This window comes from Anomalospiza imberbis, chromosome 3, assembly GCF_031753505.1.
Source record: "Anomalospiza imberbis isolate Cuckoo-Finch-1a 21T00152 chromosome 3, ASM3175350v1, whole genome shotgun sequence".
NCBI lineage: Eukaryota > Metazoa > Chordata > Aves > Passeriformes > Viduidae > Anomalospiza > Anomalospiza imberbis.
The window spans coordinates 48,570,945-48,643,033 of NC_089683.1; the positions used below are offsets into that span (position 1 = coordinate 48,570,945).

General features: G+C 35.9%; 1 long non-coding RNA gene across 1 annotated transcript; it reads left to right on the top strand.

Annotated features, from left to right (window-relative positions):
- The first annotated feature begins 7,292 nt into the window (after window positions 1-7,292).
- Window positions 7,293-58,326, top strand: LOC137469900 (uncharacterized). The gene is made up of 3 exons (XR_010996771.1): window positions 7,293-7,783; window positions 11,972-12,094; window positions 57,266-58,326. It is a non-coding gene; the product is annotated as an uncharacterized lncRNA (long non-coding RNA).
- The last annotated feature ends 13,763 nt before the right edge of the window (window positions 58,327-72,089 follow it).

A 72,089-nucleotide genomic window follows, 5' to 3' on the forward strand; every position in this document is an offset into this window, starting at 1 on the left:
TTCACAAAAATGCTGAGATCTGCTAAATCTCAGATTGCACAAAATGCTGGAGATGCTATCAGTAAAACTGTGGAGAAACTGCATTTAGCATTTGTTTTAGTCCAGAGGCAGAAACAGAAATTAAAACATGTCATCAAGGACAGTTAAATTTGCATGAACTAACCATTAAAGCAAAGAATGCATTCAAAAGGATTTATTTTTATGCGCCTTTCAGAAGCATGCCAGTGCACAGCAGTTTTTTTTATTAAATTGCCAAAGCCATTCTGAGGATATTTTGCAACAGTTAAATCTAGAAATTAAGATTTTAAGACTTAGTTGTTTAAGATCTGCGACAAAAAAAGACTCAGGAATTTTATATTAGAAAGGTATTTTTGCTTCAGAAATTGGACTGCATCAAAAATTGAATAATTATCTGTGTTTGTATGACCAAATTTGCTGGCATTTATGGAAACTGCATATTTGTAATCAAAAAGGTAGTAAAGCCACTTTGTAAGAAAAGTAATCTCTAAATCAGTGTTGAGGTTTTTTTTTCCAGTAAATACTTTTAGAACTTTTAACTATGCTATTACTGCTTGATCTGTAGCACAATTAACAGGAAACAGTGTGACAACATCTGCAAAAGAGATAATTTTCCATATTCAATTCTGAAAGGATTTCAAAGCCTTATTTTGCATTAGCTAAACTTTCAGTTATCTACGATCTTTTTTTTTTTTTTTAATATTTCTGATTAGAGAAACTGATCACAAAATGCACATTGCATACAGCTTGAGATCTAGCTTTTAGTACTCAGCCTACAAAACATTTTGTTTCAATGTTTATAGTTTCAATTCCCAGAGACCTGCTCTACCTAAACTGATTTCAGCAAATCAAAACATATAGGTTAAATTATTGTTTATTTGAGCATAACACAGCACAGTAATTGATTTTGAAAACTGTTCCAGAATTCTCAAGGTCATTCACAAAAGCAGCACACTTTATTCTCTCATCTGGTACTAAGAAGTATTTGAACAGGGTAGATTATATGATGGTAGAAAGAGAATTTGTCAATGAGTTATTGGAGGTGCATTTTGATTTGAATTTGCTGCATTAAAATATTGGTAGATACAATAAAAATAGTTTGTATTACTTACCTGATGTCCAAGGTACTTTCCATCTGGTCTCCTCTTCCCCAGTAGATCAAGGTATGGCCAACCCTTCTGACATCTGAGTAGGAGCAGGAGGGCTGTCACCTCCAATTCCATTTCAAGAGGCATTGAAAACTTCAGTGCCACCGAGCAGTTGTTTGAAAAAAACACCAGATGGGTATGAACCTTTCCTTACAGAAGGAAAAAGTAGGTAGACCTAACTCTCTGGTTTTGATGTAACTTTTCCAACTTTGTTTCTCTCCTGACTTTCCCACTATCTCAGAAAGTCTAAATAATTTATTCTGTTGACCATGAAAATGTCATTTGACTCAGGGGTAAGAGAGACTTATAAAATGTGATAATTTACTACAGTTTGCACAGCTTGTGCACCTGGCCTGACTCTGGCAAAGCTTGGGAAGCTTATATATTCTCTAATACAGTCTTCTATAATAGAGGCTTTCAGGAATGCATAAAAGCAGAAAGGCTATTCATGGCAATTTCCTGCAGTTATTTCTTTCTGATTTTGCAAAATCAAGTACATACCTGCAGAAACACATGGAAAATATCATTACTGTTTCTCATGCTCTGAATTTATTTGGAACAGCCATCTTCACTAATAATTAAAACACACATCAAATGCGTGGCTTTTCAACAATAGCATATGAATTCTCTTGGACTGTGTCTTGTGAACTACAGTATGAACTTCTGATATGACAGATAGAATCAGCAGCATCTTTTAGTAAAGGCACTATTTGACAATACTAAATGAACTTTTATTTATTAAATAAAATTAGTCAATGTTGGTGCTTAATAGTGTATTAATGGATCCATGAATCTCAAAGGTAAAGAAAATGTTTTTATATTTTAAGAAATTGAACATTTAATTTAACTTTCGTTACTAAAGTATTAAAAATATTTTACTCCTAAAATATTTAATTTCTTCAAATTAAAATGTAAAATTTTACTATAAATAATTTTACAACATTTTTTATTTTATAAGAATTGGGATTTCCTTTTCTACCAGTGGACTCTTTGAAGGAGTCCAATGTTATTCATCAGTGGCATGGTGAAAGCATAACCAGGCATGTAAATTTATTAATGTGGGAAAGATGATGAAACGAGAGAGATTCTGAACTTCATTTGTCTTTAACATATATTGTAACACTGAGTGCAGTTTTCATCACTTTCCAGGGACATCCTCAAAGAAGCTGTCAATGGTTACACCACTGTTGATCAAATTAGGCTAACAACTTTTGACAGCACTTGAAAAATAATAACATTTAATTTAAAAATGCCTGAAACTTACTTGAGAAATGAGTCATTTTGAATTACATTCTCGGTTTTTTTATGTCTTCGCAAATTAATTTGGTAGAAATGAAAGGAAAAAATATAGAAGAATGACATTTCAAATGTTTACATGTGTGCACAAGATTTATGCACTCATGACAATGTGTGGAAAATTGTTTCTGAAAAAACAAAAGATAAGAAGATATATTGTGAACAGATTTTGGTATTAATTATCTGAGCTATTGTCCTTTACATAGATGTGAGTTACTCTCAAAAAAGAAAGTTATTTTTTGTTTTTACCTGGCTGGTCAATTATTGGGAAAAGAAGGAACTGGGATGGTAGTTCAGACATGTGTTAGTTGGAAACAGAAGTTTCCTGGCAAATCAAAGAATAGTGCAGAAAGAAAACAGTCGGGGAGACAAAGCAGTAAATATACAACAGATAAAAAGAAGTATAAAAGGCCAGGCCTGAAAGACAAAAGACTGAGATTCTTGCTAGGAACACATAAGTGATGGCCTGGGGTTTATTGCATCATGGAATTGCTGGAATGAGAACAATCCTGACAGACAAGAACAGCAGTCAGGGAGAAGTAGAAGACAGTTGTTTCATTATTTTTCTTTCATTCACTCTATTTTCTCCAAATGATTGACTATTTAGCTTTCTTCAGTTAAAACTTGCTTGAGCCTTTGATATGCATATTTTAGAAAAATACACAGCTGAAGGCTCTGGCAGTCCTGTGGCCTCAGGAATATATTAGCAGTGTTCACAACTTTCATGCCAGAATCATCTAAAAGTGAAGAACTCTGTATTTCTCTGAACATAAACACACCCACATTCATGGAAGATGTAGCAATTGAATGGTATGGAAGAAGATACATGTCTTTGAATGCAAAATATTTGTGGGGTTTTATTATGTTGGGGTGGGGTTTTTTTGTTGCCCTTTTTTTTTAAATTTATATTGCTTTTTTTCATTATATGTTTTGAAACGAGATTTTTTAAATTAAGAGTATGATCATAGTGTAATTCAAAATATATGTTTATGGATCCAAGAATAAATGATCCATGTCAAATTTCTACCTCATTCAGACATGACTGAGAAGTCCCATTCTGTACTGATCCACTAATTTTTGAACAAGTTTTAGGACTCTCATGGTTTTATCCCAGCCAGCACCATCACCACATAGCTGCTTGCATACTTCTTTTCCCAGAAGGATTAGATGAACAGAATTCAAACGGTAGAAGTTATGAGTTTAAGAACTTCAATACAATAAAATGATCATCACAAACAACAGTAGCAAATTGCACTGAAAAGAAAAATAAAAGTGAAAGAAATACAAACTAAGAAAGACAAGCAATGCAAATGAACATTTTCTCAGCAACTGATTCAGATCCAGATAGTCTCTGAGCAGTGAATTCACCCCAACCTTCCTCCTCATTTTACTGCTAAGCATGAGCTACTTTTGTATGAAATATCTCATTGTTCAGATGGGGGCAGCTGTCCTGGCTGTGTCCCCTCTCATTTCTTGTGTAGACCCAAACTACTCACTGGTGGAGTGGTGTGAGGAGTGGAAAAGGCTTTGTGTAAGCACTGCTCAGCACTGACAAAAATATTCCCTGAACTATCGAAACTCTTTCCACCATAAACCCAAAACATAGCCCCATGCTACCTACCATAAAGAAAATTTACTCTACCTCAGCCAAAACTAGCACAATTGCTATTTTTTTACCTCTAAAACTGAGTGCAGACTCAGTGGTCCAGATTTTATTTCTTTTTCTGCCATTTTAAGAGCAGAAATCACCAAGAAGCTGGATAGAACTGATTGATCATCCTGCTACTCAATTTATTCTATGACCAAAAAACCTGAGAAAATTCTGGTTTCTATTTTCTTTATTTTTTTTAATTTTAATTTTATTGCAGTAGCAACATTTTGTGTTTTTGTTCCCTAAGGAAGTAAAACTCCATCCATCAAGCTATTGCCTTGCACTGCCTTTATACCCTGCTGCCTGTATGTATCTGGTTTTAAGCCTGTTGGCAGATTTGACAGAGGAATATCAATTGAAACATTGCCTTCTAAAGATTACTTGAGCACTTCTGTCTGGGTAGAGCAGTGTATCTGCATCTTCTAGTGAGAGAAAGAGTGCAGTGTGAGGGACCCAGCCACCTGGAATGTGAGATGGAGAATGCGAGGGTGAAGGGGGGGCTTTGTCCGTGGTGCTGATTGAACTCACCTTGGAGCACCTTGCTCCGAAGCCAGTGTCTAAAGGAGAGGAAAACGAAACAGTAACAAAATCTGCTATTTGGGCACAAAAACATAAGCAGATAAAAAAAAAAAAAATTAATGACAGACACTAGAGAGAAAGATAATCAATTAACCAGAAGTATTTATAGGAGACATATTTTCTTCTTTATTGATAGATTTTTTCATTTCCATCTGTGTACAAACAAAAGCAGAACTATGAGAGATTTTTTTTCCTTTATGTATACTCACTTACTCTGAATGCACCAAATACTTCTTAATAAGAATGCAGAAGAGCATAAACCACCTTTTTAAAGACTTTTTTACAGCAGAATTAACTGGAATCATTTCAGAAATTGGATGGCCCAAAAGTAGACAAGCATAAATTTTTTGTAGCGGTAAAGAAAAAAAAAACCACAACAAAACCTATCAACAATAAAGAAAAAAATACCAAACAAAAAAGCATCACTACCAACAAAAACTTAAAGTATATTTTTTCAGACTCTTCCACATGCTGCACCAATATCTTTTGAAGAGATCTTTTGGCTTCCCAGGGAATCTCAGAAGGGTTTTGAATTCCCTTAGACGTAAAGAACTTGTCATAAATTTCATTGAAAAGCTGTGGCATCTTGCAAACAAGTACTCATGGTGAATTCACAAAAGCTTGGCCATTCTGTTATTTCTCAGACCTACTTTAAAGTCAAAACTTAAAAACTGTACTGAGATATAATCTTTTTTTTTTTACATATTTGTTTACTTTCCTTCCTTTCTTACTTTCTTTTTTTTATTTCTTTCTTGGATTTAATTTTCTTCCCCTTTTTCAAAAGAAAGGATAAAACTGACTTTTTCTACATTTTCCATATAAATAAACTATGCAAACTGTGTCTTTAGAAAAAAGACTCTTTTGTTGAGACATATGTTAGTAGATTTTAAAATTTGGTCAGATACTATGCAGTTAGAAATAGACCAACTGATATTTTAGTAACTTTAAATAACTTAGAATCAATTCTACAAATGAAAACAAAATCAAAGCCATTTATTAATATCTGAAGATGCTTTGACAAGTAATAAAGCAAACAACCACATAATTTTGAGGCATAGAAATTAGGTCTTGAAGAAAGATTAGTCACTGAAGGAAAATGAATGATGGCTTTGTATCTGGTAAGGGTTTTCAGATGGGTTTTTTGTAGGATTATTTTTGTTTTGTTTTTTTGTCCTGTATTGTTTTGTGAGTTAGTCCTCTGGGAGGTCCACTGAGTAGTGCAGAATTCCACACAGCCAAGTTCAGTGGCTTAAACCTTTTTCATTTTTCTATTTCTAAACATTTTGATGGTTCTCCATTAATACAAACATGAGTTGCTGATATTGGACTCACTTCTCTGAGTTAGTTACCTCTCATGTCAACTCGGTGGTACTCCAGAATGCCACCTAGAGAAGGCTGAAGACGTATTTAGGCAAAATGCATGTTTCTTTTCTCAGGAATATCTGTCCTTATGCAGTAGATATCTGCTACAGTGTCATTTCCTCTGACTCACTGCCACATTATCAATCACATTTTGACATGGGAAGGTTGTGGCTTGAAACACACAGATACATTTACTCTTTAATTCCAGTTTGCATAACCAAATTTTATAGTAAAAGTGAATCTTTTACATGTGGAAACTGAGTTTGCACTAACAAAATGTGGTGAATGGCAAATCAAAAAGCAGGGTTATGTAATATATATGTGTGAACCCAAGAGATAAATAATGGCATTAGTTAGGGGTGACATGCTTAACCAGGGGAGAAAAGGCAGAGTAATTTATCTCTGTTTTCTCTTTGTTACCATTCTTGTAGGGGCTATAGCTGTCTTTTATACTTCTTGTTGACTCCTTTGTGTTTTCACAACGTAAAGAAAAATTTTTATATGCTGAATAATTTTTCTTTTTATTATTTCTTATGCTCTAAAGCCAATTCTACCCTGTACACCAGGTTGCATTCCTTCGGTAACCAATAATGAGCATTTTCTGATTTGTATTTATAAGCCTGGTGTTAATATAGCTCTAATATGCCTGTTTTTTCAAGGTGTAGGATGTCACAGTATAATATGAAGTGCATAATAAACAGCTAGGGTGTTTGGAAGGTGTGACGTGTGGAGAGATACCCAGACCAGAGGTTTTCAACCATGGTTTCATTTCTGCTTGTACTACCTTTGAACTCCATTGGTTCTTACTTTCTTGGCTACACCATGATCTCAAGAATCTGCATAACAGAATAACTATAGCAATCTTCTTGATCTGCAAGTCATGGATTGAAGCTTCTTCAGGCTCTGAAGAGGCTAGGAAATACCCTGTTCTCTCAAATGGATAAGTTATTTTCAGACACACAAAAATTGGGCATTGCCTCTTCTCACAGAACTTTTGAGAAAAACAAATGCCATTGCTGAACTTTATATGATGCAGAAAGACAACAAGACACATTTCCAAAATGAGTAATACAACTCCAATATAAACGCAAAGCTTTCAAAATACAGGAAAACAATCTTCCATTAATATCCTGAAAAAATCTTCCCCTGAAACTTATGAGACAATAGAAAGTTTTTTAAAGTTTATATTATCGGATGCTGAAATTATGTTTGGTGGGCTCTTTTTTTTTTCTTTTTTCCCTAAATGACAGCTATAAAGTGGAATAATACACCAAACTTACAAATTTAAAATAGGGAATTTAATAAAAAGGATGAACACCTATGGACAGGGTTCATTAGGCTTGCTACTAGCAGAAGATAATGAATCACCTGCATATTACACAATGATTCAGGTTCTGAAGCTAAAATTTAATCTTTTAAACATTGGTTAATATTATCAGCCACAAGTCTTCTGGGACTTTTAATTGTCTGATTTAAATTAAATGCTTTTTTCCAGCTTTTGTTATCTCCCAATTAATTTTCAAAACCAATTAAGATAAAAATCACCCATAATAGTATCATACTTATTATTAAATGTATAGTTTTGTCAATCTCATTTACCATTTTGACCTACCCTTAATGGCTCCTGATTAGAAGGGGCATAGACCCCAGCAGTTGTGCCTGTGAGTTATTCATGCAGTTGGAGAAGCATGTTCTTTTCAATTGAGTATTGGTTTTACTAACTGAAGAGGTAAATGAGTAGTTTACAATGAATAATTCATTTGACATGTGTAACCCATTTTTAGGCTAACATAATATCTGCAAGTAGATCCCATTTTCCTAGCAATACGAATTGAATATGTGCAAGAAAACTCCTTTTGTGTTTTCAGTTCTGTTGGAGGAAATGCAGTGGTAAATGTAAAGATATTTACTGTTAGTTCAATATTTTTTTCTTAACTGAAAAATTGCACAAAGATATTTGGTGTCAATATTTACAATCCCAGTGTTGCAAAGGTTTTTGTGAGTGTATAATGTTCTCATGTCAAGTCCTAGTAGACACAATGTAATTCATGTTTATTTTTTGGAAATCTGCTTTTTGTAAGCTCTTGTAAGACTTCATAGAAATGTAAAATGGTTTGGGTTGGAAGGGACATCAAAGATCATCTAATTCCAACATCTCTGCCATGAGCAGCATATCATGCTCAATGTCAGGTTGCTCAGAGCTCCACCCATCCTGGCCTTGAACACTTCCAGGAACTGGGTAACCACACCTTCTTTGTACAACCTGTTTCAATGCCACACCACTCTCAATGTACAGAACTTGCTCCTAATATCTAATCTAAGCCTACCTGCCTTCATTTAAAAGCCGTTCCCCCTTGTCCTATCATGCCTTTGTAAAAATTCCCTCTCCAGCTCTCTTGCAGGTCCCTTTTAGATACTGAAGGGCATCTACAATGTCTCCCTGGAACTTTCTCTTCTCCAGGGTGAACTAGCCTAACTCTCAGCCTCTCTTTATGGGAGAGGTTCTCCCTACCTCTGATCATCTTTGTGACCCTCCTCTAGACTCACTCCAGCAGGTTCACATCCTTCTTATTTTAGGGATCCCAGAGCTGGACACAGTACTTTGAGTGGGGTCTCATGAGAGCAAAGTAGATGGGCAGAATGCCCTTCCTCACCCTTCTGTCCACACTGCTTTTGACGCATGCTTGGACACAGCTGGCTTTCTGGGCTGCAAGTGCACATGTCTGGGTCATGCCCAGCACGTCATTCACTAACATCCCCAAGTCCCTCTACCCAGGGCTGCTTTCAATCCATTCTCTGCCAAGCTTGTACTTGGGATTGCTATGACCCAGTTGCAGGACCTTGCATTTGGCCTTGTTGAACTTAAGGTTTCCACAGTCCCACCTCTCAAACCTGCCAAGGTCCCTCTGGATGACATCCCTTCCCTCCAGCCTGTCGATTGCACCACACAGCTTGGTGTTGTAGACAAACTTGTTGAGAATTCACTCAAACCCACAGTCCATGTCACTGACAAAGATGTTAAACAGTGCTGATCCCAAAACCAAGCCCTGAGGAACGCCACTAGTCACTGGTCTACAGCTGGATATGGAGTTGAGCCATTTACCTCAACACTGTGAGTGAGACCATCCAGTCAATTCCTTATCGGTCAAGTGGTGCCTCTATCAAACCATTGTCTCTGCAGTTTATAGAGAAAGATGTCATGCATGACAGTGTGAAATGCCTTTCACAAGATCATACAGATGACACCAATTGCTCTGTTGCCCAGTCACTTCCTTATTTTCCATGTATCTTAGCATAATTTCCAGGAGGATCTTCTTCATGATCTTGCCAGGTACAATGTGAGACTGACTGGACTGTATTTACCCAGGTCTTTCTGGTTTTCCCTTTTTAAAAATGAGGGTCATATTTCCCCTTTCCAAGTCAGTTGGAAGTTCACTGGACTGCCGTAACTTCTCAAATATAACAGACCGTGGCTTAACCACTTCCTCTACCAGGTCCCTCAGGACCCACAGATGCATTTCATCAGTCCCATGGACTTGTGCATCTTCAGGATCTTTAGACAGTCTCACACCCACTCTTCTCCACAGCAGGTGGGAGTCCTTGCTTTTGCATCCTGTAATTTGGTCAGTGTGGCTAAAGCACTTTTTGGTGAAGACCAAAGCAAAAAAAAGCCATTGAATTGTTCAGCCTTCTCCATATCCCAGGTAACCAGGTTTCCCATTTTCTTCCAGAGAAGGCCCACATTTTCCCTAGTCTACCTTTCATCATCTCAGTGTTTCTCCTTTTGAATGCTTGTAACCAGTGAACTGAAATGAGGCTGCACACATGGATAAAATGGAACAATTTAAAATGTGAACTAATACAGCGTGGAAATAGTCCATATTCTTTCTCTGGGCCTAACTAGCTCCACTGTTTTTTTTGTGCTCTGAGTTCTTTTCTGAGTACTCTATCATCGCTTTCCTTTATAATTAGACTGTCACATTTGTGTATGATACAACATGACATTAAAAAACAGAGTAAATAAGTCAGATGATCACTTGTCTACATAGTTCACGTAAATACAGTTGAAAAGCTCTGCATTTCAGAAAATTAAACCTTTTATTCTCAAAGGTCTGAAAGTCAGAATGTAGATCATTTATTGTATTTTTCTGTTAGTTGAGGACCAGATAATTTCTTTCCTGTCACTTATGTGTCTTCTTTTTCTGTAGCCACTGGCTAGTTGGAGTTTTTTACCTATACCTGAAAATAGAATGTACCTGAATATATGTATTTAAGAAAAGAATTTCTGTAAACCAGCATCAATCCTTGAGAGCAATCAGCAGCAAATCTGCATGTCAATTTTATTATATATACCAATAATATAAATAAGTCCAAGAACCAAGAACTGAATGTATCATTTATAAAGCTAGTATTTTTTCAATAGTGAATATAGAAACTGTATAGAGAACCTTTATTATTCTTGCTGCAAACATTTTATATGATAAATTGATACATTTTTCAAAAATGTTTGTTGTTGACCAAACCACTGACATTCAATAAGGATTTTTATTTGGATAAATGCAAAAAAAAAAAAAAAGCAAGTGGTAAAGCATGAATAAATATTAAACTTGAAGGATGTTGAAAGAAAATAGGAGACATAGAAACAACTGAACCATTGCAAGAATCATTTGACTGTTTATTTCATATTGTTTTCTCCACGTAGAGTATTTATTTTCTCCCTCTAAATTTGCCCTCACTGAATCACAAGGTTTTCACCTTATGGCATCAGATGAAAAAAGTTAGCAACTTCCTAACTGGATCTATCTTGACTATGATCCATTTCTTCATTAAACTTAAAAATCTGCAGCTGAGGAGAATTAAGCCTTAAGAACTACAGAGGGCTCATCATTCAAGTAAATGAATGTTCTGCATGAGTGTTGGAAGGAGTAAGAGTGAGAAGAGTGAGCCATCTGTTTTAGAACTGACACAGGATTTAGAAGTCTATATCACAGGTACAGATCATAAGTCAGACCTGGCACTTACATTTTTCTGTGAATATTACAGGGCCTTTCTGAAATTAAACTGAGCCAAAGGCTGTGCAATCCATGCTGCCCAGAGATTAAATTAGACTAGTTAGGGAATGTGGTGAAATACCCTGGTTTATTTCCAGGAAAACTCCATTAATCTATTATTCAAGCAGAATATAATATAAATTAATCATCAAGGTAAGTCCATATCCTCTATCACACCAGCTGTTTATATGCAGGGAAAGAGAGAGAGAGAGAGAGAAATTGATAAAATTCTTCTAGTCTAGAGAATGAGGAAGGAAATCTTACATATCATGATTCTGGAAAGGAGACCTAGGAATGTATATGGTAGTAAGATTGTATGGACCTGTCCTGAGATAACTTCAGCCAAAGTTTTGGAATATTAAAAAATAAAGCCTCTATTTACAAGCTGGAGTACTCAGTTGCCACTGCTTTTCAATGTTTTGTTCCAGATAGAAATAAAATGCTGGTATACTTCAATGGCAATAAGGAACATGATATTTTAAACCCTGTTGGTCCATATTGTATCTATGTCTCACCTTTCAGTATGAAGAATTTGTACAGTTAGACTCATTTGTAGAAAGAAGGGGTACAGTAAGAGGTTGTACCCAAAATGAAAGCTTGGTCCATGAGTTTGTCCTAAGGAGCTCAATGACCAAACTAAGCTAATATCAATATTTATTTCATAGAATTATGGATTTTACTTCAAATTATTAACTTTTAATATTAATCTTTTCTACAAGGAAGCTAATACATCCTTCTTGAGTTCTTACAACTTATCTTTCAGTGTAAACTGTAGGCACATTGGCCACCTTAACAAAATATTTCCAGCAGAGTATACAAAATTCCTTTCCACTTAAATTAGCTCAAAAACTCTATCTTTTCCATAGATGGTCTGTACCACAAGCCAGACCACTGGAAATTAAACTTAAAAGGCATTACACCAAGCTGTAAGAGAACTATAGTGACTCCTTTAAGGCATCCTCAGGAACTAAACTGCTCAGTAAAGATAGGTGAGAGTCATATGCACTTCATACCCCTAATACCTCTAACAAAATCTATATACAAAATATTATGCTGTGTGTTGAAATATCTGCTGCCTGACAGCCAAAAAAAATCTACTATGTGGCAGGAAATCTTTATGTCTCATTGTGTTCAACTTCAGAAGAGAAAGTTTGCTATTCCTCTTCTCTTTGCCATCGCACCTACTTTCACTGTATGTGGTGCATTTTGCACAATATTAAAATATCAAACTGGTCTCTCAGATTGTACCCCATGTGTATTTACTGCTATTAGAAAGTATTTTTTCCACATCATAAGATAAAGATAGTTTACCTTCTCAGCTAATATGACCTTTTGTTGCAAGATATTTCATCAAGTGTCAGAACAATATTCTGCCAAAATGCTGAAAGTTCAATCTGACTCACAGTACTTCTTATTTCAGTCCCACAGCATACTACCTGGAGAATCGACTGATGTAAATTATGACCTCTGGCCATTTTTTACTTCTTACATTAACCTATTCCTTTTCAGAAAGACAAGCTACAGATTGGTGTGGGTGTCATCAGAATATGTTAGGACAATGCTTTGCATTTATATCTAAAAATACGTTGCATTTTCATTTGTGTTTATGCAAACATTCAGTAAATTAGGAGAAGCACAATCAAGAGCAAACAAATGCATAAGTATTTGGTGAAAGAGCTGGTATTTATTTTAGAAGTTCTTATTAACCAAGCAATAATTACTCTATATACCTTCATTTGTTGACTCCTTATTTTAAATATTACATGATTTAAAAAATCCCTATATATTTTTCTATAGCTCATAACTCTTTATTTTTAAAACTAGCCATTTTTAATAATAAAAAGATGGGCTTTCTTAACTATTGTGTATAAAAGTGGACTTGTTCCTGGTAGTTCTATGCTGATCCCTTCTATTCATAATGAATTCAGTGAGTCTACATGAATAAAAAGGAAAAAACATACAAAAGATTTGCAAAATTAGATCATCTATTATTAAAATAGTGAAATTAAATAGAAAATCCTTAACTGTTAGATTTCCACAGAGGCTACTGTGTCTGCAGTGTATAAGAGGTTCCAATCTTTTCCATTAAAATTTTTGTCCCCTTTTCTCTGTGTGAAAGACTGAAGCATATTTTAAAGGATATTCAGCAGGGAAGATGGTATTCTTTTTTTTAAACAGTAAGATAGAGTAAACGGAATTAGTTTCCTAACACTGTAAAGTCTCCCCAAACACAAAGTCATAGCTTTATATTAAGAAATGTAGACACTATGAGAAATTCAGGTACTATTCTTCAGATAAAGGTTATTGTAAATATAAAACTAATTGTCCAAATTACTGGACCAGAAATGAGAAGCATAAGTCAGTCAAATGAAAGTAAGTTAAATAAATCAATCAAATTAAAAGCAGAATAGGAATTTTATAACATGAGTAACCAAAATCTTGAATCACTGCCAATATTACTACTGACAGACTGGTATCAGACTGCTTCATCTGATTTAACCTTTGTATGTAAATGTGCCTCCAGCAGACAGAGCATGAAATCCCAAAGTCACAAGCTGCAGAACCAACTATGTGTTTTTGTGCTTCTTCATTGTATACTCTTACAGGATGAAAATTTAGTGTGAAAGAGCAATAAGTGTAATCAGACATCTTTTACCTGGTAAACAGGTAGAGTCTACATGTTTTTGAATTATGAGATGAGATCTTAGCTTTATTATCATACTTAAACAAAAGGGTCCCTTGCTGTGTATTTCTCTTTTCTTTATTTGTGAATGTGTTTTTCAGTGTCTATACAATTTGCGAAGTGGACAGAAGAAAGCCATTGTTGTCAAAATTGCCTTAGCTTTATTTTTATTCCTTTTTTTTTTTTTTTTTTTTTTTGACATCTTTCATAGCCCACAAATCCAAAAGCTTTTTTTCTGTTTTTTTTTTCCATTCACATATAAAAATTAATCATGATTTTCTGGGTTCAGCCTGTCATGGATGAGGCTTTGAGAAAAACTAATGAGGAGTTCTTGGTGCAAACAGTAAGCAGTGGTTTACCTCACTAGTTTCAGATATTTACACAAGAAATTGTCAGATTTCGTGATTCTTCTATCCTCGGGTGGCCAAGGCTCTCTTCTACTACACTGTCTTGCCCCTTATGTGATGCACTCACACCCTTCTGTTTCAATGTACCTTAATTACTACCATTCCCAAAACACACTTTCAATAAAAAGCAGTGCTTGTGTTAGGACAAACAGTGAACAGATTTTATCACAGTTCCATGTCCTGAGCTCTGAGCTGTTTTGGAAAAAGGACCCACAAGATATAAGTCTTCTATTCTGGAAGGTCTTAAACTAGAAGTGAAAGTACATGAGCTGAAATTAAACATTACTGAGAGCAGGTATTGACAGTATTTTCTCCAGAAATACTAGAATTGGAGCTTTTTAGAAATTAGAGCTATAAAAGTCATGACATTGGGAACTTTTGACTATAAATGTAGAGCAATTACTTGGAGATATTACCAATAAAAGGCAAGTAGTCCTTCTCAAGAGCTTACCCAGACAAAAAAATATTGACCCAAACTCACCCCTGAACTCTGTTTCCTTGATAATAAAACTCATCATACAATTTACGCATACATGAATTATTTGAGTCCTGACAATATTTCTGGGAAGAGGGAAATTGATTTTGTTTAATGTAATAATGACCCCATGTTTACACAGGGATTTCAAACCCTGCATATTTTACAAGCTGATAGTTTCAAGAATTAAGTCTTGAATTTGAATTCACTGACACCAACATTTTCCATTACCTTCTTATTGTGCTGCATATGGTGCATTTTGAGATGAATTACAAAACATCACAATAAGAAAGAGCACTATGTGACTGTTTATATGAGGAATACAAAAACAAACTAGCAAGCCCCTCAGGTATTCTTATTAAAGTGGGGGAAGGGCATTGATATAGACAGAATGGAGTTCCATGAACTGGAATTTGACCAAGCTAAAAGGATTAGCAGTCTTCCTTGACCAGAAAGCTACCAAGGGAACATTAACGAGGAGACACATCTGGCAAACAGGCAGCTTGGAGGCCAAATAATACCATCCTTCATCAGCTCTTAAAATTCCACAGACCTGAAGAGTGTGGCTAGAAGAGTTTCTAGGAGTGATATTTCACTGTGCAGCAATAGAATGACTGGAGTTATGAGGCCAGGGATAAATCACATTGATGACCTTATTGAAACAGCCGTGCCTGGAAGGGAGGTGTACTCTCTTCCCCAGACACAAAGAAAGCAAGCTGATGCAAGAAACAAAACCACTTGTGCTCTGGGGACACTTAAACCTGCCTGTGAATGATTATTCTTCTCATGAGGGGAATATGCTTTAATTATGCAAAAAGGGGTTTTGGGGCAGTTGATATGGAAAATAAAATCCTTTAGTATTTGTATTTATCTGCATGGACATGTGTCTTCAGTCAAGAAAATCTCAGTGTTAAATTTGCATTTATAAAAATGATCATAAATGCAGTGAAACTATTATTTTCATAAATTTTCCCAATTCCGAGAAAATCAGTTTTTTGCTCTAAATGTCAGTTACTTTCTGCTTCATCTCACTAATTGAATTATGGTTTACTTTTACAAAGGAAAAATGAGGGGAAAAAATGAAAATAAATAAACGGCCAGGATTTAATAAACAAGAGAAAAGGAGCTTAAGCCCCATTTAAGCCTCATGTAAATCTTAGGTTTAAATTCACTACAGGCTTCTTTTTCTTTTTTTTTTTTTTTTTAAATATGTCTTAGATTTCTGTGAAAGGTTGCCATATGGAGATAAAAGAGCAGATGAAATAAAAAGAAATAAGACAAAACAATAAAACTGTCATTGTTTTCTTGACCTTTCTCAAATGCATTCATCATCGGGTATATGGAAAATTTAGTTAGAGCTTTGAAACTGCTTCTTGTTCTGAGTGGAATGATCTCCAGTATCCACTTACCAATAGCCCTTTCTGGCAAGGTCAGGTAATAAGAGACCTCTCTCTGAACTGAAACTCTACAGCAACCAGTGACTCAAGACAGGGTTTGTTTACTCTTTATTTTTCACTTTCTGGCAGAGGTAACAGAGGCTAAGCCAATTTCTGTGCTATTGTTAGCTTTGTGTGAAGTTCACATGATAACATATAAAAAGATGCCATGTTGCATTTCTCAGTTGTGTGGCAGGAAAGTCAGAGGAAAGAGCAGAAAGCAAGAAAGAATCTTCCTTTCTGAACAAAACACCCTTTCATTAGCTTCATAAACATACCAAAAGAGTACACAATTCCTGTGTATAACTAGATTTTATATATATATATGTATATATATTTATATTATATTATATTATATTATATTATATTAATTATATTATATTTATTATATTACACTATATTATTAAGTAAACATGTGCCCAAGTCTTTGTGATGCTCACTGTGGTTTCTAAAATGAAATATGTGCCACTGTGTCCTTTAGGAAAGAGCTACAACAGGAGCTTTTCCTGTTCTTTTCCTGTTGTTTTCCCAGAGCTGACTAATCCCAGTAATCCTTCTTTGATCAATTATGAATTTTATTCTCAGATATCTTCCAACATTGATTTCATTAGCATTTCTGTTTCATGCAGCTTGTCTTTTAAACAGAAAACATATTTACTTGCTATTTTATATATAAGTTGTATCTTTTAGTGCGTCAAATCTGATGCTAGGTGTGAATTCAGAATAATTAACTGCTTGCTACATACAGAGGAGCTTTTGAGGGCAATTAGGTGAAAGAGGTGTTATTTTCAGAGCTGCTATCAGAGACATCTGATAGCAATATCCTTACTTGCAAATGAAATAGCAGAAAACCCATGTAGCCAACATATTTTTTATTATTTTCTGACAGACTCTAGCTACCTTCCAGCCTAGTTGGGCAGAACCCTTTGTCTTTTAATGTTTTGAATGGCTTAATTTCATGGTGTTTCTTTTCTTTCCATGAGAAAATTATTTTAAAATGTGAAAATTTCAAGGAGGTACATTTTGATATGCAGCTCCTACCTCTGATCTATGCTGAACATTTTTAAGGTTGGAAGTGTAAGCTAGAAATTTGCCAGGGGTTGCAGGGAAAGGAAGGCTGTTGGTAAGAGCATTTTTGCACTCTGGAATTCTTTCCAAAATTCTGTTCTTCGTTAAACTCACATCATTCTTCTTGTCTTTCATTCATTGGTGCCTTATGAGGTCACTAAAGCACTTTAAACTTTTCATACATGGACAAGGACTCTTAAGAATATGCCCATTAATTCCTCACATACTGCATGCCTGCTACAATATTTAGTAAGGTAGAAATTCCAAATTTTTCACTCATAATCCCTTTTGCTATTCATAGAGATTTTTCTTCTTAGCACTGTCTTGCCTACTTTCTAACTGACCCTTTCAATAGCATTTCAGGGACTGGCAGTTGCAGGAGATTGTTGTCTGGCCTTCATTTATCATTAGCATAGATGATTACATTTAATAGAAGAACCTGAGGAAATAAATGCCATGTCTCTGTCTCCTGCTACTCATGTTTTTAAAGCAGTGATAAGGAGGTAGAAATACCCAAGAAACAGGGCACGGAACTTGGAATTTAGCACACAATCTGCACTGCAACAACACCAAGCTGGCTCACCTATCATCTAGGTCTGTCTGATCATGGGTCTGGGTACTTCCCATGGCAAAGGGGAGTTGAGGCTGGAGAGGTGTATTCTCACTGCATAGATGATTTGTAACAATAAAGTAATGGTGGCTGACCTTTCTGATTTTGGGATCAAAATTGCCTCTTGGCTGGCAATCATTAGAAGAAACCTCCAGTATATTATATCCACCTCTTTCTGAATACAAATTCATAGCTTCCCCAAAAAAATCAATGCAGGTGCTTTGATTGTAACATTCTCCACATTTATTTTACCCTTTTATGGAGAGAAAAGAATCACTAGGGATAAATAGTGCTTCATGAATTAACTATGGATCAGAGTGTTCTGACAGGTAATTAAGTAAATTACAGGTTTATACTTTTGTATTGTAAAGAGTCTGTGATGTGATTTCAGCTAAGGAAATCCTACCTGCATCTTCCATTATTTCCTGTATTTCTAGTTGTCACTTTGGAAGATGAGGATGGATTGCTCATTCAAGCAAGCTTCTCCCATAGCACTTCCATACAAGTTACAGAACTTTTTATAAATGTCTGCTCCTGCTCTTACACAACTCTATGATAAATTCCCCTTTGACTTCAGTTGCACAAGGGAAGATTTTATACTTTTAGTATTTTCAGGTTATTTTTACTGCTTGTAGATGTCACAGAGGCCTGCACTGCAGAATCACTCTTCTTATCAATAAATAGGTTATTAAAAACAAACTTGTGTGCTTTGGAACAGGACTTGTCACAAAGCTGTGACTTGAAACTCATTTATTCTCTCTACTGCCACGAGCCACAGAATTCTAGATTAATAAGGTATTTATCTGATTACCTTCAAATGTGAAAAAAAATCACCTTTTCCAGGTAACAGTTTACTGATATTTCTGTGATTTCTTTATAAGGCTTAGAAATGGAGTATCAAATTAGTTCTGGAGTATCAAACTGTCCAAATGGTCCTGGTGTAAATGAGCTACAAGTAACTACTCAATACTAAAAGATCAGACTTTTTGTTCTTTGGTTGTGTGATTAGTCCCCATTAATATTTGCAATAATTCATAATGGGAACACATAGAATTATATGACTGAAACAAAAGTCCCTGAAAAACTGTTTTCCCTCCAATTTTTCTGGTCAGTCTTTCCTCTAGTTTATTCTTTCTTAGCTATATCAGGTTTATGGAATCAAATGTGGGCTCTCATTTCAAAGATGAAGTCTTTGCTAGAGTTATTATATGCTATGCAGCAGTTGGTCATACCTCCTAATTTTGATATTTAGAATGGGAGGAAGAAGTATCACATCTTTCCCTGCCCTACCCTGCCTCAGCTGCAGTGTTTAACAACCTGCTTTATCTTGCTGTAAGAAGTTGAAAACTTCTCTTCAGACAGGATATGACTCACTGTAATGGCCTTTCATAAATACATAAGCAGTAGCTAAAACACAGCCTGGCTTTTATTTGTTTTTTTACCTTATGTGACAACTGAATTTGTGACTTCCTAGTTCTTTACTGTGGGAATCCAGGGCATCCCTGTGGCTGCCTTGGAAGGTCTGGGACCCTGGCAGGGGGTCAGGAACCCCCTGTACTGAGCCCCGAGAGACACTGTCTCTGATCACTGTCCATGGAAAAGAGTTTTCAATCTTACAGGATGAATTACAAGCTCTGAGTGTTTGATATAAGTAGTAATTAATGTGGCACGAGTGCAAAAGTAGAATTTTAGGATTCAAAGTAAGGGGTTCAAAGGAGGCAAGATGGAGGAAAATTGGACGTGCCTTGTTCTTTTTCTTCTTCTTCATGCCCTCCATGTTTCACTGTGGTGTTGGCATTTTTTCTATTGGTTTAGGCTGGGGACACACTGTTCAACGTGGGTGATAGGTATTGGCATGTTATTGTAAATATAGCACACATAGCTTCTAGTATATAATGTTTGTAACATCCCACTGAGGGGCACAGCCCCGCACGCTGTCCTGCAAGACAGACCTGCTGCAGGTCAGAGAGAAAATATTTTAGATAAGAAGAAATAAACAACCTTGAAAACCAGCACAGACAAATTACGACTCCTTCTTTGGCAGCAGGGCTGAAAGATAGAGACTTTCTACAATCTCAGGGGCAGTTAAATATCACAGATCCCAACACTTTACATCCTACATTTCCTTTTAAAAAACCCAGGCTCTTCTCTGCACATCTGCTAACCACCAGTGCAAAGATGCAAAGCCTCCCCTAGAAAATGCACAGCCTCTAGTGTGCTCTCTGCTTTAATTTTATTAGTACCACTCAATTCCTTAACTTTAGAAATTAACGCTCATGTTTACAGGTCAGAGGATTTTATAGCTAAGAGGACCCTCAGTATTCAATAGCAGAATATTACTGTCAAAAGGATAATGCTGAGGATATTGTGTAAATGGCCTGTGCCAGTGAAAGACTTTGGTCAGTAAGAGTAGAACTGAAATGTTTTTGTCCCTGATACAAATAATGATACATTATAAAGAAGCGGGTTTATTATAAAAGTAATTTCATTCACATGTGCCAGGAGGCAAGATAAAGGCTCTGTGATAAGGATTCCTGTTATGTTGGAGTATGACTCAGTTGCTTTGAAGAATGAGGTTTCCATGACGTGTTCAGAGGTCAGGCACTTGACTGTAGGTTCTAATAGTCATAGTGCGACAATCATCAAATAACAAAGTTTGTGTTTGCAGAACAATGACCTTGAGATTTTGTGCACATATTTATATTATTTGCATTTGAACTGGTAAGAGAAAGCCAAGTCAGTCTTTGCAGAGCTGGGGAGATAAAAAGGGGTAAACATCTATTTCCATGGCAGCCTGAGTAGTTATCCAATGAAATCAGATTCTGGATATATGAACTATCGTGTCAGTCACATCTATCAATAAAGACCTTATATGGGATTTAGCAACAAATAAGTAAACTTCAAACTCTTGCAAGACTTATTATAGTGGAATAGAGGAGGTACACAGAGGAAATCAGACTTTTATACAAAGATTTCTGAGATCACTGTAGAAAAGGATATAGGTATTGTTTTTCAGGATTAAAGTTCCTGCAGGAGTCATTTTCCTTAGGAGATTAAGTCTGTAAATTCAAAGAGGCAGAGTCAATGGCCAGTTACTGAAGAACCAGATAAACATGATTAATAACAGTAAAGTTCTTGGCAATATGTGCAGAAAGCTAAAACACAACAATACGTGTTCTTCTTCGCGTGCTTCAATTTTGACTAACTTGACGGATTTTATTTGATTGAGTTACCACAACAACACAGAGAGGAAATTTTAGTAATTTGTTACCCAGAGCCACACGGGTGCTGGCCCTATTTTTCATCAGTACCTCTTTTAGTACTTAAGGGACTTATTCTGCACATGTAACAGAAAAACCTAATTGTCTGACATTTTGATGTAGTCCCAGAACTAGTGTCTTCCAGAGCCTGTATTTTGAGATGTGATATCAAATCACACAATTTTCTATATCCTGTGGGCTGAAAGATACAATATCTGGAAGCACTCATAGGTAACAGATGTTTGCCAGCTGCCTCAATGCCACTGGCAAAATCCTAACAAAATCATTCTTTAATTGAAGAAATGGTGAGATTGAGCAGCATCAAACCGTTATGTGCAAAGACACAGTTTATCTCCAGCTGAATTCCCTCTTTGGGTTTTGCAACAGGAGTGTCCCTCTATTCCCTTATACACTGAGTCAGGTCACCGTGCAGTATCTCCAATAGGGCTGCCAAACCTTATGCTGCAGACATGGAAAGAGGGGTGTGGTGTGCAAGGGACAGCAGATTAGGAAACCTGATTTTATTTGAAGTATTGTATCACTGCAATTTCCAGAATGATGAGGGCTTCTTCAAAGTGTTAAGCACATAATTGCTTTTCAGAAACTAATTCAAGCAATAAGCTTTTGTTAAGGAGACATTGACTGGTATTTTGCTAATGGCTGTGAGTTGTTGCAAAAGAGAATAAAAGGTGATACCCCTAATTGTACAACTTTACTAAAATATTTGGACTGGTTAACTTCAGGAAAACATTAAATGTTAACTAAAGCTGTTGCTTTGTTTTTAGTTTAAAATAGTTTAGCTAAGCCCCTGCACTTTGTGCCACAACATCCAGAAGTGTCTTAGTCATATAATATAATAATTTATCAAAATCCAAACAAATTACTGGGCTATGTGAGAATTTTTTTCATCTTTTCTTAAATGCTTGTATTTTGAAAATTAGTTATTTGCACTTGTGACACAGCAGCAAGTCTTAGAGATCTTAAATAATAGTAATGCAAAAGAAATTATGTCATTGAATGCAGTGGTGACCAAAAAGCGCTTATAAAAGCTGAACCTCACATTTATGTGAATAAAGCAAGCAGAGGCAAACAAGGAATAATATCTTGTTGAGAATCAACAGACCATCTGCAATATGATAATCCAGTCACAAATATTCACCCAAGCTGTTAAAACATACATTAGCTTAGCACAGTGGAGAAGCCTTGATTTTTGGATGTCAACAGTAAGTGAGGTGCTGAACATCGCTGCAGCCAACCTTAGCTTTGTTATCTTAACTTATATAGATTCAAACAAGCCACAGCCTCTCAGTCAGCTCTAACTGGGGACTTATTTCATTGATTTATACAGGCCATGAGTGTTTACTTATTCTGACAACTTTGGCAAGGGTGGATATTAAGAAAGTGAACCATTTCATGAATTCTCCTTTTTTTAGTTAGCTGTTACAAACATGCTAGATGTGGTATAGATACCTCTCTCCAAATCAAAATCTAAGCTAAAAATACAGAAAAAATAAAAGAGAAGGAAACATGAAAAAGAAGATAAGCTTCTAAGATATTAGTAATTATATATACACGGAATCCTTGGAACACAGAATAATGTGTGTTGAAAGGGGCATTCAACAGTTTTGAGTTCTGAGTTTGAGTTTTTAGTTTTGAATTCTTCCAAGGGTGGAGATTCTAGAATCTTTCTTGGTGTATTTTCCAGTGTTAGATGAGTCTGGGGCTTTTCCCCCCTTACATTAATATGTCTCTCATTGCAGCTTATGACTTTTGGCTCCTTTTCAATTTCTCCTTACTTCTGAGCAGCTGGCTCCAATTTATTCATATCATAGGTATATGAGGTAGCTGAGGAGCAATAAGACCTTTCCTAAGCACACACTTTTTCAGGCTGAACAACCCTGAATGTAGAATTAATGTAGAATTAATGTAGAATTAAAGTAGTATTGAAACTTAATCACCCAAAGAAATATGTTCAAACTCATTCAGCTTATTTCCAAATAGACACAAATGCAAACACACACATACACATACACATATAGTTTTACACACAGTATAGGAAAGATATTTTTATACTGAAGCTCCTCTTCCCGCTGAGTTGCAGTGCCAGTGCAGCCGTTACTATAAGTCCACCATACTGTGCTCTTGGCAATCAAGAATACTTTGTGTAAGGTTCCATACAAGGAGATATTTAGGTGAATATTTACTTGTCTTTCTATTTACTTGTCTTTCTTATGCACAATAACAGAAAACTATTTTTAAAAAAATTATTTTCAAGACTATTGGTTTGTCATGGATAAGAATCTACAGATGTTTGGGCAATGTGCAATTGGGAAACTGTATAAATCAAATTAGTATGCAATTTCTGACATATTTCTTTGGCTAGGTGAATTTGTGAAGTGCTTTACTGATGACTTAATAACTAATTTCTCAAAAATTTGTTTTGCGCTCAGAAGACGCTCTCCAAGTAGCAGAATAGCGGGACAGAAAAGCAAAAGATTGCATACAATTGTGGCAGTGCTTTTGCATATTCCAGTATGATTATTAAAATTTTCCTAATTTCCAGTATAACCTTCTTTTCTATGAGTTTTTACTAAAACTTTTTCTAATGTCATCAAGGTTCCATTTCCCATGAATTGTTGGACAGGATGACCTTTCAAAGTCCCTTCCCATTTGATCTGCTCTATAGTTCTATGATACAATTTCAGATGTCTGCTTTAGTAAAGAGACATGGCATTAGTTTTAACTTTAGCTTCTTTAAAGCTTTCTTTGTTAACTGAATAAAGATTTTAACAGTAAAAGTAGATCTTTCTTAAACTGGGGGAAAATTTGTCATTGTACAAGTTAAATGTAGTCCACAGAGAGTCAGAAATCGACTTTGGGTTTTTGTTTTGTTTGGTATGGTTTTTAAGATGAAAGGTGCAATATCTGCATAAGTGATTTTTTTTATTAAATTCTGGGTTTTCAATGTGTTGAAAAAAAAGAATTTGTGCTTGCATTAGATTGCTGTAAATCAAAATCCTTTCAGTTGCCAGACTGTTTTGTGTCAGTTGTCGCTTCCAAAATATCTGTGCTTGGAGCTGGAACTCAAGCTTTTCATTCCAGTCCTTTTTTAAATACTTACATTGTTTATGTAAGTATTCCAGACTCATTTTCATGGCAAGTAAAAGCAAGCATGTTGTCTTAGATTTAGAAATGAAAATATTTTTATTCAGAGATGCCAACATATTTTAATTTTGGCCAATGTAAATAATATTCTCAAGAGGGTTATTTTTTATTATGTAGAATGTAGATTCAGCATTTGCCTAAAATAGGTCAATGTAATATTAGTTATTTAATGTTTTAGCTTATTCAAATACATTTTTTGAAAATAAATACTAAAATATTAAAGCATAATACTTAAATATCTGGAACTGGAATAGGGAAAATTATCTAAATAATCTGATGTTTTCATGCAAGCATAGAAATGCTATTTGGAAGGAATCCTCTAATATTGTTTAGTTGAGGCTCCCACTCAAAGCAATAATATCACCAACAACTGTCTGGCTCAGCTTTACGTTTGCTTTTGTAGCTTAGGCCAAAAAACCTTCAAGAAAAGTGAGGCAACCAGTTCAAACGCTGCAGCACCCTTCTAGGTATGGCTGAGGCCATAAACAGTGCCTTAATAGCTCTTGTTGGAAATCTCTTTAATTTCTCCTCATCCAACTCATGATCTGGGAAATTCAGCTCTGGACATGGTATTCCTTATGCAGCTTAGCAGTGTAGCTGAGTAAACTTTACAAACAACAGACTCCCAGGACCCAGCTGCAGGAGCGGCTCATGCTCCCCATAGCACCAAGTCCTTTTCAGCATGTCTGATAATTAAACTCATGATGTCTCAGTCTCTAATAGAAAAACAAGAACTTCCTTGGAAGTTAACGGTAAATTTAAAGGGTTTTAAAGTCTTCGTCCATCTATAAATTTCAGTAAATCATTTTACAGTAGAGTTTTTTTTTTTTTCATTTGTGGTTTTCTTCATAGGATTTTTATGGTGGTTGTTAGGCATTTTTTCTTAATGCCACTGAATACCTTATTGGTATAAGAAGCTGCAGAGAGTTTCCTCCCTTTCTTTTTTCTCATTTCACTGCAAGTCTTATTTGAATAGCTTTTAACATGCTTAATCTAGCCATGGTGACTATCGTAAGTGAAGCATTTTTCAGCAGTCTGTGGCTGCCAGGAATTGACTTTGTACACCATCAGAAGTGAGAAAAGTCATAACACCTAAACTGAGCAGCACAGCTGAACAGAACAGATTTTAGATATCAAAATCATTTTCTCTGTTGCAGTTCTATGTAGCTGAGCCTTGATCTTTAACATTATTAGTCTTGTGATAGATAAGTTAGATGCTCACACATGTCAGTCAAAAATGGATCATGAGTGCTTATGAATGAGAGCTGCTTGTTTACAGATATGGATAATGAATCCTTAATTTATCCCGCCTTGTTGAAGATCTCACTAGTGAGAAATAGAAAAGTGAAGTTCAAACTGTATTCGTTCCCAGTTTTTGCTCATTGTGCTTATAATGATCACAGACACTGGAGAAGCTGTCTATGAAATTTTTTGCAAAGAATTAGCACAGAGGGTATTTTAGCAAATTACATTTAAGAGTCTTTTGAATTGGTCCATTTCCTCTATTTTTTCAACTTTTTAACTCAAAAATATATAATATGATAAAGTATGGAAGCTACTATTTCTTCAAAATAAACATAATTACAATTAAGAAGCTATACAAATCTCTGGATCCTCAATGGTGGCTTAAAAGTACATCAAATGAAAGAAGAGAAGACATACAGTAAAATATTGAATCTTCTTTTCAGTTTGGGCAAGAAATGCATAATGGGATTGATCTCAGTGAAGGGCCTGAATTCAGTTCAGGATTATCCTCTAAATTTAAGTGTCTAAATGGAAGTGGAAAAGAGCACTGAGTGTGTAAGGTCCCTTTACAATCTACAGAGATCTAGACAGAGCTGTCCATGGAGCTTGTTCATCTAACAACAATAAAGATACCTGGGCCAGATTTCAGTTATATGAGCACTGGTTTCTATTACTGTGTATGTTGATTAAAATTTCTATTACTGATATTCAGGGCTGTCAGTCATAGCACAGATCCTGTGGAAAATCTGCACACTTTGGGAGAGGAAGCTGGAAACAAAGATGTCCCTATGGTGTCTAAGGCATAGAAAAGCTTAGATACTTCTTTTAACAATATTATTGATCCTTATCCATGTGTCCCTTCCAACTTGAGACATTCCATGATGCAGTTGGTTAGTTAAATTCCACTGACTTCATTGAAAATGTGTGTAAATCAAGGTTCTCTTATGTTTACTGCTGCTTGAAATTATGAGTCCCGTAGTGCCTGCTCCTATCTGCTACCTGCATCTCCAAATGTCTCAAACAGAAATGGTTAACTCTGTAGATGAAATGTCAATTTCAAGATCTCTCTTGTTCTGTAGAAACCTATATAAATACATTCACATTTCTTAATAAAGAGTTTAATCTCATTCTTGGGGCTTTTATTTTCTGTATTTTATCTCTGCTTTAATACATCATTCAACTTCAGGGTGTGCATTAAACCAATGGAAAGAGAGTAGCTATGTAGACAGTACTTTATCTAGGTGAACTGAATTGCTACATGAAGACATTAGTTAGCATGAAAAATTAGTGAAGAAGTACAATTTAAATCATACCAATACTCTATTTTAATTACCCACTTGCTCCTCCCAGTAGATAGTACACTTAAAAAAAACCCACTAAATTAATTTGCTAATTAAAATCACATATTTTAAGCAAGTCAAATTCTTAAAAATTTAATGACTTCATTTTTCTCACATTTCACATTGTGAGAATCAAACAGAGGGGAGGGTTTAGGAGGGAGCCAACTTATGTGCAGCATTTCCACCAGAGCCATTGAATTTTCTTCTGATACTACTTTTTATATTTTGCTAATTCCTTTGGAATGGCTTTGTGTTCAAGGTAAATAACCAATGAGAACTTCTTTTAATCTAAAGCAGTTTCCTTCCTCCTGAAAATGAATTTAGACAGCAAAGTTGTATAGGATGCACGGTGGCATGTTTTAATGCTTTTGAGTACCGTCACTTCACATAATAGCGTGCCTACCAATTCTGTGCTTCATTCTTTAGTAATAAATGGGAAAGGGTGGGCCTTCGCAGTTCTATGGTTGCAGATGAAATCCAAAAATATAGACCTACAGAAATATGATAATTATGGAAGCCTATTACAATTTTAATGTGACAATGATCAAACAGAATTTCAATTATCTCTAACCAGCCGCTTTTGGCTTACAAGAACACATGTAGAACCAAAAGAAAACTGAATATGTTCACACTGGGGAAAATGAGGTAGAACTGAATGATTTGGGTTGTAGTTCTGCTATGAGACAAATGTGTCATCTGGAGGTTGACTATCAAAAAGAAATACAGGTTGTTAATATGAACATTTAATATTATTGGACGATAGTTAAATTAGCTGAACTTTGCACCTAGAGATTCTAGGCTTGTGTGATAATAGAAATTAAAAATCTGGACCTTGAATTTTAATATTGGTCCCAACTCTGCAACACAAACTCCAGCTTTGTAAGCTACAGCTAGCATAGACAGGTAAATAATTTATTATAATTCCAGCTTCCTATCTTGATTTTCCAGTAGAAGCAGAGACCCATAACATTTTTGTCATTTTTGTAAGCTTTTTGTTTTCCAATGTATTGTGCAAAACTGGAAGTGAGTTCAATACACACAGCACATATTAATGCAATTTAAGATAAATATATAAATATAAAATACTTTATTTTCAAGAAATTAACATCCTAAAGACTATGGAAAGAAAAGTTTATGAAGTTAAAGAGCATCATAGCATGTGGCATAGAATCTGCAGTAACTTTTTCTGGTTTTTTTGGGGTTTGGAACTTCAAGCCTTGAGCCTTTATTACGGAGTTTTATATAGGACAAAAAAAAAAAAGACTTTTCAGGACTAAAAAATCTCTTTCTTCTCTGGATGTAATGACCACTTCTAACCTGTCCAGTGACTCTAAGCCTTTCTGTATATATGAAGTAACAGTAATTTTACACCTTTCTAAGTCACATAGTTAAAGCTTTAGAACATAATGGCAAATAGGATAGAGTCTTGATCTAAACCCCTCAAAGGGATAGATGTCAAAACATATGGCACTGTGATGGCTGACTGGTGTGGCAAGCTGTTGGTACAGAAAGACTGCAGAGGTTGCTTCTGTGAGAAGAGGCTAAGCACTTTCCCATGCCCCCCCACCACCAGTTCCACTCAGCTCTAAAGATGAGAACATCAGTGATCCTGGAGGCCTCTCTAATATAGCATATTTAAGAAAAGATGTAAAATGCTGTGCAGTAGCCATTAGAGAAAGGAGTGATAAAAATTTGATAGAAACAGCCTTGTAGATACCAAGGTCAATGAAGAAAGAGATGGAGGAGGTGCCCCAGGTGCCAGAGCAGTGATTCCCCTGCAGCCCATGCTGAAGGCCATGGTGAAATGGGTTGCTGTGCTACAGCCCATGGAGGATCACAGTGCAGCAGATATCCGCCTGCAGTCCCTGGAGGCCTCCGTGCCAGAGCAGGTGGACATGCCCTCAAAGAAGCTGCAGCCCACAGACAGCCCTTGCAGGAGCAAAGTATTCTTTTGATTTTTCTTCTTTGTTTTACACCTTGTAATAATATCCAAGCTACCTCAAAAGCTATAAAAGCACCAGTAAACAACCTTTATCGTGTTTTTCAACTTCAGGTGTACTTTCCACTATCTTACTCTATTTTGAATTATTAAACTGGTCTTTCAGGAATTAAAGACCCTTCTTTCAAACACCTATATTCTTCTTTCATCACCTTGGTGATGATGTTTTATATATATAATCTTTCATCACTTGTCCTTTATATCACACTCTACTGGAGCCATATAGTTAATCTGTGAGTCTGGATTTTTTACTGACTTCAGTAGGAGCTGAATATACTCCTCATATTCTACACAGAAATGTACAATAAATAATACAGAGAAAATAGTAACAGTATTTTTTTTTTAAATTTTATCACCACAAAATAAAAGATGAATTGTCAGACACTATTTTAAAAGTTATATTTATGCATGGTTTTCATGCTATTCTTTATATATCATTCAGACATTAAGTAAAATGTCATGTTATTTCTAATAGCAAACAAAAACTGAATGCACAGGTAATGCCATTCACAACATATCTTTGTTTTTGCATATTCAAGAGAATTTTGCTAAGTCATAAAAAAGTGATGAATATGTGTATAAATATCCTTATGTGTGTGTGTATTAACAGGTGTATGGTTTAAATTTTATTAATATTTTCTTTTAAAAAGGTAACAAGGGAGATGACATTTTCTATGTATTACGTTGGTAAAACAATAATCAAGGTCAGATATTTTCTTTGGACTTATTCTTAGAAGAACAATCACTACCTGTTATTAACTTGAATCTGGCTTCCAAGAGTTTTCTGTAGCTCCATCTTTTTAAAATTTTTTGCAATGCTTAATGTTAAGATCAATATTAATTATAGTAGGACCTGTACTTATTTTTTGGTACAAAGAGCACTGTTTCCTATTCATAAACATCACTGGGTTCTCCTAAGAGCCTTTTCTACTTATGTTTTTATAAGATGCATTTTCTTTCTTCATTTGAATTTTAGTAGCAAAGTACCTTGTTCTTACTCCTTAGAAGCAAATACAGATATATGTCTAATTGGTATCTATTACATGCTCTTACCTAAGTTAAGCAGGTAATTATGAAATTACCTGTGTTCCCATTGCACTATAATATCATTTACAGACTTGCTGATTTCTCAAGACACAGAGAGCTCATCCAGAAATGATGAAGGAGGCTTTTGATATGATTTCCCATTAGTAATCAAAATTATTGATGTTTACTGTATTATAGCATGACACACATAATAAATATAATCAGTCCAAGAAACATTTTTGGCATGAAAATGTTACTTTATGAAAGAATCTTTGTTTCAAATGCAAATTCTCAGATGGTAATCAGTATTTTTCTCCATAAACTACGTTAAACACCAATTTTTTTCATAGAATGTAATTTTTAAAATATGCATATTTGAGGGCATAAAAGCTCTGCTGTGTTTGAGTAATCCAACAGATGAAAAATGAGTTTCACACTGGCCCTTGTTATCAGAGCAATGATTTACAGAATAAGACTAGCACACGATATCCCCAAATATTTGAGGGAGTTTATGTAGAAGAAATAAAAATGCTTCATATCCTGTTTTATACTTATTGTTTTCAGCTCGAGTCACTCAAACCTTGTATTAAAATGACATGCTTTGCAAAGAAAATGTCTGATTAAAACATTGTAAAGATTTGAAACAGCAATACTATAAGTTGTTTACATCCATAAACACAGAATAATGTGATTATCAATTGAAGTCAGAAGACACTAAGAGACCAGATAAATAGCAGTCTATAATGATAGTCTTGCATAGAGTAACTTTAAAATATAATGATGTACTGCTAGTCAGGATCTTGCTTTTCTCATTCATTTAAAGAAACAACATTAGAAGAACCTCTTAGACAGTCAAGTATTTCAGTGATTCAAAATTAAATTGTAAATGAGTGAATGTAATTGCAAAATTTGTCTTTCACAGCAAAAATATTGGGGTTCCCGTTGTTGCGCACAGCTGAAAGAGCTTCAGAGGTACTCAAAGGAATCTGCACCTGATAAAATGAGCTCCTCTGAAGTAACAGGTGCTCCACAGGTTGTTCCAGGGATGCTGTATTTTAACAGAAACATCTTAAAATGATGGAATTGTGATGGGATCACTCCCATGTCAGCCACCAGGGATAAACACCATCTGGTGACAAGCACCATATTTCATGAACTCTGGGTTTTCCTTGAATGACTTTCCTTCAAATAATCATGAAATATCACTCTTGGTCTACAGCAGCATATGAGGTCAAGGTGGTTTTCAAGCAAGGACTACATGCCCAAGAATATAATGGATACATTAACTTTCACCTTTCCAGTTGTTTTATTTGCTGATTCTGCACAGGTTGACTCTGATCTATCTCTGTGTCAACTTGAGTTGTTTTAATCTGTTGACACCACTGTCCAGTACAATTAGAACTGGTGGGCGAGTCCATTCTGAAGCCACTTTTAAAAGCAATCAAGTAATTCATCGGAAAAACATCTATCCATACATCTCTATGTGTCTATGTCAGCGAACAGTAGTCTTTTAGAAAATTTTATAACATACACAGGTGTCGCAGGAGGACATGACACACAAAGACACCAAAATTCCTCAGTTTTTCATTATATTTCTTAAGGAAATAAGAACTTACAGTTGTGTTTGTTTTGGAGTTACAATTACATTTGAAAACGCTTAATCCAAGAAGAATTTATAAGGTATAAGAAATAGATATGCTTTATGATTTGTAAAGGGTCGTTTATTTCAAGACAAATGGGTAAAATACTTAGATATTCATTGAGGCTTCCAGTGAAGTTGTGTTGCTCTGTTTCTTTTGTGGCCTGTTTTCTAACTACTGGAGAGTTATTTTGTTGGAAATCCTTTGAATGCTGAAAGTATCTGATGAAGAAGGACTGTAATACAATTTGAACTTTCATGTAAATTTTGCTCTTCTTTCTCACCCTATTAATCCTTCCAGTGAATGGAGTAAAAACCTAGAAACCTGCAACACAGCAAACAGCTTTTTCTTCTCAGAATGACTGTATCTAGGAATGACAGACTATGGGAGAAAGTATATCTATTGATTTATAGAATGAGGACTCATCAAGTGACCTTAAAACCCTCAATCTTGCAAAGGCATTCACACTGTTCAGTAAATGTATATAACACCTTTTACAAAATGAAAATTAATCTATTATACACGTTAGAGATAATTACAAAGCTCCAGAGATTTTAATGAAATATAAATAAATTTCTCTGTGAAAGTTTTACACAAGTATGTACACCTTTGCAGATCTTCATCTTCTTCCTCAATATTTTCAACTAAATATTTAAGTGTTTTGTTTTTCTACAAAGAGATATCTCTAGCTGAATTTATATCTTGGGGTTTAGTAGAACATACAGAATATGATAGCCTAGCTTGGAGGAATTTTTTTATAGAGTTTGCTCCAGTTGCAATAGTAGCATTTACGTAGGAATTTGTGCTGCAATCATGCTGAAAATATCCCATTGGATATAATTTGAAAACTCACTGTATATCTATAATCATGATTTTCAGAACATTTTTTATAAAGCATCTTAGAAAAATTTTCCCCCTCTAATCCTGCCATGCTTTACCCCATGGAATTTTTCCCATTCTTTTCTTCAGTAGTCCATAAAATTCTGACAGTAGCTCTAATTTTTTGCAATTAAATTCTTGTTTGGGTCCATTAAAATTTAATATATTCTAGCAATAAAAAATTAAGGAAAAAACCCTAATATGTGTAAAATGTGAAGTGCCATAAAAGAGACTTGTTCTGGTAGGGGCTCAGTAATGTATTTTTTACATCTGCAAACTTAATTCTTATGGTGTGATAGAAATACTTTCCCACTTTACACATAAAAGGCAAGCAAAAGCACAGTCTTGGAAATGGCAAATCATTCCTTATTTCTAAGAACTACAGAAGCCAGGTCTGCTTTCAAATATGCAAGCGCTATGTATATCTTGTAAAATCAGGACTGTGCACGCATATGCAAGTATGACATAGGATTTTGAGTCAGGGTTTGGTTTAATTTTATGCCTTTTTTCATATTGAATAGACAAAAGGCAATTTATAGAGCAAGAAATTAAATATCAGCAATGCAGTAAGTCGTAGGTTAGAAAAATCACTGAATGAGAACATTATCCCTAGAGTACCAACAGAGCTGTGTCCAGCAGTCAGAGGATTGCAAATTGAAGTAAAAATGTAAATGTATGTAAAACATACAAGCTCATTTTAACTGAGGTCAGAAATGGGTTCTGAATGGAGTTATAGAGAAAATGCACTTCAGTAGTGTAATATCTGAAATAGAAATTAATTGTATTACAGAACCAAGAAAGGCAAACTGAGTTAGCCTTACAGACATGACAAGTCTCTTTTGATTTATTCAGAATTGCAGGACAGTCTGCTTGTTGGTGATAAAGATAAACACTCATTGCTCACGACAGGAGTACTCATCCAAGAGAATACTTTTGTGTTCAACTCTCACACTGCCAAAATAGAAATGATGAATGAAAGTAAAACTTTGTTCAAAACACTGTAATTCTCTAGTATTTTGGCTAAAGAAGTTTGGATGAATTCTCAAACTGCCCATGTGTCATAAAATTAATGACCAGAAGGATAGGGGTGACGATTTTTTTAACTTCTTCAAATAACAGTTTTTCAAATTAATATGGAAAAAATTACAAAGACACACAGCACAAAAATGCTAAGGAGTCCTACAGAAACTGGACCAGATTCTCTTTCTCAGTAGTGTTGTTTAGCAATCACAATTCTGTCTTACAGCTGCCAGGGCTTTGTAATTAAAGCAAATGCTTTGCAGAAGGAGAGGGAGTTCATCTTAGGCTGCCCTCTGCACCCAGTACAAGGCTTAGAAAGGGTTGGTGAAGCCTCCACAACTCACAACTTTTATGGTCTTTATGGCCAAGTTACAAAAAACACAGATGGTACATATGGCTACTGCTGCCATCTCTTGGATATTCAGACACTGGGAACACAAGATCTACAGGCTCGCTCATAATATGCAGAATATTGGGATCTAGATGGCATTGGTTTTCATTAGTTTTCAGGTTTTTTTGGTTGGTTGATTGGTTTTTGCATTGTTATAAAGGCAGTAATTTTGTAGTTTCTTTGGTAGAGAAGATATATTATTTCAACAGTTTGCAGTAAGACTGTTTTCTTCAGTTTGTTAGCTTTCAGGTAGCCGTTTTCTACCATTCCTTCACACAAAATTTTTATAGATTCAGTTTATGAAATAAACACTGTTCTTACAGAACATTTCTGAACAGAATGTTGTATTTCCTAACCTGTTCTAGATGTCTTCAAGCTTTTTCATCTTGTCTCCAATCTCATTTCAGTCAAGTGACAGCCCGAAACAAAACTGTATGGGGAAGAAACATATGATTCTTTGCAGCTCCTTTCTTCTCTTAGACACTCGTCACATAGCATCAAGGTACAAGATTGTCAGTGTACTTCTGGTTCTGGTGCTGATATTTCCTGGAAATTCTCCTAGTTCTATCACTGTAAACAGAGTCTTTGTTTAACAGTAATTTTAACTGACAAGGTAAAGTTGAAGACAAAAATGGGTGAAAACTAAAAGTTATTTCTGCCACGGAATTTTTGTACATTTGTTGCATTCTGACTGCAATTGCAATTGTCAGAATTTTCTTTAACCTATTTCATATACAGTAAGGACTTAATAAGCTGGGAGAAAGGAGAAAAGTGGGCAGTGTCTGACAGAAATTCTTCCATGAAGCACATGCACCAAGATGAATGCTATCTAATTATCAGCTCACACTAAACTGTTGTTTGCTGTCTCATGTAATAAATGAGGCAGTCTATTAAAAAAATGGAAGAGCAATTTACGTGGCACTCAGCATTTTCAAGACTCTGGGCCACTATGTTTGAAAGCAAGGTCTGTAGAAGGGGCATACTGATTTTCTTATGAATAGGTGAACAATGATATTCATAAATATTGAGACATTTGTTTTGTACATTACATGTTTTCTCATTGTGCCAATTGTTACTAGTAGAAGTTAAGACATTATTCCTGAGTTATTTCTCTTTACACCCTTCCCAATGGTATCTTGGTTCAGTGTGCTGTTGCTCAGCTGATCTACACACCTCAACATCGCCAGGATTGACCTCACCTTTGTTTATAGTATATAGAATGTTGTTAGGCACGTTCACAAGCCGAAACATACTTGAAATAAAGGTGAATCTATGTTTTATAGGTTCTTTGAATCAGATGCAGCAGCATTAGAAGAATGAATAACCCAGTGCAAGAATGAAATCAGAGAGCGCACAAAGCCTCACTGACTTCACTCATGGCAATGAGGAAGGATGAAGAGTAGTTAAAAGTTGCCACCCATGATAAGAGCTTCAGATGTAGAATTGCAAGTGTAACATCTGCAAATTCTTCATTAGATTTGCAATGGGATTTTGTAATATTCAGGCATCTTTCAAAAGAATAAACAGCAGCCATGGACAGAAATGTTCTTCTGTACTTTCATTTTTCTCTAAGTAGAATTTTATGGGGTTTTTTCCTGATCCCAAACACATTACCATCCTAGATGCTGGTACTACTTTGTATTTTTTATTTCTTTGTCACACAGGCTGTACATTTGTTCTATTCATAAATTTAAGAAAACTAATTATCCACCTGTTAAGAGATGAATGTTGAGGAAGACATGGAACACCACTAAGGTTTGGGAACATGTGCAGGGGTAGGGAGGAAACTCTTGCCATGACCTTTTGAAGAAGATAAACTACTAAACTTTTTGTGCACTCTGTTCACAGCTAAGTAGATTCTAAACTGATTTTTTTCTTTTTCTAGCATAGTTAGTGTGACGCACTCCAGATTAAAATGTAATCTGAATGCCCAGTATCTGCAGTTTTTTAAATTTATATTGACCATCCCATGCAAAGTATCTTCAGAACAATCCTAATTCCCAGTAACATGCACCGGAGATTTTTCTTTCAGTATCATGAATGATTCAGGCGCAGAAGCAACTATGCAAGCTCTATGATTGAAAAGCTGGAGATTTTACAGGTTTGAGCAAATAAGAGAGGACATGATAGAGAATTCATCCTTTATCTAAGACTTTAATCCAGTGGCTACTTGTCAATACTGAATGCTGACACACCTCAGAATGATAAAATTGGTTATGTTTTTACAGAAACTTATACCTCTGGGTAATATCAGTATCAAGACTTTTGTAAGGAAGAAGCAGAGAATACAGATGTGCGTGATTAGCCAACATATTTGTCATCAGGTGGTAAAGAACATTCAAGAAACCAATGTTTGCTTATTCTTTTGGAGGTAAGCTATCCATTACTGGCTGTGGAGAGAACAATAAAATGATTGTCTACAGATTTCTACTACGCTTGAGTTCAACTCATGGGTGAGGTCCCACAGTCACTGGGTTTAGTGTCAAGAATTAGCATTCAATGACTTCAGTAGCTGGGTTTTCAGTTGGTGTATTAAATAAAATAGAATGGATTTAAATTCAAAAAATCTCTCTTTCTACTCCTCTCTTGGGGCAACACAGTCAGTCCTGCCTAAATTCAGGGAACCATTGATTAGATAAAATCAATATACATGGGGAAAAGAAGAAAGAAAAGGAGCACAAGTATAATCTGGGGAACTGAGAAGTTGATACTATTTTTAAATCTTATTAAAAAAATCTAAGGCATATGTAAATTTGAGATAACACACCTCCCTTGTACCAATGCCTCAAAGGAATTTACTTCAGTAATTCATATCTAATTCCATAATTATTAAGCTGGGTAATGTATTTTCAATATTTAATACTACAAATGCTTAGGTGTTTTCAAAGAAATCTTTAATTTTCGCCATCAAAACTAAAGCCTTGATAAAAATCTCTTTATGTGTTTCCTATTCTGTTTAGTGATAACAACTGAATCAGGTTTTCTTTTTTTCTTTCAGTGTTTCAGTACTTTTGGCCACCTGTCAGCCAACCAAAATTAAAAACAGAGGCTGATTAAATGGCTCTCTATGGTGCTGTTCAGGCAGCTTCATTAGTGTTTCAGCTTGGGGCCACTGAGTGAGCACCACTGCTGTAACTTCTGACAGTTTGTGGAAGCCGATTTGAAGGCACAGGATGTGGGGTACGCAATTTTGCACAGTTGCAAGGTTTTGATTGCATGAATTATACATGAAGTCCATTACAGTTGCTGCTCACTGGTGGTAACAGCACTCTGAAGGTGTAAAACAGTTTTTTTCTTTAAAACAAGTAAAACCAACCAACCAAATACAAGCCACATAAAGGAGGAAAATACAGAACAAGAATAAAAAAAAAATCCCAAACATTCTTTATTTGTCTATCCAATCACTAGATTGTATGAAAAACAGCTGAGAGCCTTCCAGCTCATTTTGCTGGTGTTCAGGTATGTTGAGAACTAAGATGTCAGGAAGGAGAAAGGTGATGGAGAAATAAACCTTCAAGGCTATGGCTGCAGATTATTGCACATATAAAGGATTTATCCAGCATGAACACAGCAAGCATCTCCGAAAGCTCTCAACGTCATTTTGCCAAAAATGTCTCCTCTTTTCACTAGTTGTCTGCTCTGTCAAATGTAATGCTTTATTAAAGCTTTGGGGCTTCTTTTTTTTTTCCTTTTCCTTCTCTCTGTGTGCCTTTTCAGGAGACAGAAAAGTAGTTTCAAAAAGCAAAAATATGAGAGAGCAAAACTAGCTCTAATTTCCAGCATTCTCATTTTACTCAGATGACTTACTACTTCCTTGTTATTTTTTCATTTTGTACTAACAGGGAAATCTTCACTTTAGTGAAGATAGTGAAGATTGAAATCTTCACTTTAGTGAAGATTTGGTGTTAGTTGTTACAAAAACACTCCTCGATGCAGTTCTGTATAAATGCCTTTAATCCTTCCTCTCCCACCACTTGATCAAATTAATTTATCTATGTTAGAGTGTTCAGTAGTGTACCAAAACATGTGTACGCCAACACTTACACAGATGCTCCCACTGACATTGGTGGGAAAATTTTACCCAGGCAAACTAGGGAAGAGTAAAACCTGTAAGTGTCAATGCAGAAAATAAGCCAAACTGATCAGGCAGTGCAAGCTCTTTCACACAGAGAGGATGTGTGTTTCCTCTTCCTCTAGCACTGGCCAGAATAAGTAAAGCTGCACATGTCATACCATGGATCATACTTATGCTTGCTTCCACTGTTAAGTTAAGACAGTTTGCTCTTTCAAGGATTCTTAGTACTCATTCCACATGCCTAACATGCCCTTTCTGTCTGAGGCTAGATGTAGAGCACTGCTCATGACTATTCATTGCAATGTCTTGGCAAGACATTCACAGCCTTAATATGTCAAAAAACAAATGTTCATGGGGTAATACTTGTACCTTGAAGTACTTATGTTAAGAAAAAGACATTGGAAAATTAGTGTAAGGCAAACTGACTAACCCCTCAAACCCTTTTTTCTAGATTCTTAAAAACACAGAGTATTGGCTTTCTCAGCATGTTCACAACTTCTTTTCGTGTGCCATGTGAGGTCAAGTTTCACACTTTTTCAGCTAAAGGTTCTTCTGTAGTGTAATCCTTGTACATAATTTCATTTAGGAAAGTTCTGAATTAATTCAGCTGTGGATTTTTGTGGGGAAGGATATTCATCTCTGTTGCACAGGTGACTCTGAGAAGCCATGTACATCTCAGTACAAGATGTTTTGCTGTTCTACAGTCACCAATATAAGACTTTTGCACCGTCACATTATCAGGCAGTACTAAACTGATCTATATCAGTCTTAGGCACACAATCACATTTCTTAGCTAGAACACATGATGTGGACTATCCCTCAGAGTATTTTGCCTCCCTGATTTTGTATATACTTTATATCACATGCACTTGTCAGAAAACCCACAAATATTTTTTGAAGAAATCTGAAAAAGAAATGCAAGCTTATGTCACTCTACAACAGAATGTCTCTGCAGCATTTCTGAACCCATGCTAAGAGACCTATATTAATATTAGCCACTTACTATATTATTGAACCATGGTCTGAGTAAACTCATAAGCAGTAACTTATATACCAAAATTTGCAAAAGTTGTGCCAAGAAAATACTTTCTCTTTAAGAAAATCCAACCTTTCTGTATCTTTTCACACTAGGAATGGAATTCTATCATTCTTACCCCTGATGTTTTCCCTATCTATTTCACAGTAAACCAATCAACATATTTTTATCTGCTTGTATATCAGAGTAAATTTCTGTAGGAAATTAGATGCAACCATAAACAAACTGGCTGTGTCTGAAGCATCATTTTTTTCCTTAACTACAAGGTATAATTTTGAGCAGGTAATGACAAAAATACCAAAGCAAAGTCCTGTTTCTGCAGTGAGTATGCATGTTTGGAGGATAAGAGCGTAGTTTATGTGGTGACAACCCACCTCACTATGCTTCTGTAAAGTAATTGTGCAACTCTCGTTCGTAATAGAGTAGATTGGACTGTCATGAGATCAGTCACAACTAACCTGTTCAATATGACTGCATTTTATAAGCAAGCATATTCCTCCTGGAAATATGACCAGAATCAGCTGTTAACTTCCTGGGGACATTGATATTGATCTCTCTTTTCTTTTCTGCTCTTTCCTCCCTTCTACTCTTTTACTCTTTACATGGCCAAATTCTATTTTAAACCCTTCAGAGCAAACAACCTCTATCAAAACTTTTCTCTGCTGCAAACACACTTACAGGGAAACAGAATGCATGATATCACTCTGCCTTGGGTTTGCACAACAAGCTTTTGTAGCAGGGGAACTACTGGGTGGGAGGGGGCTTCTGTGAGGAGCTGGAGAAACTTCCCCCTTGTCCAACAGAACTAATTCTAACCAGCTCCACGATGGATCTACTGCAGAACAAGGCCAAGCCCAGCAGTGACAATGGTAGTGCCTCTGGAATAAAAAATTTAAGAAGTGTATAAGGGAGATAAATCTGGGGTACAGAATCAGCAGCCAGAGAGAAGAAAGGGTACTTGCTGCAAGTTTGGTTTCAAATATATTTGATATATGAACATGAAATATGCAATTCTTCACCCTCTCTGCTAGTAAGAATCTGCTCTCCTCAGAAGACCAGGTTGACAAGAGACTTTGACACCCAATGACCTGGAGAACTGAGACATAAGGCTTCCTTTGTTTCTCAGAGATGCAATGCCCTTACCTGGATCATGCTGACTTGGACCATGCTGCGCCATCTAATAGGTTGCATTGTGAACTTCTGGGTGTTTGGGTTTTTTTGCAATGTGTAGAAATACTCATAAAAAAATGAGATCACTGACCTAAGACTGCAGGCAGTTAATATTTTCAGTAAAAATGGGTGTAAATATAAAGGATGATGTAAGGATAAGAGAAGGAGGCCAGTAAAAGGGGATGATTCAGAGAATCAGACCAATGTGTTCAATCTATTAATCTTACCAAACAGAAAATCTGTAATTGTTGCAAGGGTGACCTTAACTCTGGGAAATAGGAACATCTCTGGTGAGCAAAAAAGCAAAGACATGACCATTTCATGGAATTACGAAGAGGCAGATATATATTTTTCTGCATATTTTGTTTTGAAGGGATGAATTTTTTTTTTTTTTAATTTCAGGGGAGCTTAATGTCCATTTCTAGATGAGAACACTTCTTTTATCTGCTTTCTCTAAGTATTTCTAATTATATTCATTATATAAATGCAATATTAAAAACTATTATTTTAGTTTAACTGTGAGGAAATCAATGCTACTTTTCCACTGCCAGGAGTCACAGGCTTAGCAAATGCTATGACTTTCATGGGACTCTATTTAATCAATGGCAGTTCACCAGGATTCCCAAGTCCTTGCCTCAGAGATACTTACCTAATCAGTCAGTAAGTGTAATTTATGCACACTGTACTCTTTGGTCCATTCCTAGCGGAAGAATGATGAATTTAATAAGATTCCTGTTAGACCTTGCCTTCAGTCTGTCTATGTCTCTGAACAGCAGACCTGCCTTTGAAAATACAGATTTGTCTTTCAACCTTGGTCTTCTAACTTGACAAAAGAGTGCACTTCTTTACCTCCTCCAGGTCCCTGATAAAGATGTTAAATAAGACTAACAGGTCCCAGGAAAGAATTCTGATGAAAGAAAGATGAAAGAACACTTGTAACTTGCGGTCAGAGAGATTGCACAATCCCCGAGTTGCGCAATCCAGAACATTTTCCACTCATTTTGTAATAAATTTATCTATGCTATCATGTCCAAACCTGCTGACAAGTATGTTAGAGAAGACTATGTTGAAAACGCCACTAAAGTCCCTTTTTCTGTCTGTCACCAAGGGAGAATCAACATTCCTCTTCCTCTCTAGATCCAGTAGTTTTATTCCACAAAGTAACCGTAAAACTCAACCTGCTATATGTCAGTCCAGGTTAGTTTTTGAAGTCAGTTTCTTCATGCGTGCCAAAATTGCTTCCAAGAAGAGTTGCTCTGTAATTTTCACAGCTACTGAAGTGAGGCTGAAAAACTCAGTTATTTCAATTTTCCTCAGACTGCTTGAAGATGATTTAAGTATTTGTCTCCTACTGCTGTTCTTCCAGTACACTTGTGTGCAACACACCTAATCCTATGAATTAGTGTGAATCAAACTCTCTTTAAAAAATCCCTGACGCCAAGTTTCACAAGCTGCTGGTTGGTTCTCTTCTGCAACCTTGTCTCCAGAGAGGCCCAGGAGACCTTGTTGGTGGAAATCAATGAAGGCATTGAGTACCTCATCTTCATTTCGTATTCACCATCACTACATCACTGACCTCCTTCAGCAGTGAGTCAATGTTTTCATTGCTGGCTTATTTACTGTCAGTGCAGTCACAAAAGCTCTCGTTTTTACCCTGGACATCCCTTGCCAACTTCAAGTCTACTCAAGCTTTTACTTTTTCATCAGCATTCCTGCATGACCAGGCAATGTTTCTGTATTCCTCCATTATATCCTATACTTGCTTCTACTTGCTGTATATATTTTTTTGTTTGGTTGGTTGGTTTGGGTTTTTTTTTTGTTTCGGTTAATCATGGGTATGCCTGTTTATTCATGGTAAGTCTGCTTACTTTCTGGAACACATCATTCCTGTTCTTGGAGGAGGTTTGCTCTCAAAGATCTGACATTACTCTTAAGCTTTTCTGCCCTTCAGAGCTGCATCACAGGATCTTTTCTACTACTTCTGAATAAGTCAAAGTCTGTTCTAGTGACGTTCAGGGTCTGTACTCTTCTTGCCTTCCCAACTTCCCTCAGGATTTTAAACTTCCCTGTGTCATATATATTATGTTGCCACAAACAAGAAGAGGATGTCAGAGCAGAGCACTATATGCAGAACTTGCTGTAAAACACTGTTTTATTCCTATTTTGCAAAAATGTTAGCCCAAGATTAGTAGAGTAGGTGAAGAATTGAAATCATTAACTTTGATATGAGGAAATTTTTGTCACTGGGATTCTTTTGCCCAGAGTAGCTGAAGCAAATATTCAAGGATCATTATATAATCCTAAAGTGTTGAAAAGATGATACAATCATGAAATCACAGCATGTTCCCTTCTTCATAATGTTCTTTTAATCATTGTTCACATCTTGTGTTTAAATGTCATCTTGTCTGTTAGTCTAAAATTTATTAGGTATATTCAGGTCCTCCAGTCTTTTCTTGTGAAGATTATTGAACTTAACCTTAGAGGATGTTCCTCTCTGGGAAGCATGGATCACAGATACATAATAGCATCAACAAATTATATATGAAAGGTGCATATGAGATCATTGGGAGTGTCAATATTGACTTTTCTCCAGGCTGTAATGGATGAGTCATACCTGATCTAATGATTTTTCATTGTAATTCTAACTACCACATAAGTAAGAGGTGGAAAAATTAAAATGCTAGACAGATGTAACCTTTACTGATAAAATATATGTATTATTAACTTCATTACATGCAGTTTTCTTCAAAGGTCTTTGAAATCTACTAATAATGTTGAAAGAAGTGATGGATAACAACCCATAACATTTTCTTACTGAATTTTCTCAAAAGGATAGAAAAAAATCCCATAGGATTAATTCAAACTGCTAACAAGTATTACTGTACTATTCGTTTTTTTCTGCCTCGGCTGTTTTTCCTTTTCTACAGGAAACATCTGTATCTTCTCAGCTGCATAATTTTTAATTTGCTGGATGCCTTTTATTGATTAATAGCTATTAATTTAGGGGAGTGGTCTGTATTTTTTCAGAATGGTTTCTTTTAGTCAGTGTTACTTTTCCCTCACCTTAAAGTCATCACATCCCTTGAAATAACATATAATAGTCCATAACCCAGAAATGTATCATTTTCAGCCAGATTGTTTTGGCTACATGGAGCTCTATTAACTCTGATAGGGTTCTACAGAGACCCAGCAATCTAGCCATACTCTATCAGTTCCTGAAGTAAAGATTCTTTCAGTTTCTTTCAGTTTCTAACTAACCTTAGTTCAGTTTTCTTTTGCTGAAAACCAGGAATGAAAATTTTTCTTTTTTTCTCTGCTTTTTTCCACAGTTCTTAATGTAAAGTTAGACCCCTACTTGAAAACATATATGTGCTGTGTGTTTATACATGTACAATTTTTTATCCAAACAGCTTTTTATCTCACTTCATTAATTTACTTCATTATTTTGTCCAATTAGTTGCCTAAATGTATTGCTCTTTGGCAAAGTCCACGTTCCTGAGGAGGACAAATTTACCAAAGTTAAAATTACTGTAAGAGATAAAACCACAAGTATACAAGTGAAACATTAATGATATAATACAGTCTTTCTGGAAAGCACTAATAAATAATTTCAATTAAATTTTAAATTTTTATTCTTACAAATAAGCAAAAAAATTCAGACATCTAGGATAGGCACCTGTATGACATCTCAATTCCTAGACTTCTATTAAAGGCAATGTAAGTCTAACATGCAAAGTCTGGAGGACTCTATAAGGCAATTCATTTGTACCACAATAAATTCAGCCAGATTTGGATATGCTTCTGCCAATGGGAAAAAAATGTCTCTAACAGCAAACACTTAGAACATTTCCTGCTATTAATTTGACTTAACCTTGAACAATTCACGGAACAGTCTAGCTATTAAAATGGTACAGATACCATTACAGTAGACAATTTGTAGTTTAAAACACAGGACACTGAACTGGCATGGACACATGACAGTCTCTTCCAGGTGACCTCAGTGCCTGCAATCTGCCTAGGAAGGTTTAATTAACTAGTATGAGTGGAGTATTTGGAGCTGCTTCTCAGAATACAATCTTTGAATGTATTGGCAAATCCTCCAGCGGTTATAATCCAATCTTAGATGTCTACACCAGGCACAGTTACTTCCATGTAGACACTTCAATTTATGTGTCTTACACCTGAGGAGCTTCAGTTCTCCTTTATGCTTAAGTCTGTATAACATTCTATGACATATGTGGACAAGGAATGCCAGCTGGCCCAGACCTTCTCTTTGATATCTTACGAAAAACGCAATATGCGAGTACACTCCTTTTCATGGACAGCCATGATCAGATGGTTGACTGCTTGATCAGGTAATCATGTACATAAGAGTCGTACATATTTTAAAAGTGAATTCTTAAATAAGCCACATTATGTTGATTTATTATTGGAAACTTCAGTGACAGACTGTTCTACTTCCAAACAACTACAAATTTTTTACTTCCCATATATTTACATCCCAGCTGTTAAATGACAGAATTAGAAATTCATTACTGACCTGTTATCTTTCATTGGTGAAGTATGATACCCATATCCTAGCAAACTAATCAGACAAATCTTGTTTATCTTTTGAATAAATGTCCAGCCTGTCTCTCTCTTCCTCTTTTGCTCTAGTGAGAAAACACAAACAAGATACAAGTCCACAAGAACAAGCTTTGCTTTCCAATAAACACTGTAATATTTGATCAGCCCTTCAAACCTTTTGAAACTTAGCAAACAAAGCTTAGTTGCACCCATAAAGTTATTGGCTGTGTTCAAGACTCCCAGATTGTAAAAGCTGCACATAATTAATCACCCTGAAATTCAGCAATAAAGAGGTAGTGAACCATTCTTATCATCCGTTATGAACACTGTTTTTGTGCTGTCTAATTATGAGACATAACATTACTGTGTAAATCAAAAGTCCATAATAATAATGAAAAATCCCAAAACTTATGAATAATAATTAGAAATTCAATTAATAATAGAATGTACCTATTAATATTATTCACATGTATATGTGTAATAATTTAAAAGCTTTAGAGCTTATATATATATATATTATAGCTGTAGTGGGTAACAAACATTAAGCTAACAAACACAGCCATTCAAAAAGCTATATGGTCTCCAGGGAATTTTTCCATTTTATTTATTTTCTTTATTATTTGTACTAAAACCAGTTATGAAATAAAATAATTATAAATTGATTTCAATTGCCTGAAGACCAAAAGGAATTTGATTGTTTAAAATTTATTTTAACATGAAATAGAAAAAAAAAACAAGAAGGCTAATACACAGAAGACATATGGATATCAGATTTTAGTTCTACACAACATCTACTTAAACTCTATATATTAAAAGAGAGTAGTCTTGAATTTAACATGAGAAAATCTTACTTTCAATTAAGCCTAAACACATTTATAATCAATTCTAATTAGTCCTGTTCTTCTAAATATCATCTGCAATTATAAAGTAAACCTACCCATGGAGACTCATTAAATCTTGAAGTTTTTGAACCTCAGCTTAAATGATCTTCATTTAAGTGGCTTCCCACCATCTGACATAATCTTCTGCCCTGTTCCTTGAGTTTACTTGGCGCACAAAACTCTGAAAGGATTATTTCAACCATTTCTCTGTCTTTTCTCAACTTCTGTTAGAAACACACATTAACTAGTTGCTCAATCTCTAAATTACATTGGAAAGAGATGGCAGCGGGGGGAAGGATCATACAGCTCTTCCATCTACCACTCTCCTTATGTAAAAAGGCTGATTTTTGCAAGTGATTGTTCTTTTTTTTTTTCAGATAGTTGTGTCTATGTATGTCCAATGACATTTCAGCAGAGCAGCAGAGAGGCATCCAAGTGAAGGTGGAGGTGCACCTTTAGAGGTGCCATGGTTCAATGGCAAATACACATTCTGGGCAGCCCTCATAATCTTTCCTGCTCTCTTACTATAAGCCTTTGCTAGACTTCTGTGTCAGAAGGCAGCTGGAGCAGGCCTTATGCATGAGGGAGGACAATCTGGAAGCCAAGGGTGACTCTCGCTCAGTCTCTACCCTCACCAGTTGGCATCATCTCACAGGTCTGAACATAGATTGAGTTGCTGCTAAGAGGGTTTATTATCAGCTTGCAACACAGTAATGAATCAGCTCCAGGGTATATCCAGGAGACATGGCCAAATATATGGCTTGAAACCAAGCTACTATTTAGGTCTGAGGTCATTCTGGGGAAACAAGGTCAGAAAAAGGGATGAAGACAGGTACAACTAAAACAAAGAGTACCAGTCCCACTGCTCATGACTGAAGAACAGCATTAGTAACTAGAAAGCAGTTGCATTTTCTGCCCCTGTTTGCAACATTTTTACCCTCCAGTCCATCCCATTGTCCACCCACTTTACTGTTCTCTGATCTATATCTCACCACATGGCTACCAAGAAATTACAGATGTTCTTTCAAAGGCCTTCCTAGACTCAATGTAAAAACTCCACTGATCTCCCCTGGTCCACAGAGAGATTATTCTAATTTTCAAAGGCAATTTGATTGGTATGCAAAACCTGTCCTTGGTAAAGTTGTGCCAGTCCTTTCTATCTCCTTATCGTCCTTATTTTCAGAAGGAGGTCCCCTCAGTGTAATCAATTTGTGGAATACAAAGTACAACATTTGCTCAAAAAAACCCAAAAAAAAAACCTCAGACTTCTTCTTATGAGGACATTTCAGGTTCTTTCTGAGATAAAAAGGCAGTACCTCACTCCACAAAATGTGGCTTTTCCTAAGAGATCCTTGAAAGTTTGGTTCTGGTCACAGATTTGAAATTAGTTGAAGAACATAAAAAGCTGGTGACATTAATGAAAATTTCTTTAAAAATAAATTAGAACTCATTCATGCAATCTAAAAACAATAAGCTTTCCTCTCTGGGGCAATGAGTGTAGATGATAGTATTCAGTAACTATGAACATCTAAAACCTGTTAACTCTTCCCTCATATACTTGTAAGGATTTCCCATATGCATTTTCAAGTATAGTTAGGGAAAGAAGGTGATCACTGCTGGAGTGGTCTACAGTGCTGTTGTCCTAAACAGTCCCAGTACAGTTAAACACTGAGTGCCTGGCTATGTAGCAGGACAAAGAGATGAAGAGTCCGAATTTGGAGGGCCATAGGAAAGGGGGAGAATAATTAAAAAGAAAAAAAGAAAAAAGAAAAAAAAAGGAAAATAGTGGCTCTCCTTCACAGAGTGACCTTGTTTTAATGTTCTCCACGCCATTCACCCTCCATAGCTGATCAGCCAATTCCATTTATCATTATAATTAGGCAGCATCTTGCCAGTTCAATCAGGCTCAATTACTTAGGCCTCATTAGTGACTGACATACTATAACAAGTGCATCTTTGAATGAGCAAGGTCAGATAAAGAAAGTACAGTATGCAGCCAGCAAACACATTTATAGACCATGACAATACAATGCTTTCGATGGTGAATAACTTTGCATTCCCCATTTTTAAGAAGGCATGAATATAATGAAGCTAAAAGTAACCTTGCTTAGCTTGCATTATTGCAGATCCTACAAGTTCCTTTCAACTCCACAGCTGAACAGTAGTGATAAGAGGCAAATCTTCCAATAGCTTTGGAAAAACTTTGGACCTGTTAGCAAATTTAAGTTTCAGGTTCTGGAAAATGGCAGCTTCTCTGATGCTTCAGAGCAGCATAAGAACTTCAATAATATGCAGGGGAAGAAACTAGACATCAAGTCTCCAGTGCTACAAATCGTTCTGTATTAGTAACAGCAGCAAATGGCTCTGCTTATGAAATGTGGTGGAATGTAAAAGGAATTGACTGGCTTCTGCATATTCTAGACTTTTAAAAAATTATTAAAGTGTGTTTAAAGATATTATTGCTCTTTATAAATATCTTGAGAAGTAATATAATCTTTTAGACATATACACACACATACACACACATATATATATAATATTAAAGGCATGACATTAAAGAGGAAAAGGCACATTCATTAACTACAAATTAGAATTTGTTCACACAAGAAAGTGGTAATGTTCAACTATTTCCCAGTATGAATGGTGGAAAAATACATCCACGTTACTTAAAGATGATGTTTGAAATGCTTATAAAATTTTTCTGTCACTTGGATCTCATGGAGCAGGGAACATATAAGTCTATTGGCGTGTTCCAACTATATATGTTTTTAGGTATGACCAAAGCACTTACTTCTAATGGAGGTGATGGAATCACACCTGTTGCTATTCCATAATTAGGCACAAATGAAGATGTAGTTTTACATGGTTCCTTTTTGTCTACCTTGCTTCATTGCAAAAGTCTATTGTTTGACCATTTTTTCAGGCTCATTCTTTAGCAGACAGTGATAATCCTAATTTTTTTTCCACTCCAGAGCACATAAATAGAGCTCATTTTAATGCTATTTTATCCACAGTAATGGTACTTGAAGATGCAATTCACCTTTCCTTTTGTTGATAAGATAGTAGTCTGAAACCAGATTCAAATGCTGATCATTATTGTGCCTGTGCTTATTTTTATTCTGAATTATTTTCTTAGAATTTTGTAACTTACACTGGGTGATCACAAAAGTACCAAAAAGGATCCACTAGTTTTCTGGGATATCATTTTACACTCTTAAATTCTGGTAAACTTTGTTTCAAATATTACCTATATCTTATGTTACTTTTTTTGTATTTTGCAATAGTGTATCCAGTTCTCCTCCAGACATAATATTTTTAAAGTGTATGAAAAACGCCCCAAGTCCACACAGAAAATTCTGTAATATAATATCCATAAGAAAAATAATGTCTCCAGTGAAGCGATGAGTATGCATCCAAAAGTACAGGATTTGATTATCCTAACAGACATATTCTGAGTCATTATTATCTGGTTCCCTTTTATCCTTCTACGCAATATTTGAGTACATTTTACCCAGAGGTATTTGATTTCATAAATTGGCAGTGTGCTATGTGAAGGGTTCTTTCATTTATTCTTATCTAATTTATTAGTTATTTATTTATTTTCCTAGGCAAATAACTATAATAGCCAAATATTAAAAATAGAAATAACAACTTTCCACTCTTACTTTCCTCTCTACTTAACGATGAATTCTGTGAACCATTTTGTATGTTTCTGAAAACTTCACTGAATAAAAGTGAATCAAAGGTGAGAATTTTGTACATGAGGGAAAAGTGGCTCAGGTTGTTGTTATTCTCATCTTTTGCAGCAGAGAAGTCTTCAGCCTTGGCTAGGATCTTAAACTATTTCTTTAGATATTCATGACATAAAGAGACTTGAGGATGATCTCACACCTCCAGACAGTGTTATTGCATTTGTCCTTTAACAGGTGTTGATCAAAGACAAAATATGACATATGCATACACATGTATGAGACATATACATATGTGATATTCTGCATAATGTTCTGGACCAATAGGCTGTTTCTGCAATGAATGCTGGAACAGGCATTACAAATCACAACAGTTTACATTCACAACACAAAGTTTGCCACCTTCCTGAAAAGAAATGCTGCTATTTACATGAACAGTAGAGAAACCCAACCAAAATATTTAGGAAGTGAAGTATTCCACTACATTTTTTACCACTGGAGAGAGAATAAGAGAAAAATTTGTGGCGTTAGATGTGTCATTAAAGAAACTCATGGGATATGTTCAGTTCAGTTCAAGTACAGATAGAAGTGAACTCAATGGGGATATAAAAATTATTTTAAAGAAGGAATGGAATTATGAAGGCAAAGTTTTGGTGGGTATAGAAGTACAGTAACTCAGCTCTCATGGATCCATGCAAACCATTTTTGGGGATCTTTGTGTAAAGCCAGTCATCTCTTGAGTTGCACAAAAAAAAAGGTGTGGCCAGCAGCTCAAGGGAGGTGATTGTCCCCCTCTACTCCATTTTCATGAGACCCCACCTGGAGTGATGTGTCCAGCTCTGGGGCACAGCAGAAGAAAGATATGTACCTGTTGGACCAAAGGAAGCCACAAAGATGACCAGAGGGCTGTAGCACCTCTCTTACAAAGACAGGATGAATGACCTGAAGTTGTTCAGCCTGGAGAAGACAGGACTCCTGGGAGAACTTATTGTGGTCTTTCAGTATGTAAAAGGAGCTTGCTAGGAAAAAAAAAAAAAGGAAAAGACTTTATCAAGGCTTGCAGTGACAGGACAAGGAACAATATTTTTAAACTGAAAGAGGGTAGATTTAGACATTGAAACAAGTTATTCAGAGAAGACATGCATGTCCCATCACAGGAAGACCAGGTTGGATGGTGATTTGAAGAACCCAAATATATATAATAAAAGATGTCCCAGCTCATGACAGAGGCATTGGACTAGATGATATGCAAAGCTCCCTTCCAACTCACACCTTTCTATGACTCCAAGATTCCTTGCTCACTGCAACCTCTTCCAAGCAAGGTGCATGAGTTTGGTGGTTATGTGCTGCTTCACTGTTTTACAAAGGGCTTTCTGCACCATGTTCTGTCAACAACTCACTAAAAATACTCAGGAATTTGGCAAGGGATATATCATAACTATTACTTGCTTTACGCTTTTTCTCAAATATTCTTGAGTGTCTTGCATGAAAACAGTGAAAGCATCACCTGTAGCTAGCAATAAAATTGATAGAAGTTAAGATAAAATTCTTAAAACTGATATTGCAAATTTTTACCAACCCATGAACGCCTGAATGGAAAAGTGAGATTGCAATAAGCCTGGAGCAGAACATAGCAGCAGCTGAAAACAAATGAGCCCAATGTATGTTTCAAATTGTGAAAAAGTTGTTAGATTATATATAGAAAGACCAACATTTAAAAGTGACAAATATGGCCCCCTCTTATCCATTGCACATTACTACTTTAGGGATGGAGTTGACTTGCTTTTTTCAGATGTGGATTACTTGCAGGATTCACAGCTTTCTGAAATTGTGGCAGTGTGATTTACAAGGATTAACATGCTCATGTCTCCAAACCCTTCCAGATCATTTTCCTTATCAAAGGAGGCATCAAGAATTTATGTTTGGAAAGTTTCTGTATGCCCTTTATTAGCTCTAATTGCTCAGGTAAAACAGAGGTCAAATTTATAGGCTCTGAACTGTTGCAATCAATGATTATATTCATCTGGTGTAAATGAGATAGGTACCTAGAAATGGGGCGTTTGATACACCCTGAATTTTATGAAAAGAAAGATAATAGGCGAATACTGGTGAATTGCTTTATGAAAATAATTCACAATTCTTTAGAAAAGAGATATTTTGTTCTTGCAATGGCAGTCCTGGTTTGCAAAGCAATAAATAGTTCAGGAAAGTTGTGGGAGGGATGAAATTTATCTGCCATTATTTGCATTGTGCTTTTCTTCCCTATCAAGGCCCATTCACAATTATATTTTACATCACTTCTTTCCACATCTGCCTGAGTCTCTTTATTTTATAATTGCTCACCAATGCTATTGATTTCCTTTCCCTGTACACTGCATGTTATGCACATACCAGATAAAATTTGAGATTCTAAATGAAGTGAATTTAGTAGTTTTAGCTCAATCCCTAGCCAACAGCAGATAAAAACATATGCAACACTGCTCAGTTGACACAATTTCTTTCATCTGTGCTGAGGAAATGCACTGGAACACATCCAACAGTGACAGTAAATTGATTTGCACCCTTGAGATGCTGGCTACTCCTGTCAGAATTGAGTTTGTTGACAGATGGCAGGCAGCGTGGAGAAACTTTCAGTGGAATTGCTTATATGTTACCCAGAAATGGGTAAAAAATCAAATAGGGGTATGGTAGTGGAAGAAAAGCTGAATAACTGGATATATTACACCCTCAGATTTATTCATTTTCTGATGAAATTTCTGTTTGTCCAAATGGAATGATTTTCCAACATTTTTTTGAGTTATTTATTGTTTTTCTCTTCTACAGTGTGGCTCTGGAACTTTTTTAAATGCGTAAATTAAAAAACGTCTGACATAGAGATAGTAGAGTATGCATTTGTCTGAAAATGAGCACTGTGTATACCTAAACAATTTAAATTTTAAAACATTGGAAATTTTACTGTAGGGATATTCTTATATCTGAGATAACATCTAAACAATAGACACTGAACTTTCTACATCTGATTTTAAAATTATGTTTCGGATTTTGTGCAAAATCTTCATTCTCAGAGTAACTAGACATAATTTATTTTACCTACTTTCTAATCAGAGCCTGAAGACTAATGTCCCAAATTTCTTTATTACCTATGACATAGCTACCATGTTTCATGCTCACACACAGATTCCATAATTCAAGAGTTAGTCTTAAAGGTGTCAAGGGCAAAACTATGACAAAACAGTCTGTCCTACCCAATTTTTCCTGCTAAAAATATAAGAAAAGTTACCAGACCATTTCCACATAGTTCTGCTGACATCAAATTAAATTCTGAAACCCCTTATTAAAGTTATTTTAGATTTCAACTAGAGGAACTGCATAGTAAAAGCAAGGTGCTAAATTCCAAGCAAATGTGACAATTGTGAGGGGCTATGAAATATTCTGCCAACTTTTGGGAGGAACAGCATGAATTGTCAGTTGACTTTATTTTACTTACATTGATGGCTAATAGTGATATGAAACGAAATATCCATACCTCACCTACTTGCCCCCCAAATAAATTTTCTGGTTTAAAAATGATTGAACCAAGCTTGGGCACTTCAAGAGGGGAACATTAGCTACCTAAGAAAATGTGTTGGCAAAGGACAGATAAGTGACAAAGAAGATAAAAAAAGAAGAAAGAAGGATAAGAATGAAGGAGCAAAAGAATAATGAGATATGACAGCTATGAGAGAGGCTTGTCCATCCTCTTAGCTGTAATAGTGTTGACAAAAATTCATATATTCAAATAATGGGCTTGTTAAGCACTAAGTTCTAGGGGCAGATGGAACAGAAGGGCAAGGCAGAAATATTTGAATTACAGATCATATAATGCATATATATGTATAATATATATATATATATATATATATATACACAGGTATATAAACATATATATATATATATACAAACATATTCTGATGAACTAATGTCAATCCCTTTTTTTGGTTTTTTGGTTGTTTTATTTTCTTTTTTTTTTATGTAGATGGAAATCATACAGGGAAATAGGTTGGCGAGACCAACTACTCTGCTCTTGGGCAGTTCTCCTGACAGCTAGCTGCCTGAAGAGTAGACTGCCAATCTTTCCAGGACATCTGATTTCCCAGCTGTTCACCTGGTGAGCTGCTGGCCTCCCAGGCTCTCCAACTGGCTGCTCCACAAGCTCTCCAGCTGGGGTGTGGGTTACCTGATGTCACAGAAATCTAGCCCTCTTGCTGGAGTCTGCACTTGCTGGGGTCTGGAAGAAGATTTGTTTTGTAAACTCTAAAATGTTCCCAGTGTTTTGGCAGCCTGGACAACATCTACTGCTCTTAAAAGAGTATCTATCAAAATTTGCAGTGTCACAATGAGAATGCTAGTTCTATTTTTTCTGCCATGCTGATTTTCCTTTAAAAACTGCTAAATTTGGTTCCAAATCAGGATGAAGAAAAACAGACAAGTAGCCTGGATTTATTGTCAGAAAGTAATATCATTTACTTACCATGTCAGTGGTAAAAAAACACCCTAACTTCAGAGAACTGAGAAAATCATAAGGATATTGAGAAAATGCTTCACTAAGGCTGTTCAATTTTTATTCTGAACAGATTTTTATTCCAGGGGACATTTTATAAAATTAAAAAAAAACATTAATTTTTAGCAAAACATTAAAATAATAGTCTCCTATGTGAAATTAGCACAAAGTAGCCCTAAAAATCACATATCTATAAGAAAGGCATATAAAACTGCCCTTGCTGATTACCTTTTGGGCTTTTACTTGGAGATAAGACAAGGAAAGATGTTTTTTAAGATCTATCTCTTAGTCTTTCAGGTCATTTGCTGTTTTAGATTAGTGTCAGACTCTGCCTGGGAGTCACACTGGGCACCTCTCCTGCTGCCAAAACAATTCAGAACATACTTGGAGAGCGTGATAATGCATGATAATGCTGAATTAGGTAATACTTTCTCCAGAACTTTAAGTTTTGCATAGATGTGTTCCTCAGAGTGATAGTTCATATTGATTTCTGTCTGGAAAGGGCAGCTGCATATGAAGAAAAACACTACTGAAATTTTAAAGTGCTACTCTACCAACATAAAGACAAATTAATGTGCTATTTTCTAACTCTTAATTTCTCTTTTCTCACTGTTCCAGTAGAAACCAAGGGGAAGAAATTTACATTTCCAAGTGATTTCAATACCTGCTATTCCAAAACAACAAAAGTGGGTTGGGAACTACTCATGTATGTCAGGTTGCATATTTAAACGTATTCATTGGGGCCATTTTTGTTTCATACCATTATCAATTATCTGGATGAAGGGATCAAGTGTACCCTATGTCAGTTTGGAGTTGGCACCAAGGTGGTTGGAAGCATGGATCTGCTGAAGAGCAGAAAGGCTCGGCAGAGGGAGTTGGACAAGCTGGATGGCCTGAGGCCACAAAGTTCATCAAGGCAAAGTGCTGCATCCTGAACTTGGGTTACAACAACCCCACGCAGTCTGACAGACTGAGGGAAGAGTGGCTGGAAAACTGGCCAGAAGAAGAGGACCTGGGAGTGCTGGTCAACAGCTGGCTGGGTATGTCTGCCCAGGTAGCCAAGAAGGACAATGGCATCCTGACCTGTATCAAAATTCCTGTTGACAGCAGGGCCAGGGAAGTGATTCTCCCCCTGTCCTGGGTTCCACACTTCTAATCCTACATGCAGTTCTGGGGGCCTCACTACAGGAAAGACACTGAGGTGCTGCAACAAGTCCAGAGAAGGGAAACAGAGCTGGGGAAGGGTTTGGAGCACAAGTCTCATAAAGAGCCACAGAGTGATCTGGTGTGGCTTGTTCTGGAGAAAAGGAGACTCAGGTGAGAATTTCTTGCTCTCTACAACTGACAACTGTATGTATGTTCCCTCATCTTTCAGATGGAACAGAAAGGCAGCCAGGTCTTCCTTGTAAAGAATAACAGATGCTTATCTATGGCTAGGCAACAGAATTCTGCTAGAACACTATTTATCAAAATTGTTATATCATACATTTTCTTCTTGCCTGCTATTCTATCTGAATCCTTAAAACAGTATGTTTGGGCTGCTCAGATCACAAACATATTATTGCAAAATTGTGTTTCCTCTTTTAAGACCATGGTATGATATGTTATGGACCTATATGCCCTAAAATTTACCTACAGAAATTAAACTGAAAATTTCCATATGATCTCACAAATCAATAAGTGTAAAAGTGATAATTAATGAGACATGAGGAAGGGATGGAAATCATCATATTGGCTATAATTGAATTTATCCTTCACTGTGAGGACGTTTCCCAGTTATGTTTTGATTTCTGTCATTCTCCAACCTCATAAAAAAGAGATGTTTCCCAAAAGAAAATTATGCACTCAGCTTAACTAGTACTGATATGAATGTATTCTGTTTGGTTTTTTGAATTGATACAATTTACATAAATGCTAAAGCCAACAGGCAAGGCATGAAATCTTTGGTATTAAAGGAAGACTGCATCATCAAAAGTTGTGATATGTATTTACAGTCAGTACATTTCAGCAACATCAGGTAAGCATTGATCACAAAACAGGTGGTTCATCTACTCAGATTTTGGAACTCATTGAGAAAAGTGAGCCAAGCTTCAGCAGCTTTGAGATAGGAAACCCAACTTGATATAAAGCTTCAATCACCTCAGCACTAGTTTATTAATGGGCTAATAAGGGGAGTATCAGTTTGTACTGTGCTGTGTGTTTCAGAATGTTAGAAAAGGCACTTTCTTTCATGGAAGGAGAAAGGTTGTCCTTGCAAATAAGGCTCAGTGTTTTCATCCTTCACTACAATGCAGCTCCCTACAGAAAAGTCTGGAGTGCCTTGTGTGAGCACAGATGTTCCATAGCAGCACAGTACAGGTGAGTGAATATCTGTGATGACAGCTTTCTATGAAACACAATTCCCTTAAGGTTGTGTGTGTACACACACACACATGCATGCATGTGTATATATATATATATACATATATATATGTAAATATATATATATATATATATATATATACATGAAAATATTTCAAATGGTTGAATTAATCGCTGGGAAAATGCTGTATACAACTCTCGACTATGTAATTTTCCTAAATTAAATTAGGTTGAGATCAACAAGGACAGAAAAGGGTTTGACTTGGTCAACATAGAAACTGAGATGTAGAAATTGTGATTTCAGGAGGTGAGTTGTTGAGGTATCTGTGAATGGGTACTATGGAAAGAGTTCTTTTCAAACTTCTTTGATTAAGAATATCTTTTCTCATTTTCTTCATGAATATATATACATGCTTCATTTTAATAACATGCCTCTCTGAGTACTGGCCTTTTTTATTTATTACAACTGAGTATTCCAGACCTGAGCTGAAAAAGTAACAGGCAGAGAAACAATTTACTCTGTAACAATTTACATTTAAATTCATTTACAACAAATACCCTTTGTGTAAGCAAGAGGTTTCTATAACTGCTGACATTCTATTGTACAAAACCACATAGCAAGTAGCTGCCTCATGATATCCAACCTGAATCGTAGGTAGTGGCTATGAATATTCATTAATTCCTCTGACTATTTGAAATACCATTTTATAGGGTACCAAGTAGCTGCAGTATCTACCCGAGTCCCAGGAAGCTGATAAGAGCAAGCACTTTGCTGAACAGGGAAACATGATAACAATATTAAAATCAGTGCAATATATGGCACAATATTATATCCCTGTAAATGCATTGTGAGGAGAAAAAATTTTCATTAAAACCAATAAGTGTTTTGGATCCTAAGAACATTGAAACACCTTCAGGCATTCCAGTTTAATTTTCCTTTTTGCTCTCACCAGTTGCATAGTGTGGAGACATGCAATGATTATTTTTACTACTATTTCCTTAATTTTTTTAAAAGTATGGTAATTAAAACGGGGTTTTTTTAATAGCAAATATTTTGACCAACAGAAGCATTTCCCTGTAATTTAGTTTTCCTATGGCTTCTGTTGTGACTGAATGCTTGTGTGTGTGTGTGTGTATGTGTGTGTGTGCGTGTGTTTATTTTTCCTCCCATCTAACAGTACATTGTTTTTAATCACAGAACACAGAGAGGAAGGGGAAGCTGTGGAATTGATTTTGTGGGAGGAAAAAGAAAAACTAAAGGAACAACCAAGGAACAAATGAAAACTTAATGAGACTACAGAAAACATGGCTGTTGTTGGAGGGTCTGGGGGAGAAAAGAGAGGGCTCACGTAGATTGATTCTGTGTGATGGACTGTAGAGGGTTCTGAGGAAAGTAAAGGAGTGTAAGCAGTGTAAAGGAATGCCAAATGAAAGTCAGAAAGGAAGCACAGAACAGACAAGAACTGATAACTGAAAGAAAATGGGGAAAAAAAAGGGCTGGGAGAAAGCCAATATAACCTTGATGAATGGGAGGAACCTTATTGCATGGTTTTGGCTGTGGGGAACATTGCTCAGAGGTCAAGAATGACTTTGGAAGCAAGAGCTATCTTAAAAAATTGTCCAGCTTACCAACAAAGGGCTTTCACAAAAATTTAAAGCAAGAAAATATACAGTATTTTTTACTTTGCTCATCTGGCAGTCATTGAACTTTGTGAGAATTAATTAATTAGAGCAAATCTCTGTTAATACAGAGAACTGCCAATCCATATGGTTTTTTATCTTGCAGAAGGCAAATTTATCCTCTTTCAAATTGGTTATATGACATTTTGAAGACACAGAGTACTGTATGAGCAGTGATAGGTTTACAGCAGTAGATTCATCATGGTGCTGACAGATGTCCTTACATGCTCTCAAAGGGTACCCTGTTTCTGCCTGTGGTTTTCCATGAAGGGGGAAAATTTGCAAGCAGAGCCTCAGGGATAGAAGCAGGATATTTTCCACAGACAGCACTCTTCAGCTGTGCCTGAGCATGGTGCTAGTATGACAAGTGGGCAACTGTCCCCACTTCTAGGCAGATTCAGAAGAGCTTTCTCTTATGGGTTTCACCTCCTTGAGGTCATTCAGCACAAAATCAAAACAGTCTGATCTGGGATCATGGTAGGACGCTAATTCCTGAGCAACCACCCATCAGGACTTGAAGCCAAGATTAAAGACACACTAAAGACATGGATTTGGTTCATGAGATGCCATGTGACTTTCTGAGTGATAAAAGACATGAGTCTTTTATCTGGGCTACATGTCCTAATGAGTGGTCACTCAAGAAACAGGATCATACTGTGAACTCAGAGGAGAGAGGCCCAGGTGCTTGGAAAGTAATTTGGGTGCGTATCACGCTATAAAGTCTGCTTAAGTTACCCATTACTTTGTAACCTACTGCACAGTTTTTTGAGAGCTGTTTGATCTTTTACATAGACCAAGTTTTTAATCTCTCAAAAGTCTGCGCCATTGGGATGAGGCATTTAAGGTACCAAGGGTCTGTCTGACAGAAAGCCACACCTGTGAAAATACACCTTAAAATATATATTAAATTATTTTTCTGTATTATTATGTAAAGCAATAATATATTTGGCTTTCAAATGCCATCTAAGGACAACTTGGAACTCAACTCAGACAAATTGCAATTATTTACCTTAAGTCAGCCATGAATGGCATATGCTAAGATCATAATGTTCACTTTCCATTCATACTTGTCTTTTGTACCTTTCTTCCTTTATCTAAGTCACAGTCATAATTCTTTTTATTATGGATTCTATGTAGTTCATCAAACTCCATTCCCACCCCTTCCAGTCCCTCTCTCCTGTAAGGTAGATCAACTTGTTGCAAGGATTGATTATGAATGATTATGTTAATCATCATGTTTCAATGTAGATTATGAACTGATTGTTCAAGCTACAGGTCATTCCAAAATTAGTACCTTTATATTTTTATTTTCCTCCAAATTGAGTGTCCTCAGTCTTCCTCTCAACATGTTCTTTTGGATTGAAAGATATGTGATCAATAGGTTACTGAGTGTGATGGTTTCAGCTTGGGTTGGTTAATTTTCTTCACAGTAGTTAGTAGGGGGCTGTTTTAGGATTTGTGCTGAAAACAGCATTGGTAAGACAAGCGTGGTTTTGCTATTGCTGGGCAGTGTTTACACTGAGTCAAGTTCATTTCTGCTTCACATCCCACTCCACCAGCAAGGAGGCTGGGCGTGCTCAAGAAGCTGGGAAGAGCATTCCACACCATATGGCATCATGTTCAGGATGTAAAACTGGGAGAAGAAGGAAGAGGTGAACCTTTGGAGTTATGGCCTTTGTCTTCCCAAGCAGCCATTAAGCTTAATGGAGCCCTGCTCTCCTGGAGATGGCTGAACACTTGTCTGCCTGTACAAAGTGGTGAATGAATTTCTCATTTTGTTTTGCTTGCAAGTGTGGCTTTTGGTCTAAGTATTAAACTGTCTCAACCCATGAGTGTTGTCATTATTACTCTTCCAATTCTCTCCACCATCCTACCCAGAGAGAATGGAGAGTGAGCAGAGTGAGCAGCTGTGGAGGGTTTTTTCGTCAGCTGGAGATAAACCACAACACTGTCAGATCTAGAGAGAAATAAAAATTATTGGGTGATAGGCCTACATAATTTTAATCATATTGCAGTGTTATCAGAGGTTACAAATATACCAAGCAAGGAAAGAGGTTACACATCTTTTCCTAACTTAAATACTGCTTAACTTTAGCCTCTCCTCCTCTAAAGCAGCATGGCCCTACCCAAACTAATGTCTAGAAATGGTCATTATTATGTCAACATGCTAACACAGTCTAAGTGACTGTGGAACTAGTTATTGCTGCTTTATGTATTGCTAGACAGAGCCATTCAGGGGCCCAGCTGGACCAGGCTCTTGTCACATATGGAAAAGCATTGAGTATTGAGAAGCTCAATGCCTTAAAAACTAGTCACATTCTTTATGTGTCACTCCATGAGGAATATGTAAGATCAGTATAAAATCTGAACTATTCCATGCCAAGTGTTCTTCAGGAAACTCTAAATAAAGCTGTATGAGAAGAATTCATATTTGCAGATGCTGAAAAATACTATAGTTCACAGCCTATTTCACCTTAACCTGCTTCTGGACTCCTAAGATGGGAAATACACATTTAGACAAAAAAAATAGGTTAACAGGTCTGTAGATGTAAACAGAAATTATAAAACACTAGTCACCTTAAGAAGCTATGGTCTCAGTTGATGCACGTGGCCATTGTGTTTCCATTGTTTGGAAAAAAGGAAGCCAGAAAAGGGGACAGTAATGGGGAAGTTTCTATCAATATAAGGAAGCAATCTTCCAAGTTTGAGAGAGGAAGCATTTGAGCCAGCACAAAGATGTTTATCTGAAAACATAACATGAAGGCAAAGGGCACCAGTGTTATTGACCAACCAAACAAAGAAACCGTTTTGAAATTGATAAATAAACCTGCTTATAGATTAGGATTAAATTTTAGTAAATGATAGTATGATTAGATTATGTGTTAAGTAGTCCAAAAAGGGCATGAATATAATAAAAGTAGAGGACTTTGTGGGTACAGAGAATTAACAAAAGACAGGATAAATGATACAATTACATATTACAAAGGATACAATTATATATACATACAGTTACCAATAATAGACACAATCACATTCACTGCAGAAAAACATCAGCAGATTTTCATTTTCACTTTGATATATTTTACATATTTACACAGATTGAATACAAGTATATATACCTATATGCATATAAAATATAAAAACCCATAAAATATAGGATGTAAGGCACAGCCAGATGTATGTAGAGGCATTTTTTTTTTAATGAATGCCAGTCTTGTACTTGGTGACCTATAAGCAGTTATCCCAGATTTCGGCAAAAGCCTTGCATATGAGGTTAGAACTCAGCTGCAATTTCCATAGCACCTCACAAGCCCATATTTCCTAGAAATAGAATTCTCCTAAACATTATCATACATTCTAAAAAGATTTTTTTCTTACCTGCTCATAAAATTCTTCAAAAGTAGTTAGTGCCTAAAATGCTTACATTTAATTGGGAATGTTTTTAATGCTACAGTTTTCACAAGGTCCTGCTTATATATTCTCTCGGCATTTCTATGCTGTTGGGCTTTTCTAATTCCTCACATGTACACTTCATACTACACTGAACACTAAACAGAATTGCACTAGAAAAATCATAGCTTTAGGTCCATTGATGTGGCTGGTTGGGCTTCTTTCCTTGGCAGTTTGATTCCTGTGCATTATTGTTAATGAAAAAAAATGCTTTACATATGACAGCTGGAGATGCCTCTGCAAAATTTTTTTGGTTAGAGAATGGAAAGTGAAAAGAGTCTGGGGAAATTGCATGGAGGACCAAAACCCTAATTCTAGAAGTTTTGGCTATAAAGGATAACATAGCCTACTGTATAGGAAATATAATTTTCTAGGACTGTATACCCAGTCATTTCTGTTTGGTGATAATTATTCACTGTATATTAAAAAACATTAGCTCAAATTTCCTTTGATGATGTACCCCAAGAAACAAATATTCCAATGTGATCTTTAAAATACACAGTCTGTATATGAAACTCTAGCAAAACATTTTTGTGCTATTTTTACATGACAGCAAGCTACAGATTTTAATGTGAAAATCAGAAGTGAAGCAGGATTGCATGTAGGCATTGGGCCAAAACAGAACTGTGAAAACTTAAACTCTTGTGTAGGCTGCAAGATTACTTTCTTGTCTTGATGGTGTGATTTTCGGACTTGATGTTTCTGCTCACTGTTACCACAATCTTTATTTCAACAGACAATAAATTTATTAAGATAGTGTTTTCTCTAACATTCTGATCATTGTAAAAGAGTTATTGTGTTAATAGAATACCATGCAGAGGTATTGATTTGCTGAAAGCTCAGATTTACCTTTGCCCTTTCATGATTTTGTTATGTTTTGTTTTAACATTCCTTCCCTTCTGTTCTGAGAAATACTTTTTCAGGTCAACTGTCAGTCACATGTAGGTCATCACCAGAAAATAGAAACAAAAATTCAAACACAATGAGCACAATGATTTTGGCTAGAAACCTGAAAAGTTATAAAATTTTCATAATATTACCTGGGAGCAATTTCATCTTGCATTGTGAGATCTTTTCATAAAAATTAGTGTTCTGGTGACTATTTATTTACTTAATATCTAGCATTCCATATAAGTTAATTATTAAGAAAGAGCAGTGATTAAGGAATGTGAGTAAATGCACAGTCTTAGAATCCTTATTTATCCTTTCTATTACAATGATGAAGTCTTCATGTATTAGTTCTATGTATAAACTTACTCATTTAACTGAATATGTAGATAAAACCCTAAGTCAAAAGCTGAGTCACGGATCCAAAAATTAGTGTCTCTTTTAGAGATACAGCTGAAACAAACAAAATTAGCACAAAAAATATTATTTAAGTGCAGCACAAATTTTCAACGAGCTCAGTAACTGCTAAAACATTAAAAAGAAAAATAAATCACATTCAGTACTATATTATATAAATCAGTTGCATGACATAGTGTGTGTGAAACAGAAGCAGAAACTGTTAGCAGAAATTCCTGCTAGTAAAGATTACGTGCAGAATTCATCACAGGCTCACATGGATTACCAGCAGGTAGTGCCTATGGCCATGTAGATTTACTTTTTTGTCTGACAGCAAGAAACTATAATCTGGCTTTGAGGTAATCTTTTGACTGCATCATACATCTCCAGATCTAAAGTTTGACCTGTGCCCCACACCCCAACATCACCTTTTATGAGAGCCAGAATCCCTGGGTTTGCAGAAAAAATGCTTAAAAAAAAAAAAAAAGGGCCTTTTGGTGTTCTTGCACATGGCTGCTTTAGGCACCAAACTGTTTCTTTATTTTATTGCTGATAAGCTTAACTGATGCACAGTGGGGCAGAACTCTGTGCAAAGTAAAGACAACATTGTTTCCACACCTCAGTAGTGCATACAAAGGGTTTCAAGGCAAATAGCAGAAACCTGCATTCATTCATTCCTGCATAGCAGAATGTAAGTATTCATGGCAGGTGCAGACATTTTTTAATATATGATTGAAGGGAAACCCCACAGGCAAAGAATATATTCCTAGCTAGCTGAGTACAGAGATCTTAGAGTGATAGGTGCTACAAAAGGTGTTACGAGTGATAAACAGAACAAGCCAGGACTCTTACAGAGAAAATAATTACAAAATGTTCATGAGTGGTTATTTCCTGCTATGGTGCCCAGTTGTAGTGTAGGCACTTAAGGGTATTCCTTGTTTATTGAATATCTTCACAATGCAGGAACCTTCACTGACTGGCAGGCTTTTTCTGATTACCTAGAAGGGCTTACCCTCTTGGTTCTTGCAGTCAATCTCCTAAACTTAGGCACTGTGTAATGACATGCCCATGCTTCCAAAAGCATATATTTATTTAGTAGCTATCAAGAAAAACCTACAGGACAGCTTTCACCTTTCACCCCTCCTTGAGAGGTTTAGATTGATAAACTGACTAACATAGATAAACCAGTCTAAGAGAACAATGCATAAATTAAAATATAGGGGATAATTAAGAACAAAAGCAAAACATAAGGAGACCGAGACAATATCTTTCAGTAAAGTCTTCAACAAAAAAAAAAAAAAACCAGAAAACCTTTTCTTGCAAGAGAAATCAGCTATATCAGATACCTATTTCATGACACAGAGTACTCAGTACCTACCTGTGAAGTCATAAATGGAAGGCATCAACCAGTTAAACAAAGAAAAATAGAATCAATGCAGGTTATGGTGATGAATACCTTCAGAAAACTTTACTGTGAAGTTCAATTCAACAAAGACATCCTGTCAAGAGCCTCTGTTCAATACAGAGGTCTGTTGCAGTAAAAGTTTGAGTAAAAATATGTTCAGACATTTAAAACTTCGCTTTTAAAACTTCCCACTTCTCCTAGAAGAGAATGTCAGTTTCCTGCAGATGCCCTGAGGATGTTGACTTAGCTTTCCTTACACTGAGGAACTTAGTTGAGCAGACCCACACCTACCCACTTCTGTACCCACTCCTGTATGCAAACATCCCACATGGTCAACGAAGATATAAACAGTAGGGAAGAGATATGTGCCTCCACCTTAATCTATAGATGTGGCAGGAGGAGGAGAGAGCAGTGTGCAAACAATTCATCTGGAATGTGACTGCTCTCCAGTTTCTGTGGCATGGTACATTTTGCTATGGGACTGATTTTTGTCAAAGGTGGAATTTTTCAGTCATATCTGATGTGACTTATAAGTTATGCCATGGCTCCAGTCCTGCTATCTCTGCCAGCAGGTTCCTCATGGTGCAACTCAGGAGACTTCTCACTGTAATACTACAAAATCAGCAGCTGGTAGAGGTTTTATCTGCGACACAGAGGCATGGTTCTGCTTGGAAACAGAAGCAGTTCACATGAAGTAATAGATGAGAATATATTTCTTCCTAGAACTGGGAGTGAAAGCATCAAGAAACAATTTGAGGTCAACTCCAAAAGTAGTTTCATCTGCTTAGTAAGAAAATATATATCATCTAAGATAGTCCAATACTTCTTAGCTCAGAAAAAATGAGAATTTACTTCAATAAATATTGTGCTTATAAAACACTTTTAGTTGTGTTAATCTACAGATGTGTTTGAATGACACCCTTGACCCCATGAAGATAAGCTCTAGCACACCCACAAAACAGTGTTTGACTGGTCTACAAAATATACTATTTTGCACCTAATTGACTGTTGTATTTCATGCTTACTCTGGTATGAAGCAGCTGGAAGACTTACAACTCAAAATTAAGGGAAAGAGGTGAGGATATTCCAATATGAAACAAAACAAGATTATCAAGCTCTTTTTTTTACCTATGATTACTGCTTCACTGGAGTTTTCGTACTGTCATCCATGATGGATACAGTTAATTTTTGCTGTTTTGTATTTATATTGCAGGTTGTCATTTCTGTCATTAATCATAAACATAATTGTAATAGAGACAGAAATGTCTTTTCCCAGACATTTAATTCTGAAATACAATTATCCAGACTTCCTGCTGTTAATGGCATAGAATTCTAATTACTTCAAAATGAAGCCATTATTCATAAACTTCAGGCTTGTAACACACATGTTTACAGTAGATGGAAAATACTATAGAATTCATCATTGTGGAGCTCTTATTTGCCACAGGCTTATTTAACTACTGCCTTTGTCCTATCCTATTAAAGAATGATAAAGTACTCAAATCCCTGTTTACATAGAAAGATATGAGGAGAAGTCCTCCTTCACAGACAATGGGCATTCAAATTTTCTGGTTGTAAAATAAAGTACAGCTGTGCTTTTCTTTTGTAGGAAGTCACTTGAAGTTGGAAATAGCAGTAATTTAATTAGCAGTAACTATTTGAGAATCAGATAATTCTAACAGTGGTTAATATATAATGAAAATTGAAAATATATTGGGCAATGCAAACTTAGATTCATCTGCTTAAAAGAGAAAAATGTTGAATTGAGTAATTTTCCCAAATTTTCAAACATAAACTCTATGAGAGGTATGTTTAATGCATAGCTTGTTTTCATAAAACAATGCTCAAATTTGGAGAGCAAATACCATTATTAGCATGTAAACAGGTAAAGAAGATGAAGAAGGTACAAGAATATACTGAAAACATGGAAGAAGCCTCAAATATAAATTCATTTGGGCTATAAAGTTGAGCAGTAAATGGTTATTCAAGTGGAATGAAAATTTTAAAAAATATATTAAAAGACACCCATCCCCAGATACCTTCTATAAAACAACAGAGAACAGAGAAAATACTGAAGACTTCAACTTTTATGTTACTGGAATAGACAGGTCACCAATGCCCTTACAGAGGTTCAACAAGACCTGGTAAGAGGAAAACAAGGGAAAAACAGGTAGGTGCTTCCAGGGAATGGATGAACCCAATTATACAAAGTTAACCAAGACAGGAGGGAAAAATCACCTTCTAAAAGTGTCTATCTAAGTAACTGCTGGCAAAGGCCAGCTGAGTTGACCAGACAGTTTAAAATGCCAAGATGACCCTTATATTCTTTGACAATGTGGACTACAAACTACCCATAGCTACCAATGTACCAGAACATCTCAATTAATGCCAGACATGTGAGCTGGCTCCCAAAAACCCTAGCAGCTGTGAATTATTTCTTCTACTGTTGCACAGCAGAAGAAGGCAGTGATCTGCAGCAGAAGCCACATACAGTTCTCAAAATTTGAAAATAAAATGTTGATTTTTGTTAGGTACACTATATTAGTGTTTATATTAGTGTTATATTAAGTATACTAGATTAGTGCTGATTTTACCTTATTTCCCCTTCTATCTTCACATTTTTATCTTGTTTATCATTCTGAAAGATCACTATTTCAACTGAATAGTACATAAATGATTAAAAGCTATTGACTATTCACACTCTGACATAAATGAGGAACAATGGCTAAACAACAAGTAAAAGGCAGTGAAGGTAGATACGAGATCTTCATTTTGTACCTTATTTTCATGCTTCCCTTGTATATTCTCAAAAACTTGAAAGGCTGTTAATCAACAAATTGTGAGGGATTTATTGTTCCCCTACATTGGTGTTTGCTTTTAATTTTCACATATAATCAGGAGTTTCAGTGCTACACATAGTGACAGGCATTCACACAACATTACAAAGGAAGCTGAGAACTATGATTAGATCAGCCTCTACCTTCCCAGAAATTCAGTGCAGTTTGATTTGGGGGATTTAGATCCATTATGTTAATGTCAATTTTCATTTGATTCCCAATGCTAACAGCTTGAAAAATCATGGATTAAGATTAAAATAGAGGAAAAATGTGTTAGCATAGTATACTACTATGGGATGTGCCCATGGGGAAGACAGTGTGGGAATGCCATGGGAAACTACAGTTCTTTAGCATAAGGAATTTCCCTAGAGTCCTCTGCCACCCAGTGCAAATGAGCACATGCCCATCACCTGTCAGTTTGTGGTTGTCATCTCCCCAAGTTCTGGAAAGTTCCCTGTTCTCGTTGTTTCTAATGGTTCCCTCTGTATATCACTCCTTCCCTTTTCCCTCATTGGCCCAGTTTATGTTACCCCATCCCTGTTCCTCCCTTACACCCTCTTCCCATTGGATCATTGGTACTCTAGCCACTCCTTCCCTCCCAGTTATATACTCTGGCCCCTCTTCCCCTGGGGCTCTTGGAGTCTGCTTTCCCTGAGTGTGGGTGTCTCCCTGCTCCTATTTCTTCCTCCCTACTTCTTTGATCAATCCTCAATAAACCTGCTTGGATTCCAGCAGCTCAAGAGTCTTTCTGGTGGGGATTTTAATTACGCTATCCAGACACCCGTTGACCAGCCAACTGAGGGCCACCCTGTGGGACTTGGTCTGGGGTAGTCCACATACTACTGTTGAACCTTACCAAAATATGTAATCCCACAGCTATACCCTATTATAACAAGGAAGCACCATCTTTTTTCCCAAAATTATTGTTATGGAAAAAACAAGCATATTTAAAAGTAGAGGTTCAAAGCAATTCATAGAATGTGGAGAGAAAAACCTTTTGAATGAGCTCTATCTACAATGTTTTTCTGACATATTGCTACGGTAGATTGCATGTAATTTTTAAGCTTTGATTGTAAAATAGGAGACTTCTAAAAACACAGCAACATTTAGAGAGATGACATGTCACTGAGATATGGCTCTAAGTGGTTTTATATTAAAGGCTTGAGTAGCTGTACACAATGCATCAGCTTTAAGGAAGTTTCTATAAATAGTACAGATGAAAAAATACAAAATGGAACAGAGAAGAAGTCACTTTAAAAGTTTATGTTTGGACTAAGCACATACAGCTTGGCATACACTTGGGCTGTTTGAACTTCAGGTTAACTTATCTTAATTAACTGTTGGGTTTGGCTGAGATGGAGTTAACTTTCCCACAGCAGCCCCTATAGAACTGTGCCTTTTATTTGTCGCTAGAATCGTATTGATAACATATCTGGCAGCCACCCAAGGTCAGCCCACTGCAACGCAAAAAGCTATTTGGAAGGGTACTTAACTTTTTATTTCCTCAGCTACATTTGTCAATAATTCTTTTGTTCACAGCTCAGACTTTAAAGCCAAGTTAGTAGCAGAGAGGGGCATCTATGGATTTTGGTTTGGTTTTTTTTCTCTAAAGATTTATATATTCAGAGCTCAGAAATGTAACATAGCTTTCATTAAAAATTTGAAACAATCACAAGTTGATCATAAATGTATTACAGTTAGCTTCCTACTTCAATATTTAAATATGTTTATAAGGTAGGCCTGGAGAAAATAAAGGTCAGAGGGGAAACTTTCTCACTCACTCAAACTACCTGAAAGGAGTAGCCAGATGGGAATTGGTTACTTTTCCCAAGTAACAAGATCAAGGGAAAATGGCTGCAAGGTGTGCTAGGGAATGTTTAGATTGACTATTTAGAAAAATTTGTTCATATGAAGAGGTGCCAAGAATTAGAACAGGCTGCCCGGGGAAGTGGTGGAGTCACTATTTCTGAAAATATTTACAAGATGCTTCAGTGTGCCAGTGTGGTAGTTTAGTGGCAGACTTCACAGTGCTGGGTTAGCAGTTGGACTTGAGGATCATAAAGATCTTTTGCACCCTGAATGATTTTCAAGATGTGAAAAGTCCTAGATATATGCTTTGCAAAGATAGAAAAAGTTTCCATCTTAAATAATGAATTATTGTCTATTGTTTGAGGTTCATAGAAGTCCTTTTGTTAAAGTTAAACCCACGTGAGTCCTTTTCTAATTGGTTAGAGTATAATGACTTTACACCTTTTCTTTTATGCTATTGGTTCAGAGAATACGTAGAAAAAGGCTTTGCATGGGCTGCCATCTTGTCTCTGATCTGGAGTTGCATGGAAGTTGTTATTTTCCTGTGTCTCTTGCTTTTTGCTTGTATGATAAAGACAGATAATAAATCCTGAGTCTGCAACCAGTCAGGGTCCCATCCCATTTGTGAGACACCGACCGATCCAGCAGAGATTCTATCATTTACAGTACCTGACATAGGTAGTCTGTCTCCACGGTCCCCATTGTAGGCACTATGTCTAAAATGTCCACTCATGACACATAATACCTTGGACATATTTAAAAGACCAGTAAATGTGGTATTTAGGTGCACGGTTTAGTGATGGACTTGGCAGTTCTGAGCTTATGTTTGGATTTAATGATCTTAAAGATTTTTTCCAACCTAAATGACTTTATGATTCTTTTCTAGTGACCAATTCAAAAAATCTCTGATTTTCCTATAAAATAAATTATTTTTTAAAAAACTGTGTTTCATACTCTCTCTGGAAGTGCACAAAGTGAGCTATTTTTAATCTTTACCTATAGTTTTAGTTAGAAAACAGACTCAGTCCTTCAGAGCTGCTGCATAAAAGCCAAATAAAATTTTGTCCTCTGTAACTGATTTTTGGCTTCCATTTAAATCTTTAAGACAGATTTTTGGGTTTATGACAACATTTTGAACCTGATTTGTCATTCATCTATACAAATTTTAGTAAATCCTACTAGGATTCCTTCATTATTTTATCTCTGGCATCATTTTTTCTTTAATCTAATGTTACAGCACTCCCCACCTCCAACATATAGAAGTACTTGCTACAGCAGTCAAACCCCCAAATACAGGTTGCCACAAATTGCTTTCTGAATTATATTACTGCTATCACCCAAATGATGATCTAGAAATGTGATTGATAAATTGCAATTTAAACTTATAATGAAATAAAACATTTCCACCTCAAATGGAATGATATGATTTTAGATTCTTGAAATAATTTTTAAGTTAGTGAATAGCTAGACTAAGAAAAGGAGTAGTATTAAATAATAATAGTCAATCTCTTGCACATGATCACCTATTGTGGACATAACCAGGATGTCCAAAAGCCATGCTTAGTTTTGACTGTATTTCAAACCCTTTTGGAGCTTACAAGCATAGCACCTATTGTTTTATAAAGACATAGGTTGTCACAGGCATGAGACTGGGACTTGAATCTCTCACTGACAGTGTAAATGATATAACAGCTATGCTACAAATTAATTTCTCAGAGTCTGGCTCTCTATTTTATTGAATATTTCAGCAGCCTGTGTTGAGTGAACTGGAAAAATCAGTAGAGATTGATAGCTGTCTCCCTCCCCTCAGAAAAAAGCCTGGCACAAGAAAGAGCTGAGAGATGCGTTGGAAGTCTGCTGCTGAGTGAAAGGAAACTTCTCCTTTAGAGAATACTCTTTCTGAGTGTTTCCTACACAGAATTACTTAGTGAAATAATTCCTATTTCATGAACAATTTTAGGGCTACAGGAATTGCATTGTTGGATAAGAACATTTTCACTAAATGTGTTCCCAAAGACATTATTGCACTCTGCACAGTTGTTATTTACTTGACTCTAGACTTTTTACATTTTTATATGCAGCTTTCACTTAGAAGACTTATGATACCGTGGGTCATTCTAGCTCGTATTATAAGCAATTGATACCCTTTATACATATAATTGATTTTATTAATAATTATTATTTATTCATTTTCAGTAAACAAATAGCTGAATAGGAAATTCCCAATGGTTGTGGTTTTATTGGTTTGTGGCTGGGTTTTTTCCTTCATTCTATCGGAAGGTACTTAAGCATCTTAAGAAAAATCCTTGGCAGCCTCATGACCAAGTGACTTGAAAAACTAAGCATGGCTTTAATTCTGGTCCTCTTAATATTTTTCACATTTCTTAAATACAACATAAGAAAAGAGGAAGTTCTTACTAATACCTTTTATATTCCTGAGCATGGATGTTTAATCTAATTTTCCACATAGCTCCTATCCTCAAATTTCATGGAAAACAACTTCCATTTTCATGAGTTTGTGTGTTTTGCTGCCTCTGTATAAAGCATTGCTTCTTGAAAAGTATGCAATTTCTGTCTGTATAAGGTCAAGATCATTTTCTCTACTCCACTGGAGTTTTGCCATTTCATCCCAGTTGGGGATCAGTCCTCAGATTTGTAAGCAGAATTGAACGTTACATATGTGTTCCCACAAAGTTTTTGATCTTTTCCACTCTAAGAACAGCACAAGTTTATTTAAAATATCCAAACATACTGTCCATTTGGAGGATAAGAGAAACAAGCAAGTGCTTCTATTTTATTTTTTTCAAGACAAAAATAATTTTTAACTTTTGCAAAAATTTGATGTATAAGCAATGTTATACATGTGGATAGGCACATACATACAGAAACATACATGAACAAATATATGGAAAGTAATTTCTGAAGTATTTCTATTCTTCCTAGAATAAAAAGGCTTCAGGGAACATTAATGCTCCTAACATGAATATGAAGCTTAGATATTAAAATTCATGAGGACCTGTCAACTGAACTGATGCAAGCTCTATTTGCCAGAAATACATGATGACATTGCAAGCTGGCAAAGATGAAAGCAGCTCAAGAAAGCTCTTCTTGGTGCAATTTCATCCCCCTGAATGTCAAACAAGCTGTCTTTCACCAATCTGGAGCTACATACAGAGTGCAATTCTATGCTGTTTGCTGAAGATGTTCTCCTGAGCGCAGGGGATGAGCCTCTTTCCCTGCTTCCCAGACACCATACGGCCTAGGTTTTGGAATGACAGTAGACTGCCAACCAAATTCTGTATTTACTCAAACATACGTTGTCTTCTCCTCCAGATGACTTGTAGTGAAATTTAACAGGCGTCATCCATATGTTCACATTCATATTCCACACAATACTTGCATGGAATATCAGCAGGTCCCTTTCAGAAAGCTCTAAATGTCTTCCCTAACAAGGGAGGCATTATGCAATACAAAAATTACCTCACAGTGTCATCATCATCCTGCTAAGAGGACTTTGTTAGTCAATATAAGGATTCAATGCAAGGAGCTACTCAAAT